The following is a 72,089-nucleotide window of genomic DNA, read 5'->3' on the forward strand; positions in this document are numbered from 1 at the left end:
TGACCAAGCTATCATGAAAGACATAACGGCATATTTAATGATTTAAATATCTCGTTGCAAGGTAAAAATAAATTAATCGGTTGTATGTGTGACCATATTGCAGGTTTCAAATTGCAGCTTTTGCTGTTTAAAAGTCAGCTTCAAGGACCACTCCCTCTCAAAAAATCTTGAATTTAGATCTACATCTACATCTACATCTACATTGATACTCCGCAAGCCACCCAACGGTGTGTGGCGGAGGGCACTTTACGTGCCACTGTCATTACCTCCCTTTCCTGTTCCAGTCGCGTACGGTTCGCGGGAAGAACGACTGTCTGAAAGCCTCCGTGCGCGCTCTAATCTCTCTAATTTTACATTCGTGATCTCCTCGGGAGGTATAAGTAGGGGGAAGCAATATATTCGATACCTCATCCAGAAACGCACCCTCTCGAAACCTGGCGAGCAAGTTACACCGCGATGCAGAGCGCCTCTCTTGCAGAGTCTGCCACTTGAGTTTATTAAACATCTCCGTAACGCTATCACGGTTACCAAATAACCCGGTAACGAAACGCGCCGCTCTTCTTTGGATCTTCTCTATCTCTTCCGTCAACCCGACCTGGTACGGATCCCACACTGATGAGCAATACTCAAGTATAGGTCGAACGAGTGTTTTGTAAGCCACCTCCTTTGTTGATGGACTACATTTTCTAAGGACTCTCCCAATGAATCTCAACCTGGTACCCGCCTTACCAACAATTAATTTTATATGATCATTCCACTTCAAATCGTTCCGCACGCATACTCCCAGATATTTTACAGACGTAACTGCTACCAGTGTTTGTTCCGCTATCATATAATCATACAATAAAGGATCCTTCTTTCTATGTATTCGCAATACATTACATTTGTCTATGTTAAGGGTCAGTTGCCACTCCCTGCACCAAGTGCCTATCCGCTGCAGATCTTCCTGCATTTCGCTACAATTTTCTAATGCTGCAACTTCTCTGTATACTACAGCATCATCCGCGAAAAGCCGCATGGAACTTCCGACACTATCTACTAACTCATTTATATATATTGTGAAAAGCAATGGTCCCATAACACTCCCCTGTGGCACGCCAGAGGTTACTTTAACGTCTGTAGACGTCTCTCCATTGATAACAACATGCTGTGTTCTGTTTGCTAAAAACTCTTCAATCCAGCCACACAGCTGGTCTGATATTCCGTAGGCTCTTACTTTGTTTATCAGGCGACAGTGCGGAACTGTATCGAACGCCTTCCGGAAGTCAAGAAAAATAGCATCTACCTGGGAGCCTGTATCTAATATTTTCTGGGTCTCATGAACAAATAAGGTGAGTTGGGTCTCACACGATCGCTGTTTCCGGAATCCATGTTGATTCCTACATAGTAGATTCTGGGTTTCCAGAAATGACATGATACGCGAGCAAAAAATATGTTCTAAAATTCTACAAGAGATCGACGTAAGAGATATAGGTCTATAGTTTTGCGCATCTGCTCGACGACCCTTCTTGAAGACTGGGACTATCTGTGCTCTTTTCCAATCATTTGGAACCCTCCGTTCCTCTAGAGACTTGCGGTACACGGCTGTTAGAAGGGGGGCAAGTTCTTTCGCGTACTCTGTGTAGAATCGAATTGGTATCCCGTCAGGTCCAGTGGACTTTCCTCTATTGAGTGATTCCAGTTGCTTTTCTATTCCTTGGACACTTATTTCGATGTCAGCCATTTTTTCGTTTGTGCGAGGATTTAGAGAAGGAACTGCAGTGCGGTCTTCCTCTGTGAAACAGCTTTGGAAAAAGGTGTGTAGTATTTCAGCTTTACGCGTGTCATCCTCTGTTTCAATGCCATCATCATCCCGTAGTGTCTGGATATGCTGTTTCGAGCCACTTACTGATTTGACGTAAGACCAGAACTTCCTAGGATTTTCTGTCAAGTCGGTACATAGAATTTTACTTTCGAATTCAATGAACGCTTCACGCATAGCCCTCCTTACGCTAACTTTGACATCGTTTAGCTTCTGTTTGTCTGAGAGGTTTTGGCTGCGTTTAAACTTGGAGTGGAGCTCTCTTTGCTTTCGCAGTAGTTTCCTAACTTTGTTGTTGTACCACGGTGGGTTTTTCCCGTCCCTCACAGTTTTACTCGGCACTTACCTGTCTAAAACGCATTTTACGATTGCCTTGAACTTTTTCCATAAACACTCAACATTGTCAGTGTCGGAAGAGAAATTTTCGTTTTGATCTGTTAGATAGCCTGAAATCTGCCTTCTATTACTCTTGCTAAACAGATAAACCTTATACTTATGAACACATCAGCGAGTACACAAAAGTGTTACAGTCATTGCACAAAGAATTTGAAGACAGATTTGAAGAAATGAAACAAGTAAAATTTACACTCAAAGATTTTATGACGTCTTTTTCGGTGTGCCCAGAGTATGCCCCAAAAAAGTCTCCAAACGGAGCTGATAAAACTACAATGCGATTCAATTTTGATAGACTGCTATAGTCTGCCTGTAAACTCAAGAGCGAGCTGCGTATTTGGTGGAGGAAGTGGCCTTTTCCTGAAAGGACCCTGCCACTGGTCTACAGAGGCACCCCAAATCAGTTGCCCGTTACCTCTCTAGCGGTGTAGATAGGGGTGCAGTGATATACAATACGTCGGTTCTGTTCGAGAGATCTTAGTTGCCAGTGTCAGTCAGTTAACTTTGCGTACTCACTGATATACTTCGGTATCCGGAAGTGATGGATAACCGTCCTGCATTGCAAGAAAATGCGCAGAATACGAAGAAGAGGAGATATTTGCGGAGTAATGCGCGTTCGATCATCACTAATGTTATTAAGGCGTGTGTAAAAGATGCGACATAAAAAGAACTTTTGGCTAATATTCCTCGTATTCATTATGGTCTTATCACATCTGTCTAAAAATAAACGCTGCCGGGACATATCTGTCCACGGCGTCGCCACACATTTAAGCGCGCTCCGCGGCAGGTCCGGTACTACGTTGTGAAACAGCCTGTAGAAGCGCCTTGTGACGCAGCTGGAAAGGTAGAGGGGACTCGCTCTTCGTTCTTCAGTTTACCGACAGACTATATTATCATTACAAAGGTGATCTGATTTCATTTTCTAAAGGTGTTGATCAACAAGAAGTCCCGAGATTCATTCCCTTGAACTGAAATGTGTTGCTATATTCGGAACAACGCTCGTTTGTGAATAAATGTTTTCAGTTATGAACATTAACAAAACAAAACTAAGGTCAGGTTTGTCTGATGCTTCGTTGGAAGCTGCTATACTTCGAAATCCAACTGCCAAAACGATTGTTCCAAATATAGGAAAATTAGTGGCTTCAAAGCGATGCCAAAGATAAACAAAAAGTGTTGTAAATTAGTGTAAAAAAGGAGCGCTATAAAACCATTCTTTCTGTCTGTACACAAAATTAACATTATTATTATTATTATCATTAGCGAATGTCCCCATTCAAGAACGATTAGCAGGTGATTTTAAGTCTTTCTTAGGGTTCTTCTTATTTTCCAAATACACTCCTGGAAATGGAAAAAAGAACACATTGACACCGGTGTGTCAGACCCACCATACTTGCTCCGGACACTGCGAGAGGGCTGTACAAGCAATGATCACACGCACGGCACAGCGGACACACCAGGAACCGCGGTGTTGGCGTCGAATGGCGCTAGCTGCGCAGCATTTGTGCACCGCCGCCGTCAGTGTCAGCCAGTTTGCCGTGGCATACGGAGCTCCATCGCAGTCTTTAACACTGGTAGCATGCCGCGACAGCGTGGACGTGAGCCGTATGTGCAGTTGACGGACTTTGAGCGAGGGCGTATAGTGGGCATGCGGGAGGCCGGGTGGACGTACCGCCGAATTGCTCAACACGTGGGGCGTGAGGTCTCCACAGTACATCGATGTTGTCGCCAGTGGTCGGCGGAAGGTGCACGTGCCCGTCGACCTGGGATCGGACCGCAGCGACGCGCGGATGCACGCCTAGACCGTAGGATCCTACGCAGTGCCGTAGGGGACCGCACCGCCACTTCCCAGCAAATTAGGGACACTGTTGCTCCTGGGGTATCGGCGAGGACCATTCGCAACCGTCTTCATGAAGCTGGGCTACGGTCCCGCACACCGTTAGGCCGTCTTCCGCTCACGCCCCAACATCGTGCAGCCCGCCTCCAGTGGTGTCGCGACAGGCGTGAATGGAGGGACGAATGGAGACGTGTCGTCTTCAGCGATGAGAGTCGCTTCTGCCTTGGTGCCAATGATGGTCGTATGCGTGTTTGGCGCCGTGCAGGTGAGCGCCACAATCAGGACTGCATACGACCGAGGCACACAGGGCCAACACCTGGCATCATGGTGTGAGGAGCGATCTCCTACACTGGCCGTACACCACTGGTGATCGTCGAGGGGACACTGAATAGTGCACGGTACATCCAAACCGTCATCGAACCCATCGTTCTACCATTCCTAGACCGGCAAGGGAACTTGCTGTTTCAACAGGACAATGCACGTCCGCATGTATCCCGTGCCACCCAACGTGCTCTAGAAGGTGTAAGTCAACTACCCTGGCCAGCAAGATCTCCGGATCTGTCCCCCATTGAGCATGTTTGGGACTGGATGAAGCGTCGTCTCACGCGGTCTGCACGTCCAGCACGAACGCTGGTCCAACTGAGGCGCCAGGTGGAAATGGCATGGCAAGCCGTTCCAAAGGACTACATCCAGCATCTCTACGATCGTCTCCATGGGAGAATAGCAGCCTGCATTGCTGCGAAAGGTGGATATACACTGTTCTAGTGCCGACATTGTGCATGCTCTGTTGCCTGTGTCTATGTGCCTGTGGTTCTGTCAGTGTGATCATGTGATGTATCTGACCCCAGGAATGTGTCAATAAAGTTTCCCCTTCCTGGGACAATGAATTCACGGTGTTCTTATTTCAATTTCCAGGAGTGTATTTCTCCATTTTCTCCCCAAAGGCTTTCTTTCTTTCTTCAGTCCACTTTGGTCGGTATGGGTTTGGTTCCATCTCTGGAATAAACTTCTGCTTACCCATTTTGCTTTTGGTTGTTTGTTATCACAATTTTTGTTTTTATCAAATCATTCTTAACTTCAGTTACCAAAGGTATTGATGCTTTAAGGGATGTCACATAGGCCAATAGCGGTTTAATTAATCTGTTTCCAGGTAATCTGTCTAGGTGTTCATAGAACTTCATTCGTCTCTTTCTGATGCCAGTTTCGATGTTTGACACTTTTTCTGTTGTCTCGATGGTTTGCAGTCTGTATCCATCTTTTGTGTATCATGGTCCCAGAATTTTTGTAATAATCTTTCTCTGTCCTTTCTTAATTCCTCATAAATCTAGTTTTCGATTCAATGAGAGTGCTTCACTTGCATATGTGACTGTCGGTTTGATTACTGTGTTCTAGTGTCTGATTTTAGTGCCTTTTGGCAGGCATTTTTGGTTACACAAACTTGAAACAAGTCCAGACGCTTTCTTGATTTTCTGCAATCTGTTTTTTGTGCAATTTTTTCAAGTCGCGTTGGTTCAATAATTTCATCGAGGTACTTAAAGTGTTTGAATCTGTTGATTTCACCATAATTGTTTTAAGTTTCGAAACACATGAATTCAGTCTTCTCAAAGGAGATTTGCAGCCCAACCTTCTCTACACATTCTTTGAGGGTCTCAATTTGTTTCACTGCTGTTTCTTCATTGTCAGTTAGAATCGCCAAGTCATCTGCAAAGCTAAGTATGGAACGTTAAATTGACATTATTATTATTATTATTCGTTTCAATACCGGTACGCCATCTGACGCCCTCTGATTTGCCGAGCGCCATTCACCAAAAACAACACGACTCTCGCCTCGCTAAACGCTGCCACAACAGGTTCCTCCCCAACCACTGCCACGGCAATGCTGCGTCTGTCTACCTCACCTTACACAGCCACAGCGGAGCACCAGAGGGTGCTTTTGCCGATGCGGGCCGGTGCTCGCGAAGCACATGGATTGGCGTGGCCTGATGTAGTAGGCACAATCCCCGCATTGCAGGAAGTACTTTATGGAAGCCACGGAAAACCTGAATCATAATGGCCGGATGAATGTTGGAGCATGCACCCTGCAGAATATAAGGCCACTCTTTTTAAAACAGTGCTGCCTCATTTGGTTTATCCTTAGTGTTCAATACTCTTTCGCAAAATTTAAGTGCCTAGTGCTACAGTGTTCATTCATTTCTCACTGCCAGTCGCTGTACATACACTGCACACACTATACACACATTGTTTCGTAACATGTCACCACACACACTATCAGTGGATGTCAGAGTCGTAGTGGCGATGTCTGCCTCTATTGTGTGTACAGTAACTTCCCAAGTGCTAGCCAGAAAAAATTGAGTCAGCATACCTCTATAAAAAAGTTAGATGTTGACCTCAGAGAGAGTATAATGTGTTTGTATTATACTTTACTTTTTGGGAGCAATCTTTTCCAGAAAAGAAAAAAAAGAGATAGAAAAAAATTGTATGAAAATGGTATGTGAAAGGATATATGTTTCATTATTGTTATTTTTATTTACATGTATTACATTTTTTACCAAACGTCTAGTCTGTGCTATCTAAGTAAACCGTCAATGCAGAGAGTGAATTGATGAACAGGTGCTTTTTACTGCCTTTTTAAATAAGTTTTATTGTACAGTCCATTCCTTGGTAGAAATTCTGTTTACACTGAGATCGACTAATATTGTTGGTTACTATTCTTGTGGGCTTTTTCTGTAGTTAGAAAATTGAGTCCACATTTTGTGCATTTGTTCCCCAGGAAGAGTTCCATTGCTAAGAATTTAGTGCACATATAAAAAGTATGTTACAGCCTGATTAAAGAAACCTAAGGACATAGTAAGCTGATGACATTCTATTTGGAAGTATCTTTGTACTCTCACATCAACTGCGAATCAATATTCAGTCATAGAAATATTGTGCTAGTTACACGTTCTGTAGAGGTGCCATCTACATTCAATTTAACAGTGTTATTTTCCCTCTTCAAACCGAAATTCATAGTATATGTCTTCTTTACGTTTAGTGTCACTTTATTGCAGGCTGACTAATTGCAAAAGGTCGGTCCTTTTTTGTTGTTGACACATTGAATGGAACTCTCTATAATAGCCCTCTGCAAGTCTTTTCATATGCCCTACATGCAACTGAACCTACTTGCAATATTCATTTCTTGGACACCTTCCAAATGTTTTACTCAGCCCCTCCCCCCCCCCCCTCTCTCTCTCTCTCTCTCTCTCTCTCTCTCTCTCTCTCTCTCCCCCCCCCCCCCCCCCACCCGACACAGACACAACACAGATACACAACTGACCATCTGTAAATGAAACTGAGTATCGTCATTTACTTTTAATTTGAATTGGAAGACAGCGACATTTTTGATAGAAGTAATAGCAGGACACCTGTACTCCGTTGGCGTATTTGATTTATTACAGTACACTGGTGTCCGGCCAGGAATATCAGAGGTCGCGGGATATAGACCCACCCGGACCACAGAATCTTCTTTCCGCCTTTAGTGTAGCCTTCAACCTCTCAATGATTGGAAGAATCGCCAGGAAGGAGACGTGGTTCGGACTCCACATTAAACTGAAAGCCCACTTTCACCGGTAGGATAACGGCCATAGATTAGGGGCACACAAGACGCCCGAACTGCCTCTAATAGAAAGATTTTCTCCCGACCACTGAGCCACACGGCGTTATTATTATCAGTACTCTTGTACTTTTTTCTTACTTTGCGTATTACTATTCACTCAGAAAACTCCTGCAGTGCATTTGCAATGCCTATTTATGTGCTGTTTTTTTATATTTATTTACTTCGAGGGTTGGCTGCCAGCCGTTGCATCATTTAGGTCTTCCTGCAGTCTTCTCGAGTCGCTACCATCTTATGGATAACAGTATAATCTGCGAACACTCTCATGGAGCTTCCGATGTTAACCGCTATGTCATCTATGTACAATATAAATCGTAACGGTCCTGTTACACGTTCTTGGGGCACTCGAAATTACCCATACAACTGTCAGTTTTGTTCCGCTAAGAGCGACGATTTACTTATAAGTTTAATGTTATTTATATTAAAATTATCTAATGACAACGAAGAAAAATAATAATTTATATGGAGCAGATCAATGTAACAGTTGTGAATGAAAGGAAATTCTGTAAAAAATTTAAATTCTGTAAAACACCTTAACTCTCGGGAGCATTTATCTTGGGCTCTCTCCATACATAATTTTTTCGCAGCATTTCCATTCTGGGTGCTCGTATTTCGCAGTGGTAGTATGTGCCAATGCAGGTTGGTTTATCAATCTGCAACAAGTAAATAGGGTGAGAGAGGTTAGGTCATAATTACTAAAATAGTAATTCCTTGGCGCCTAACTTTGTTTTACTCAAGCTGTGCCTTTAAGGTCTTTTCTTCTCAATGCGATTGAGTACCCCTACATTAATTACTCTTTTTAGCCATCTAACCTTAAACATCCTTTTGTAAAAGCACATGTCGCAGCCATAGAGTAGAAGTATCTCTGGAGTGAGCATTCAGATATGCAGAACAAATTTTGTGTTGTCAACATACTCGTACATTTCCACTCTGGTTACGTGATTTCGGGTTGGTGTGGATTTCTTAGTAAAGCGTCCTGTACATTTAGAATGTCATTACATCGCTATTACAGACAGATTCTATTCGTAAGTGGTATGGATTTGGCGTAGGCGTTTCGTATACATCATAACATTTTGCATCTGATATCTGGAAAGAAAACAAGGCTGTTAGCTTGGAAGACCAGACGCAAGAGCTATTTCGTTTCTTTGGGACATATGTCACAGCTCACTTGTGCCTTTTTTTATTTCTGTGACAGTCACCGTTAGTTTTCGGTTTGATGCGGCGCATTTCCGAGTCTGTTTCAGTCATTTTTGCTTTAATGCCATTTCAAATCGACTTAATAGTTCGACACTGCCTTTGAGAGCGTCCCGAAAAACGCTAAATTTGTCGAACATCAGCGACTATACCACCCGCTTCTTAATAACCTTCTACGTATTCATTTTTCTCTTGTTTGCGTGTAATAACATAAATTTGCTTACTGGTAACACTTTGATGCACTTTAGCGTTTTATGTTTTTTAATTTTTTTGTGCAACCCCGCACAATACTGCAGCATGAGGAACAAGTGAAAAAATCAAACAGCTGGATAAATGTACTACAAATATTAAAAATATGTAGAAGACGGCTCACTCTCCTGCACCCACCCACCGTCCTACCCCTGCCCTCCCACACAGACACACACACACACACACACACACACACAAAGAGAGAGAGAGACAGACAGACAGAGACAGAATTGACGTAAACTTATGACACAACTGTCAGTAAAAGTTAAATACTGGGGTAATCTTGCATTTCTCATAGTACATCTTCAATGTAACATAAATGTACTCGTGTAACACAAAAGGTTTCGAACTCTGTAGAAAGCGTATGCAAACAGCGGTAACCAGAGATCACTTCACAATCCCAGTTCAATGTTAACATGCGCAGAACGCAATGCTCATTCCAGAGATTTTTCTGCTGTACGGTCGTGGTTCATGGAATTACGTATTATGATATCTTTGAGTAAATCTCTTTCTCTTTGGTGTAAAAAAAAAGTTTGTGTTGTGAAAGCAAGCGACGTGTATTACTAATTCAGCTTAGAGCTACGTCAAATATTTTGGTGCCGACACACGGATAAGAATCGCCGGAGCCTTCACGTGGAAGAATATCTGCGAGCAACACTTCCACCTTTGCTCATAAAGAGGAGCAACGACGCTGTCATATTAACGTATGATGAGCAACATTACATCCACGATCGGGGAAATGTTCTGTTTCACGCCTCTTATAGAATACGTCATGCTCTATTTTCGAGAAAAAATCACAAGCCAATTACTGCTATGAATAATGCCGTGGGACATTTAGTGCAGATCTCGGTGTATCGACGATTGGCGAAGCTCGCGATTGCTATTATCTCTGGTTTATTTCTGCGCCCCTTTTGTCTTCAGTAGCTGTCACTTTATTTATTTAGTTGTTTATTTATTTTACTTGCTACTGCCATAGTTTTTTACACGACAAATACTAATTGTCTTGTGAGAAGATTATTAACTTCTGACAGTACTATAGACATGTCGACATAAAAAACTACATATTTCGAAAAGAAAGCGATCAGAGGTCGAATATTACTCGATTCGTAGTCGCTATAGGAGAATTCTCAGCTGAGACACAGCTCTCCAAATTTAGACACTCTCAATGCTCATGTGGAGCAGACGCTGTCAAGTGTTACACTTTTGAGCGACTAAACAGACCTACACGATCCTTTGACGAAGCAGATCATAATACATGAGGTGATAAAAGATAGAGGCAACAAAGTGATAGTACATAGCAGTCATTACTAACAGAAGTTCACCGTGTTAACTTCCCCTCAATATAATCGTATCGCATCTCGATCATCTTTCCCCACAGCGATGGAAGGCGGCTTACAACACAGCGCATCCATCTCTGTCGATGTCTTGCAAGAACCGCCCGGTCACACGGATGATGTCTTCTCTTCTGCATCTACATCTACGTGGATACTCTGCAAATCCCATTTGTGTGCCTGGCAGAGGGTTCGTCGAACCACCTTCACAGTTCTCTATTATTCCAATCACGGAAAGAACGAACACCTAAATCTTTCAGTGCGAGCTCTCATTTCCCTTATTTTATCGCGATGATCGTTTCAAAAACGGAGTCAACAAAATATTTTCGCATTCGGAGGAGAAAGTTGGTGATTGGAATTTCGTGAGAAGATTCCGTCGCAATTAAAAACGCCTTTCTTTTAATGACGGCGAGCCCAGATCCCGTATCATTTCGGTGACACCCTCTCTCATATTTCACGATAATACAAAACGTGCTGCCCTTCTTTGAACTTTTTCGATGTACTCCGTCAGTCCTATCTGGTAAGGATCCCACACCGCGCAGCAGTATTCTAAAAGAGGACGGACAAGCATTGTATAGGCAGTCTCCTTAGTAGGTCTGTTACATTTTCTAAGTGCCCTGCCAACAAAACGCAGTCTTTGGTTAGCCTTCCCCACAACATTTCCTATGTGTTCCTTCCAATTTCAGTTGTTCGCAATTGTAATTCCTAGGTATTTAGTTGAATTTACGGCCTTTAGATTTGACTGATTTATCGTGCAACCAAAGTTTACCGAATTTTTTTTTAGCACTCATGTTGGTGATCTCACACTTTTTGTTATTTAGGGTCAACTGCCAATTTTCTCAGCATTGAAATATCTTTTCTAAATCTTTTTGCAGTTTGTTTTGATCTTCTGATGACTTTATTAGTCGATAAACGACAGCGTCATCTGCAAACAACCGAAGACGGCTGCTCAGATTGTCTCCCAAATCGTTTATATAGATAAAAAACAGCAAAAGGCCTATAACACTACCTTGGCTCAAATGGCTCTGAGCACTATGCGACTTAACTTCTGAGGTCATTAGTCGCCTAGAACTTAGAACTAATTAAACCTAACTAACCTAAGGACATCACACACATCCATGCCCGAGGCAGGATTCGAACCAGCGACTGTAGCGGTCGTTCGGTTCCAGACTGTAGCGCCCAGAACCGGACGGCCACTCCGGCCGGCAACACTACCTTGGGAAACGCCGGAAATCACTCCTGTTTTACTCGATAACTTTCCGTCAATTACTACTAACTGTAATCTCTCTGATAGGAAATTACAAATCCAGTCACATAACTGAGACGATATTCCATAAGCACGCAATTTCGCTACGAGCCGCTTGTGTGGTAAAGTGGCAAAGGCCTTCCGTAAAAACCAAAAATACGGAATCGATCTGAAATCCCTTGTCAGTAGCACTCAATAACACTCTCTTGGATTGTATCGCGTGCCACGAAGATGTTCCTTCATTTTGACGAACAGGTCGTAATCACAGGGACTCACATCGGGTGTTCCGTTATGTCCCACCTCCATGTAAGCTGGAACTCCTGCACGGGGTTCGCTGTGTCGCATCGTGCCTTGTCATGAAGAATGATATTATGCTTTGCCAGAAGGGAACATTGTTGTGCGCTCCGACCACGTGCCACTTCTGTATTGGTCCACGCAAGTTGTTTGTGTTTCTAAACATACTGTTATGGCGCTCGAACTGTCTTTCCTCACTTTCGGACATTGCACACAGCAACTGACTCTAACACAGCCATCGACGCTCTCTGCACTACTTATCTGATCTTCTGTTATCAGTTACAGACAGCGGGCATGCCATGTGACGTGTATTCTTCATGTTATGGCGGTGTTGCCACTACTTTTTATCCAACCCATGTACTTTGTATGAGAGGTTTATGGATAAAGCGAAGCGCACCCTAACCACTGGGCTCACAGTATGGAAAGAAAACTCTCTGGACCGTTGTCATCTTAAACAAGAATAATGTAGTCTCTCCACCCAACGCAGCTGCTACGAAAGTCAAATCATAGTCCATTAAATTAGAACACTTCACAGGAGACGTGGAGAACTCACCGATTTTGGAAACAATTTGAAAACTCGTTGGATAGCAACCCCTGTTTTTCTAGTGTTAAAAAGCGCGTCTTTCTTCAAGGCTCTCTCGAAAGCGAACCTAAGATGCTGGTCGATGGATCGCCGTAACAGCGTCGACGTACGAGGATACGCATACAAAGAAAATTCTGCGGGTACAGTACAGAGATAAAATCATTCAGGCGCACCTAAATTATATGAAAGCGATTGCGCCTATTCAGTTCTTCTCTTCGGAAAACCTCAATTTAACGTTCATAGAATGTAGTCAAAGAATACAGGCACCATAATAAGAAGTCAACTGCTACGACGAAGTCTTGGTTCCGGGGATACTGCACGCCTTCTCAGAAGAAATCTGTTGTTGCTGGATAATCCGCGTGAAATGACATAACTTTTCCGAAGGAGACGTTTTAAGTAAGATTAATGGAGTTGCCAGCGCAAGAAGCTGATGGACGGCTCATTGCTCAGAAACTCCACAGAGAAATATAACCAATTTCAAACGCCTTACAGTCCCTCAGCATCAGCTCTTAATATAGAGCCTAAACAAACTCGCTCTAAACGCAGTAATAAGCGGACGCCGGAACTGTATTGCGTGTCCTGCGCACAACGTGATCATTGTGCTCTTGACTGCTAAACCGTACAAGAGGCACAAGAGCGCCTCAACATGCTTAGGTTGGGAAACCGCTGTTTTCTTTGCCTCAAGCAAGACCATACTCTAAAACCACTTTTCAAAAGTTTGTAGTCTCTTCTTTCCTATTTGACTTCCAATTTTTAGGAAAGCTCATACTGTTCCTTTTAGTGTATCACTTCTTAATCTAATCCGCTCAGTATCGTCTCATTTGATTCGGATATTTACGCACTGCTTCATATATGGTATACCCATACACTTATATCTGCATCATTTCATCGCTACTCACACCTACATGTTTGACAGAGGGTACACAAAACCACGTTCAGACAATTTCTGTACCGTTCCACTCTCGAAATTCGTGGAAAAAACGAACACCTAAATATTTCCGATCAATCTTTGACTTATAATTTCTTACCGCGATAGCCTCCATGTAGATGGAATGCAACTAAAATTTGTCTTTCGGAGAAGAAATTTAATCATTGAACTTTCTTGAAAAGATGTCAGCACAATGAAAAACTTTGATTTTATCCATACTGGATAAGAGGTCGTGATTGTGAATATTCAATGTTAAAAAATATATCGGCTCAACCACTTGTTTATAGTGTAAAACACTAAGATTGACGCGATTCGGAAGTCAAGCTTCCATCATCAGAATAATAAAAAGTAAAAGAACCTGTTAAAACTCGCTAAAATGGAACATGCACCAGGCACATTAAATTAGATAATAAAATTAAAACATCGTGGCTACTTCCCTTGTTGCGACCGTGTCTTCCAAGGTGCATCTCCACCTAGTCATATTTTGACGACTATGTGGAGATGCACCTTGGAAGACACGGCCGCAACAAGGGAAGTAGCCACGATGTTTTAATTTTATTATCAATTTTATTGTGCCTGGTGCATGTTGCATTTTAGCGAATTTTAACAGCTTCTTTTACTTTTTATTATTCTGATGATGGAAGCTTGACTTCCGAAACGCGTCAGTCTTAGTGTTTTACACTATAAACAAGTGGTTGAGCCGATATATTTTTTAACATTGTACAATGAAAAACGCCTTTGTGCTATTGATTGTCACTCCATGTCGCTTATCACATCATTTAGACTAACTCTCCTACATTTCGATAATGTAAATCGATCTGCCCTTCTTTGAATTGTTTCGATGTCGGCTTAAGTCATATTAGATAAGGATTGTAACACAGCAGGTGGGTTCCTTCCAGCTGTTATGTTTTCTTTCCCCCCAGAAATTATAACTTTTTGTAAATTCTCAGATATCTTCAATAATGTTGTTTTTATGACATGTGTACAATACCTAAACTCTCAAATATTGACTCAGAACTTGTCCAATAACTGTGTTAATTACAAAACGTCAGTAATTTAAGGTTTCGTTATTATTGTTCATCTGTAAACACGTACCTGATTACTGACTTCCTGATACAGTTGATGAAAAAGGTATAGAAATAAATGAAAGATTCATACAATCAAGGATGAAAATATGTTTGCTTCATTTGCACTTATTTAGTGTTTCAGTCGTTATCATCCTCAGTAAAAGCATAGTTACTGAAATAAAACCCCATATTTTGGGCAAACTAAACAACGTAATTCAGTATTAATTATTGTTATATTCAAACATCATTTTTAAAATGAATCCCCCTCTCCTATTCAACTGCTCAGAAGTGAAAACCTTTAATTCCAATTTATGAAAATATAGTAAAAAAAACAAGTTTTCAGTAGTAACAATTGTAAACTTACAAAAAATGCCTCATGATTTAAATCGTGGATTGCACAGGCTTCTCAAAAACATCGATTACGAATGAAGTTAAAAGAAGTTTGTTGGAAGCCATTTTAAGTCAGTGTGCATTGAGTTTGAATTGAGCAAGATCTATATACTCCGATAGGGGGATGAACCATAGACGAGTTAGTACAAGTTACAAGTCAGGAAAAGTACAGAATTCTATTTAACTTCGTGTCTGGGAGATAGTTCAATGATGTAATGGATAATGAATGTGTAATTATTATTATGAACTGGATCAAACTCCAATAATGCTTATTGTGACAATAGTATCAGAATATGAACAGTGTTACCTCGAACAGTTATTTGGTGTGCATATCATTTTAGTAGTGATATGATTGTTAGACCTCAAGTGCAGTTATTTTAAGAACTTTAACCAGTAAGTATGTTAATTACACACACATCAAAAAAGTTTTGCATCACCTCGGTTCCGAGAATTCCGGAACCTGTACAGAAAACTGGAATACAGAGTGAACATTAACATCATTTCCGCTCTTTTTATTGCACATGAAAACCACACATTGCATGTTGTACCACCATACAGCGAGATGTTCAGAGGTGGTTGTTCAGATTGCTGTATACACCAGTACCTCTAATACCAAGCAGCACGTCCTCTTGCATTGACGCATGCCTGTATTCTTCGTGACATACTAGTCAAAAGCTCATCGACGCACTGTTGGTGCAGATTGTCCCACTCCTCAACGACGCTTCGGCATAGATCCCTCAGAGTGCTTGGTGGGTCACGTCGTCCATAATCAGCCCTTTTCAATCCATCCCACGCATGTTCGATAGGATTCATGTCTGGAGAACATGCTGGCCACTCTAGTCGAGCAGTATCGTTATCCTGAAGGAAGTCATTCACAAGATGTGCACGATGGGGACGCGAATTGTCGTCCATGAAGAGGAGTGCCTCGCCAATATGCAGCCGATATGGTTGCACTATCGGTCGGAGGATGGCATTCACGAACAGTACAGCCGTTACGGCGCTTTCCGTGACCACCAACGGTGTTCGTCGCCCTGACGTACTGTCACCCCAAAACATCAGGGAACCTCCACCCTGCTGTCCTCGCTGGCCAGTGTGTTTAAGACGTTCAGCCTCACCGGGTTCCATCCAAACACATCTCCGACGATTGTCTGGTTGAAGGCATATGCGACACGCATCGGTGAAGAGAACGTGATGCCAATCCTGAGCGGTCCATTCGGCATGTTGTTGGGCCCAGCTGTACCGCGCTGCATAGTGTCGTCGTTGCAAAGATGGACCTCGCCGTGGACTTCGGGAGTGAAGTTGCTCATCATACAGCCTATTGCCCACAGTTTGAGTCGTAACACGACGTCCTGTGGCTGCACGAAAAGCATTATTCAACATGGTGGCGTTGTTGTCAGTGTTTTGTCCGGGCCATAATCCGTAGGTAGCGGTCATCCACTGCAGTAGTAGCCCTTGGGCGGCCTGAGCGAGGCATGTCATGCATCGAGAGTTCCTGTCTCTCTGTATCTCCTCCACGTCCGAACAACATCGCTTTGGACACTTCCCTTGTTGAGAGCCATTCCTAGCGTGAAGTAACAATGCGGACGCGATAGAACCGCGGTATTGAACTACAGACAATACGAGCCGTGTACCTCCTTCCTGGTGGAATGACCGGAACTGATCGATTGTCGGATCCCCTCCGTCTAATAGGCGCTGCTCATGCATGATTGTATACATCTTTGGGCGGGTTTAGTGACATCTCTGAACAGTCAAAGGGACTGTGTCTGTGGTACTATATTCACAGCCAACGTCTATCTTCAGGAGTTCTGGCAACCAGGGTGATGCAAAACTTTTTTTGATGTGTGCAAATGTTTGCCACGTGTGAACTTTTGTGGATAGTAACTTCAGTGTTACGTTACTACACTCAAAGAATCATATTATTGGACATCAGTCAATTGTGGTATGTGGCTATCCGGTTATCTGTACTGTCTTATAATAGACAAGAATCGATCTGGCCGTAAACAGTGGTTCATTCAACATCAAAGTGCAATTAAAAGTTTTTGACTGCAAATCTGGTGTAGACTACGAAAGACAACGAAACTGACGGTTTTGTCGACTTTCACGTCATCAGTATTTAGCGCATTCCTCTATTTTTTTAAGGATTATCCAATAATGATTGCCAATACATGAAGTACTTTTATTTCTGGAGAATTACGTTTGTCTGGCCTGCCAATTTCACAGACAGGCAGCATATGAAAGCGGTCTGAAGGGCACCATTTTCTTAATGCAGGTTGTAAAAGTTGACGTCAACATTGGGTAGGGCAGCGTTCACTGAAGCCTGTTGTGTGTAGTGGACAGGATGAAGGGACGCCCGTCACGAATAGACACAAAGCGGCCAGCAAGTAACGCCGCGGCCGTGTGGACGGCTGCACATGAATCTTTGGAAACCTGCATGGGATGACCATCACTTCCAGTTTCCTAAAAAGTTTTTATGTGGTGAAGGCGTTGTCAAGTAAAGTAAAGGTCCCGCAAGGTGGACAACAATGAGCCTTGCGTAAAGAATGCAGAGAGAAGCCGGCCGAAGTGGCCGTGCGGTTAAAGGCGCTGCAGTCTGGAACCGCAAGACCGCTACAGCCGCCGGTTCGAGTCCTGCCTCGGGCATGGATGTTTGTGATGTCCTTAGGTTAGTTAGGTTTAACTAGTTCTAAGTTCTAGGGGACTGATGACCACAGCAGTTAAGTCCCATAGTGCTCAGGGCCATTTTTTGCAGAGAGAAGCCGGCGCCATTCTGCTGGTAGAAGAGCAATATGCCAGTGGACACTATGCAGGCTCTGTGAAAGCTACAGGTATTTGTGGCTCTACGCTCTCTGCAGAATACGGGAGAACTACTTAAAACTAACTAGCCTAAGGACATCACACACATCCATGCCCGAGGCAGGATTCGAACCTGCGACCGTAGCGGTCGCGCGGTTCCGGACTGAAGCGCCTAGAACCGCTCAGCCACTCCGGCCGGCTCCTGTGAGGCATTGACAGGACAGGGCCAAAACATATACATTTCTTTAGCTGCAGGGCTCTGGGCGCGAAAATGCTGGCATTTCATTTGTCAGCCTGGTCTGACATAGCAGTTTTGGAACGTTATTGAGAAGTGGGAGTATGCTCCAGGCTAATTGACACTTATCATTAGATGAGTGCTCATGAGAGGCTAGGATTGGCTCTTTAAGAAGGGGCAAATGTTATGAGGGAAGAGAGGAAGAACTAAGATGACACTTCGTCCGCTGCTAGTTAGAGAATCACTTTAAATTCTGCTCGTAGAATTCGATGTGAGAAGTAATCTTTTCACTTTGCAGCTTCAACTCTAGCACGATGTAAAGTTTGCATTATGTACCTTTTTGGGAGTCCAGGCATCGTCGACAACAGTACTGGATGACAACACCAAAAAGGCTGCTAAAAAAAAGGATAAGATTTACAAATGGCTTCAGCGTGTGTAGGTCGCAGTGTACTCACTAAACGTGCCTCGCATACCAAAGTGACTCATACATTCAGTGCTCACGCCACATAGTACAAACTATGGCCCAAGATCTACCACTCAGGCGCTCGCGAACAACTCGCGAAAGCCCACACGAATATCATCACACAACACTGCGAAAAACCACAAGCGAAAACCACAAACGAATAACCACAGTGAACAACAATCGCTTCAGACGCGATAGCTCACCTGTGTAACCACACTCGAATAAAATATCCCATTCGCGAGAAACATCGCACCAAAGGCGACATCCATAGACCAAAAACATACCACAAATACACTGCGCCACTGGCGATGACAATAATCAGCCCACAGTGAAGACACACTGCATTGGGCAATGGTCAGAAACCACGGCGAAACACACAAGAAAGTAAACACGCCTCTTCCGTGGACAATACACGACTATCCTGCAAAATACCTCCATGGGTCTTTCAAACTAATCTCAATGACGCCCCTCTCACACACTATACCTCGAATTTTATACCGGATCGTACAAGTGCGTTTACTGCAATGCACACACAATAAACAGAAGAAATATGATTATAGCTGAACTCTAAGAAGTTACGAGAAGAGTTCTACCTCCAATACTGTCGTTGTTGTGACACCTGATTCTGCGTTCCATGCAAACTGCAAAACTGCTATGAGAACATATTAACTCACGTGAAATTGCACTCAAATAAACAACGAAGTTTCCGTCGCGAAATCGGCACGTTTCTACTCTCAACAATTGTAATTAGTCAGCTCTGGGATGACCAGTCGTACATCTATAAACTTGATACATGTTACGAAGAAATATTTGTGCAGTGAAATTCTAACAATGCCTAACTCTTACGATTAGCAGTAATGAGAGAAGTTCCTATGCTAATTAACATGGTGGATTTACAAAAAAAAAATCTAAAGAAATGATTGTTGTCCTTAACACTATTATAAGTAAACAAAACTTATGCTACTATGCTTATGTTCGGCTGTCACCGACCATTAAACTATCTGTTGCTTGTACAGAATAATAAACTTCAACGCCGGCCGGAGTGGCCGAGTGTTTCTAGGCGCTACAGTCTGGAACTGCGCGACCGCTACGGACGCAGGTTCGAATCCTGCCTCGGGCATGGATGTGTGTGATGTCCTTAGGTTAGTTAGGTTTAAGTAGTTCTAAGTTCTAGGGGACTGATGACCTCCACAGTTAAGTCCCATACTGCTCAGAGCCATAGTGCTCAGAACCAATAAACTTCCAGCATCGCTCCTTCTAGATAGTCGTATCTAATAAGATTGGTGAGGCTAGTTTAGATGCGTTTTGTGCTTCTTCTGCCTATTCAACTAGTCATTGAGGTTGGTTGATATTTCCTCGCGCCACTCGTCCTGGGTTCGGTTCCCGAATCTCAGTTTCCACTGTTGTTCATTGGCCCACATCTTCCATTACCATTGAAATCCGAGCCATAGTTTCGCCATCCGTTATTTTGTGGTTGTAGCCTTCATTTCTCCTTCCATTCCAGCCTCTGTTGCATAGTACATAATTATTGTGGTTCCCATTCCAGTCTCTTCGTTGTTCAAATACATTGCTTCCGAAATTTCCCGACCGTGCATGGTTTCCGTACATTTTCGTTCCTATTATTATAATGGTTGTATTGTTGACGCGACATAGGGTCTGCGACGTATCTGTCAGACTTTCCTCTGTGTTCTCTGAAGTTCTCTGCTCGGAAGGCGTAGTCTAATTCGTAAAGTGTGTTACGGAGAGTACTGAGCTCCACGTTACACCTGCCAGCTAATACTCGTTGATATGCTGACGGAAGTTTGGTGTAACAGTGACGCATGATTTCATCTGTAGAGCATGGTACGTCAAGATACTGGTTCTTGTCAATCACATTGCATCAAGGAACTTGACTGGGCTTTTGTAGTCGGAACTCTCGAAATCTTTCCCAACAATCATCTCGTACTTTATGCGCTCTTGCGTCTCCTTGAACCAGTTGATATTTAGGAAGCTCTCCTTGAACTCCTGGTAACTCCTACACGTCGCTGAAATTCCGCTCATTTCCTCCTCAACTGACCCTTGCAAGTGTCCACAAATGAAGTCTAATTTGTATTTTAAAGGCCAATTTGCAGGTAAAGAGAAGTCAAATTGTGAGATCCAAGTGCGTGGGTGAGTAATTTTTGGAGTTGTAAGAAGTGTTCAAAATCAAATGGCGTTTCGTCAACAACTTCCGTCCTACGGAAAATACCAGTCCTTTGGTTGTCCTCGTTCGACGTCCCCTCATGTGTGCTTCCTGCACAGCTTCGAGAAAATGCGACGTTTATCTCTCCATGTCTTGTGCTCGCTCTTAACGGTATGCAGTTATCCGTCCCGTCCGAATTTGTTTCTGGTTCCGTTGCGTTCGTACTTGGCCGCATTTTAATCTGTTTTCTTAGCGGCTCCTCCAATTTCTTCTCCATACGCATGTTGATAGCTTCCTGTTGAGATTTGAACGAAAGGAGAGTCCAGACCTCTTCAGTCTCGCTCACTGGAGTTGCAGTTGTCACATCCGAACCAGTCCCTAATTTTCGCAGTTCAGGTTCTAATTTGTCTATGGCCGCTGTCGCAAGAAGATCAGTGGCTTCACGTATTTTCGTGTCGATGCGCTGCTCCGCGTCATTTTGCCGCTTTTCCGCGCTTTCGACCTTCTTGTTGAAATTGACCACTGCCTCACGTCCCTGCTATGCTATGCGTTTTATAGTTTTCGATGCTTCAGCTACTCGTCTTACGAAACTTGCTAATGTCTTGGCGCTCTCTACCGTCTTCTTAGCATCATGTGAAATCTTTAACCCTTTCATAGGTTTGGTGTTTACTTTACGTAGGTTTTCCTAGAGTTTACTTGCCCATGACTTGTGTTCCTCTCACATCTGATTTAGCTGAGCACCGATATTGTTTGTGTCCCTCCTCGTCTCATTAATTTTCTCCTCTATTGTTTTTAGTCCATTAATCTTTCCTTCCTTCCTTTTAGTCTGTCAAGTTTCTTCTCCATTCCCATTAAAAATGACACCAGACTGGAGTTCTCTTCCTTTTCCTCAATATCGTGATCGACCGAACTCATACTTGATTTCTGCGGTGTTGTTTCCGCAACATTGCGTTCTGATACCGTCCTGTCTTCTCTGTCCGGATTTCTAATAATCGACTCTGTTTCTATATGTTGTGGTACGCTCACATCTTATATCGCATGCTATCTGACACTGTCTGTCCCTTCGAGAAAGGCCATATCCCTTTCGTCTCTCTGGTTTCCTTGCTGCACGACATCGTTGTTGCTAACACCGTTCAACAGCAACGTCTCCCTATGTTCAAACTGTTCCTCTACCGTTTCATTGCGCTCTTCCTCAGTGACGTACACTTCATTTTCTCGCTCCCAGTCTACTTGTCTCCGTGCCCTACTTCTCGTTATCATTCAAATTCTATGTCCACAACTCACACGATATACGCAGTACAATACAATGACGCAAAAAAAAAAAAAAAAAAATAGCAAAGCCGCATGCAGTTCGAGACTACGCCAATAGTACACAAAATTCAGAGTAAAAAAAAAAAAACAAATACAAAACAAATACAATAGTAAACAAGACAAAAATAATACGACAACGCCGTCAGCAACGACGGGAAAACGGTCGACTTGTGACACAGAAGTCACTGAAAAAAATACAATGTAAATTAAACAAACACATAAACACACCACAGTCAGAGAATTAAGTGCCTAGAACGTACTAATGAACCATATTTTCCCTTTTTTTTATTTCTTCATAGTGTGGATCTGTTCGGCATGGACGCTAAATGACAGCATCACAGGAGTGCCAACGACCTAGATCCTGCCAGCGGTTCGCCAATTTGCAAGCTTCCTACTTTCAATTGTAATCAAGACTTTAATAAAAATGGAATAGGTATTGTTAATCAGAACACTGGGAGGAGTTGTGATCTAAATAACAATAGAACTGATCGCTTTACCTGACTTCACACTTGTCAATCTGTGGTATGGCCCAAAAACTACGCTCCTATCAAACATCTATACTTTACTATTTCATAAAGAAAAATATGGTTCCAAAGAACAGGGTGCTGAGAAGCATATATTGGAGCCCTACGCCGTGGTACCGAATACTTTTACCCTTCTGCAGGTCAGGGCAGCACACCACGCTGCGCTCAGCGACTGGAGTCATGGACGGCAGCAAACTGTTATTAATGGCGCGCGCTCGAAAACATACAAGTACTCGGTCTCGCGTTCAGCTAATTCGAAACGCAGGAACTTCCCTATGAGCCTCTGAACCCCCGGTGGATTCCAGTGTGCAGGTGGACCCGTTTGTTGGTCTGACAAACCAATTTGACTCCGTGCCATGACTATGCGTGACAGAATATGTCAAATGTTTAGACGGCCGACCCAAAACAAATAAGTACACCCACGCATCACTTGTTGTGTGCGTGATGCTAGAAGCAGTACCTCTGACAGTTCAGATGGTGACTGGCACACGCTCTAAGCGGCACACTAGCTTTCCTCGCCAGCTCGGAAGCACAGCACAGCACTACTCCTACTTTAGCCCAAGTCAGTCATGAGCTGGAGTGCGGCACTCAAAGCTGGGAGACTGACCCTTGCTTTGCATGCACAGATTTGACTAATCAGTGATTTTAAAAATTAATTGGAAGAAAAGGAAAACAGATTCAGCTTCATGGCCTCTTTCCCACACGTTTACGTCTTATCTTTTGCTAAATGGATGGAACCACAGCCCTCCATAAAAAGACCGTTATCTCCCCTGTTACATCCATTTCGAACTTTCCAAAGAACAGCCACAAAATTCCCTAAAAGCCTTGTGCCTTCACAAATATGTATTGTAGCAGAGTCTGCATGTCTGGGCGCCACCGACCTGTCCCATAGAAATTTGCAGAAACTCAGTCGTCTCATTGGCTTCCTGCCTAGCTCCTCGGAACTTGTCAGCCTACCTGGACGCGGCCGCCAACGCACTGTCTCCATCCGATGTGTCTGCACAATGAGACCGGGGAACTTGGCAGTTCGCAACTTTTCCACCAAGGTTCCACTTAAAAAAAACGCTCCCCTTGGCCCTTAGCTGCTGTACGCTTTTACTGCAGTCGTTTAAATCGGTTCCCTCTTTTTTTGAATGCAGGCAAAGCTATTCCTTCACTAGAGCACACAACCAAGAGTGTTAACTACTGCCAACCTTTTCATCATGTGAATGAAGTCAGATCGTATCCAGGTATAGCAACCAATTAATAAAGATCAACTTCCCTAAGAACATTACGCAGCATAACATCGAATCAGAAGTGAGAGTGTCCTGCAATCTCTCAATCGTTAAAGTGTTAGTGAGTTGGAGGAAGACGCCTTTCCGGCATGCACAATTTTGCGAACTCAAATCTTGGCAGTCACTGGTGCCAGATCATGGAAACAGATCAGTGTGCTAATAATGTAGTAACCTACCTACTGGTTCCTTGTCTTGAATCTCTGCCAACCTTAGTTACCTGTAACTGTTTCATTTTCTTGTGATAATTTTTCAGTGAATAGGATGTTATTAAACATGTTCATGTTATGCTTCAGTGCAACTACTGCAACCATTTTGTGTGAGGATTTATAATAAACAATAGAACCTCTGATAACTTTGACTTTTATTACATCACAAAATTAAATTAGAGCATCGCTATTCCACCAACCTTTTGAAGTATGTACAGCCATAATTTAGCATTAATTAAAAATCCTTGCTTTATAAATGGTGGTTTACAGTCTTCATTGAGCATCTACATACTGAAAACCGATTAATTACCCAAAGGTGTGGACAGTGGGGTTATACAACTACCTCATTGACAATAGCCTTATTTCAAAACCCACTTCTCGGCCAGATTCGATGGATATGCAGGTACTGAGAACCTACTTGCATAGGTAATGGCTAGCCTACCAGATGCTATACCATACACCAATACTGCTAGGACAGGTAAGTGGAGTGTGAATAGTCTCTTTAGTAGATTTATTGCAACTTCTATGCATTCTGGCAATAAAATTCAGTCTTTTTGTTTCGCCTTTTTTTTTTTTTTTTTTTTTTTGGTTGGTTCCATTTTAAAGTTGCTCGTAATTGTAATCCGTAGAAATTCACCTGAATCGACAACTCCTACATTCGTGGGACCAATCGTGTAACCGAAATTTAATGGATTTTCTTTTCTTTTTTAATACTCATCTACAGAATCTCACACTTTTTACAGTTTAAGGACAGTTGCCAGTTTATGTACCGTGTATATATCTCGTCTAAGCCTTGTTGTAATGCCGGCCGGTGTGGCCAAGCGGTTCTAGGCGCTTCAGTCTGGAACCGCGCAACCGCTGCGGTCGCAGGTTCGAATCCTGCCTCGGGCATGGATGTGTGTGTTGTCCTTAGGTTAGTTAAGTTTAAGTAGTTCTAAGGTCTAGGGGACTGATGCCCTCAGATGTTAAGTCCCATAGTGCTCAGAGCCATTTGAACCATTTTGAACCTTGTTGCAATTCGTTTGGTCTTCTGATGACTTTATTGATTCAAATGGCTCTAAGCACTATGGAACTAAGCCCTATGGGACTAAGCACATCTGAGAACATCAGTGCCCTAGCCTTAGAACTACCTAAACCTAACTAACCTAAGGACATCACACATATCCATGCCCGAGGCAAGATACGAACCTGCGACCGTAGCAGCAGCACGGTTCTAGACTGAAGCGCCTAGAACCGCTCGGTCACAGTGGCCGGCTGACTTTATTGGACGACAAGTGGCATTATCTTCAAACAGTCTAGGTGTGCTCTTCAGATTGTCCCCTAAATAGTTCCTGTAGATGAAGATCGTCAGAGAGTCTATAATGCTTCCTTGGAGGCTTCTCAGACACCGGTTTCACTAGACCTTTCAAGAAATACGTCACATTTAGTTTGTCATCCTTTCTTAATTCGTGAACTGCTCACCTTTCGTCATGCGTCAATACACAGGGTGAGTCACCTAACGTTACCGCTGGATATATTTCGTAAACCACATCAAATATTGACGAACCGATTCCACAGACCGAACGTGAGGAGAGGGGCTAGTGTAATTGTTTAATACAAACCATACAAAAATACACGGACGTATGTTTTTGAACACAAACCTACGTTTTTTTAAAATGGAACCACGTTAGTTTTGTTAGCACATCTGAACATATAAACAAATACGTTATCAGTGCCGTTTGTTGCATTGTAAAATGTTAATTACATCCGGAGATATTGTAACCTAAAGTTGATGCTTGAAACCTCCGAAGGTCAGTTGCGTGTTGTAACAAGCACGGGCCACGGTCGGCGAGCAGCATCTGCAGGGACATGTTTACGATGACGACCGTGTTTACGAGTGTGGCTGTAGTGCACTGTTGTCGTTTGGTCTAGCTGTCGCAGTGTCCGCATGTAGCGCTTGCTGCTATTGTTGTTCTGCATTCGTCTCCGCACGCAGACCAACTGTAGTACACCCTGTTACCAGACGTCTGTGATAGTGTAGTGTTGTAGAAACTGTGAGCATGGTGTATTCGAACTCTGAAAAGGCGGAGATGATACTCATCTACGGCGAATGTCGACGAAATGCTGCTGAAGCCTGCAGGGTGTATGCAGAACGGTACCCGGACAGAGAGCATCCAACGTGCCGCACATTGCAAAACATCTAACGCCAACTGTATGCAACAGGTATGGTCGTAACACGCAAACGGGTCCGTAACAGGCCCGTCACAGGAGAAGCGGGTGCAGTTGGTGTGTTAGCTGCTGTTGCCATGAACCCACACATGAGTACACGGGACATTGCGAGAGCCGGTGGACTGAGTCAAAGTAGTGTCATGCGCATACTGCATCGTCACCGCTTTCACCCGTTTCATGTGTCGCTACATCAGCAATTACATGGGGCGGCCGGCCGGAGTGGCCGAGCGGTTAAAGGCGCTACAGTCTGGAACCGCACGACCGCTACGGTCGCAGGTTCGAATCCTGCCTCGGGCATGAATGTGTGTGATGTCCTTAGGTTAGTTAGGTTTAAGTAGTTCTAAGTTCTGGGGACTTATGACCACAGCAGTTGGGTCCCATAGTGCTTAGTGCCATTTCAACCATTTTTTACATGGGGCATCGAGTTCAATTCTGTCAATGGGCATTAACAGAGAATGCGTTGTAGTTCTACCTCTTTACCGATGAAGCGGGTTTCACAAACCACGGGGCAGTGAATCTACGGAACATGCATTACTGGTCCGTGGACAATCCTCGCTGGCTCAGGCAGGTAGAGCGACAGCGATCGTGGACTGTAAATGTATGGTGCGGGATCATTGGCGACCACCTCATTGGTCCTCACTTCATTGCAGGCGCCCAAATAGCTGCAACATACATCGCGCTCCTACAGAATGATCTGCCAACGTTGCTCTAAAATGTCCCACTGGAAACGCGTCGACGTATGTGGTATCAGCATGATGGTGCACCTGCACATTCCACAATTAACACTAGGCTGACCCTTGACAGGATGTTCGACGGGCGTTTCATAGGACGTGGAGGACGCATAAATTGCCAGCCCGTTCTCCTGATCTTACACCTCTGGACTTCTTTCTGTGGGGTACGTTAAAGGAAAATGTGTACCGTGATGTGCCTACAACCCCAGAGGATATGAAACAACGTATTGTGGCAGCCTGCGGCGACGTTACACCAGATGTACTGCGGCGTGTACGACATTCATTACGCCAGAGACTGCAATTGTGTGCAGCAAATGATGGCCACCACATTGAACATCTATTGGCCTGACATGTCGGGACACACTCTATTCCACTCCGTAATTGAAAACGAAAACCACGTGTGTACGTGTAACTCACCCCTCATGGTAATGTACATGTGCGTCAGTGAAAAAGACCAATAAAAATGTGTTAGCATGTGGACGTTATGTGCTGTTCCAGTCTCTTCTGTACCTAAGGTCCATCACCGTTCCCTTTGGATCCCTACGTAATTCGGTGCTCTCCGGAGGAGAGGTACTCAAGCGTCAACTTTAGGTTACAATATCTCCGGATGTAATTAACATTTTACAATGCAACAAACGGCACTGATTACGTATTTGTTTATATGTTCAGATGTGCTAACAAAACTAACGGAGTTCCATTTAAAAAAACTTAGGTTTATGTTAAAAAACATACTTCCGTGCATTTTTTTATGGTTTGTATTAACCAATTACACTAGCCCCTCTCCTCACGTTCGGTCTGTGGAATCGGTTCGTCAGTATTTGATGTGGTTTACGAAATATATCCAGCGGTAACGTTAGGTGACTCACCTTGTATACAGAATTTAATGTTGTGTTGAACTGTAACATTACACGTATGTAGGCGAGCTAATCGTCTGCCTAGAATTGCTACGAGGTAAGATGAACTTGATGTACGGCTGAACTGTAGCGGGCCCAGGGGTCAGGATGCTCCAGGCCAACCGGGCAAGGCACAAGCATCCCCTGGGCGGAAACCAGAAAATCCCAGTATGGGGAATTTGTACGACATGTCGCCAACTTAAGAGGGCGGGCTGGGCTCCCAGTAACGGCAAGCTTTGAGGCATACTGAAAGACGGCTACTTACAGCTCTCTTGAGAGTCAATAAAAATTTACAGCGTAAATGAGGTGCATCCAGAGACACAACAGAATTTCAATATCCTTAAAACTACAGAAGTCAATATTCCATAGCGAATTAACGTTTACACAATGGATCTCTGAATTAACTACTTCTAAAGGCTTTATGCGATTCCAACAAACTAAATCTCAGATGACAGTATTGCAATATAGCTGTCATCCCTGAAGGCTATGTATTTGTATCTATTTTATTTCTTGATTTATTAAGTCTTTTATATCTTTTTTATTATGCATACGCTTGTCAGAACATTGAATTTTCTACATTTACCCAGCAAATGAACACATCTTCACTACCTTAGGTTTATTTCCTACTTGTATTTTATTTAACGAACAGTTTACTATTTTGACAGTAACTTTATTTAAATGTTGATTGCAAATGCTATTAAAAAGGTGTTCTAATTTTACAAGTCGTCAACCGCATGTGTTACCGTCACTACGATTGGAAAGAGAACCAAAAGACGCCTCTGTCAAGATGGCATAAATAAGTGTTTAAAAAATATTATACGACAATGTTTTCTCATTTATCGAGAGCATACATGCGCAAGAATGTTGGTTTATTTATTTATGAACCAACTATTACTCATATTTATTGTAAATGATCTTAGTGTAAACAAATGTTTATAACATTTCTTTTATTTAAATAATATCGTAACATTAGGTCCCATAGTGCTCAGAGCCAATGTCATAACGTGTTAGTTTAGTGCAGTAAATGGTCAACTTGAATAAAATCAAGTCTGTAGAGTTCAAGGACGATGTATTTTGGATGGGAATGGCCTTATAGCCAATGAAAAAGTAGACAGTTGCGGAACACCACGAGAGTCAAGTGAAAAATGGGGCTCTTCGAGAGCGGCTCAGGGGAGCGGCCCTGGACACTTCGCAGCGAGTTCTGGAAGAAGGCAGACCTGCCTGCAGTAACGTGCATGATCCGATCGTGGAGGTGTTTGTTTCTGGGTGGTGAACGGCCGCCATCATGCTTTATAATTCGAGAGGTCTGAATGTGCTAAAGAGCAGGACTCAAATTTTTTTCCGCTTGTAATACGGAACTGCGCATAGTTAGAATATGAGTTTCTGTTCTCTCAATCGCGTGTGTCAGTTTGTGAACCACCATGTTGAACTCTGTACTGTTTTGATCTGACGAATATTTCGTCTATTGTGATTACGAAATCGACGTAATTCACGTGCCTTCGATGAGTGTTCAGTTTGGAGATTTTGCTACCGTTCTCGTTACGCTTTCAACGCAACTTTACTGCGTTTGACAGGGGTTTTTCTATCTGTACTTTAAATGAATATCGCAGGACCACTTCCCGTTTATTTGAGATGTCATTTCTTGAATAAACATCGTTCAAAATGATCCTCTGTAGTCTACACCAACTACAGACGTTAGAAAGGAACCCGAGTTATTAAGTTATTCATTTAACTTCTATTTTGAATATCTATATATTTTATTAATTCGCAATCCTAGCCAATGCACAGACTATCCTAATGCAGGATCACAGCTACAGGCTATTAGCTGCAGCGAAATAGCTGTGGGGCATGAAAGCAGACGTGCGCGGCTCGACTATATAGCTGCATCGAACTATTCTTTTTAAAGAGAGCTGTGCGTAGCCCCAGTAAACACTGCCCACGAGTAATCGGTTTGCTGATACAGGTTGCTGTTTGGAAGAGCAACTGCACTAGCAGTAACCGTAGGTACCATGGCAGTATCAAAAAAATTAATTTTATTCTTTTTCATGCTATACAGCGGCTATAGTTTTCTATTCGCGTTTAATTTTTGGAGCAAAAGTTTAAAGACTTGTACTAAATCACACAGTATTCTGTCAAGAAGGGAATTTCTCATGATCCTAGAGAGACACGTTACTGAACTTTTATTCTTGTAACATTCCTACACGTTGCGCTGTAAAGTAAATCAGGAGTCGACTTTCAGATCGGAACAGGTTTCTTTACACATAATTTTGTGATTTTAGTTGAAAATTATAAACGGGAGTACTCTGTGCTGCACAATTCATCAGCACCTTACAGCGGTTTTGCGCATTCATTTTCAACAGTTAATAAAGGGTAGACTGAATACAAACATGGGTGTACTTAATTCGAGATGATCTACGTGAAGACCGACCCAAAAGTAAAGCTACAGATAAAAGCAGCAAGTTCTTAATACGGTCGTGGACAATTGGCGATTGAAGATGTGTGAAACAGCCAAGTATAGGATACTTCCAAAGTTTAAATCAGACGGTTTTTCTATGCCAGGTATGTTTTTCATATTGAGTTTTATTGGAGAATATAAAACAATGACTGGCGAATATTAGGCAGGATTTCTGAATTAATTTGATGAAAAATAGGTGAGAAGCGTCCTGGAATGCTTTAGCAACGGGGAAATTGAATGATCTAGAGAATCAATAGTTGGAACATCTAGCCTATTCACCTGATTTTACATCCTACGATTTCCGCCCATTCGAACATTCAACGATATATACAACTGAACAACGTTTATTCGAATGAAGAGCCTATGACAGCCTTAGATTGACGTTTCCAGAATTGCTCACCAGAGACTGATTTTAGTCACTGAAAAAATTTAGAACACATTAACCTAAAACATGACTATGCCTAAAAGTAAAGGCATGTCTCATTCGGAAAGACTCTTTCATTGGCGGGACAAGAAATTTTCACCTTGGTCACATATCTCCTACTAACTACCATATCTAAAGTTTTTATGAGTAATTTCCAAACACTTTCCGAAGCACTTTTTTTCATCTTCATTGACCATTATATGATGTTTGACATGTGTCGAAAATGGGTTCTTGTATGCGAATTTCATTATTTTAGAACTTCCTTTACGTTCCATGATTCTGGTCCTGAGTTCTTTTATGGGATTATAGATAGGACCATTATCAACGATAGATTTAAAACATTATATAATGGCCGCTGCAGATTTATAACTGAAAACTCGTCTGAATACGAATGAGTATGAAAAGTTACTACTAGTGTGTCTGTTCTATAAAAGTGTATAAACTATCTTTACAGTTTAGGTATACCTTCTCTGCAGATTAAACCTATCCATTACGGATGTTTTACAACCCGTGACTGTGTACTGAATAGAAATAAAGAAAACTGTAACTACTCCCTTGTTTGACTATTTCGTTTATCTCTACAAACTTGCTTTCGAACCTGTTCAGACTTATCTTGAGATGGGCCAATGGAAGTTACATGTTTACTTCTAAAGCGCTGTCGAAATTATCTCGTAACTTCCGCGCTCTGAAAGTAAATATGTAACTTTCATGTGCCCCATCTGAACGTGAGCTTGAAAAGGGTGAAAACTAGCTTACGGGAATAAACGAATATTTTTTTCAAAAAAAGTGTCTGGTTGCATTTCTCTGTATTTTATACTTTTTCTACTTTTCTTTGTCACATCATCATTTATCTTTTCAGTAACTTAATTGTTCCGCTGTAAATGCGCTTTCGTGTGTTATGGGAAGGATTAAAAATGCAAGGTCCCACCGAGATTTGAACTCGGATCGCTGGATTCAGAGTCCAGAGTGCTAACCATTACACCATGGGACCGGTCGGGAGCCGTCGTTGCGCTGAGTGACAGATACCTGTATCAGAAGACGTTTACTGGAATTGTGGGTAATTTTGTTATAAATATTTCGATCTATTTTTTGAGCTCATGTGATAGGCAACGACCAGGAGCTCCAAGAATTATCTGGTCAACAGTGTTACGGTGGTTCTTTTAATATTCAACAAATGCTACTCAGGGTGTACCACGAGGAAGGGCACTGGCATCACACCCGGTGTAACAGAAAACACCCCTTGCTTCAACTTACAGCGACATTATGGACCAACCTCAACAGTACAACCAAAAACTACGGCAGATGTTAGGACACGTTCTAGTGACGAGGAAAAGTAGCTTCACCAGAAATTCAATGTAGCACCATAAGACCACACTGCATAACGGCAAATACACAGAGTGCTAGATGGCGCCAACAGGTCTGTGCAGTGCCACTCCGGTTCCACAAAAAACTTACATATAGTTGTTCAGCGTGCAAGGGTAGGTGAGAAACCCGTTTTAATAGGTGCATTATGTTTGAAGGGTACCTTCTAGTTTCATAATGACTGCGCGAATATCAATTTAAATTTTTTAAATGACTAATTTCCTTGGTTGTCCAATGTATGGCGAGCGTGACGAACGCGTAGAGTTCATAAACACAGTTAGCTCTAAAACGATATTATGAATCTGCTAACCAGAGACATTGAAATTCTTCAAGATGAAATAAATTCCTTCAGTGAAGAAAATATAAAACTAAAAAAAATCGTGTGCCAATGAAAATACAAATACATTGAAGAAACACAGCTGCAAAACCGCGTGTGTGCGTAATAAAACAGACTTTAGTAATACGATGGAACCTGGCGTGATTGGAGAAACTGCAAATAATAAACAGAGTGCAAACCCATTAGACAAATATAAAGGTGCAACATAAACTACAAGATAAGTGCACATAGTACATCAAATGAATAAGCTTTTGAAGAACGTTCTGAAACCAAAACATAGTATGACAGAAAGTGTTCACTTTAATGCAAATTGCAAAGCATTATTTACCATCTGGGCAGAAGTTTCCTTCGAAGCGTCAGTCAAGAAGACGTCATCAATGAAACAAGAAATGTAATGAAAATAGCTAAAAATGTATTCCAGCGTAAAGAGCAGCAGTAAGTGGCACTATCCACAGAAGATCAGCGAGTAACAAACGTATAGACAAAATAATTTTATAACCACAGATTGCCTAGCACAGGAAATTCAAATTTCAGGAAGATATTTATTGGCAAGTGCAAAATTATAAAGGATAAGGGAAACTAAATGTAAGTTATGGGAGTGACAAGCTGCATAAAGTAATAAAAGGTAAAAATCCGATACGAAAATCTATTCTTAAAGCGATGGGTAATATTAAAAGCACATTTTTACAAAACATATAAATGGCAGAGCAGCAAAACTTGACGATCTACTCATTTTCCTGGGAGGGGAGAGAAATTTATCATTCATCTGAGTAAACGAAAATTGGCTAACAAAATACTGCATCAAAGTCCTTAATAACTCAGAGAAGTCTGTTGTAGCCAGTAGCTACTGTGGAAGAAATAAAACTCAAGGGGGTTCCTGTACTAATTAATACTTATTTAACATATAACTTAATAAATGATTTTATTTATCTGATGATGATGACATGTTTGGAAGTTGCTGTTTAGAATTAGAGAGACAAAATATTCTAATAATTTCGATGTCGAGAATCCCAGATAAAGAAGTAACAGAGGTATTTCTGTTTAAACTAAGAAGTCTCTCACAGAAACTGACAAAAGAGCAAAAAGACATGATTATCATAGCCACTGATTTTAACATAAACATAATGAACGAATCCAGTGAATCAACAGAATTTGTTGATCTGATTAAGACATTTCATTTCGAGCTGACTTCACAAAATTCACAAGATAGAGTAAACAAATTGCAACCTGTATAGATAACATTCTGAAAAGTTATTCATTTCATGACAGAAAAAAATTCTGCATTCATTTAGGCATTTCTGATCATTCTGCACCGTTTCTGCGGCTACCAAAAATAACTGAACCAGCGATTTGAAAAAAATTCATCAAACGATGCTTCACTACGAAAAATATAAACTTGTTTTATTGTAGGCTTGAAGGAGTCAACTGGGAGGTAGATCATTGTTCTACAAGTGTTGAAAATAATGATATTTCTTTAAGTTATTTTGTATGTTTTTAACGAAATATTTCTCCATCCACTCTACCATAAAATTTACAAGCAAACAGAAATGGATAATCTCTGGTATAAAAGCGTCAAGTAGAAAAGACAGTTACACAATGAACTGAAAAATAATACAAATATAGATTTTATGAAGTGTGAAAAAGGCATAAAACTGTATTTAGAAGGGTGTTAAAGGTAGCAGAAGAGGTGGGACACAAAGAATTCTTTCTCAACCATACTTAGAAATCAAATTCCATGTGGTCAGTCGTAAAATTTTAACTTGGTGTCATAGCTGCCAACCCAGTAATCTTTAAAATTAAGGTAGATGACAAATCCACTGTAAATCCTTCAGAAATGTTAGAATATTTCAATGAGTTCTTTTTATCAATGTATCAAAATCATATGATGATCAGAAAATCAGAAAAACAGGAAGTTATAACTAAATTTGAGCAAATTATAGCTAAAGATTTAGAAAAGGTGAATAAAAATTAAACAGTTAGGATTAAATACCTAATATAGCAACCAAAACGTTTTTTACTATAGTATTGGGACTGCTATCTGAAATAAAAACCAGTCATTTGAGGAAGGTTTCTTGTCAGATGTCTCAAAGTATGCAGAAGTAAATCCATCAGTCAAGAAAGACTTAAGGGAAGCTGTAGGAAACTTCTGATCAGTAAGTTTTCTCCCAATATTCTCAAAAGTATTCAAAAAAGTTGTTGCAATCCAGATCCAAAATGTCATAGCAAAATCTAATGCCATCACATTAAATAAGTTTAATTTCCAGAAAAGGAAGAGTACAGTATGTGCCATCAACAAATTTATTGAGATAATTTGCTTATCTCTGGATGAATCCCAAAAAGTCGCAGGAATTTTCTGTGACCTCACAATGGCTTTTGATGGTATAAACCACTCTGCACTGTTGCATAAATTAGAAAGAAATTTAGTGAACAGTAGTGCTGAGAAATGATTAAATTTACATTTAACAGGAAACAAAGGGTAGTTATAACATTGGGCGGAGGATATTATTTCTCAAATGGGAAAGTATTTCTTAAGGAGACACTAAAAGTTCCATTTTAGGTCCAGTCCTGTTTCATTTTGTGTATTTCGTAAACCACTCTGCGCTGTAGGATAAGTTACGAAGAAATTTAGTGAACATTAGTGCTTTGAAATGATTCGTATAACACTTAACAGCAAACAAAGGGTAGTTATAACTTAGGATGGAGGAGATTATTTCTCAGAATGGGAAAGTATTTCATAACGAGTCACAAAAGTTCCATTTTAGTCTCAATCCTGTTTTATTTTGTGTAAATCATTTACCTGTAAATATAACAGTTTTATTTGGAGCTGACACTTGTGTACCTATCGAAAGTGAGACCACAGAATGAATTCCCCATCGAGAGTTATTTATAGAAACCCTTTGCAACATATATATGACACAAGTAACAAATATACCTCCATGTACCCATGTCATAAATAAAAACACTATTCCAAGATTTCTCAATACAAGGCAATGAAAATTTATAGTGAATCAAAAGTGAAAAACTTTCACAGTATGAGCTAAGTTAACTGAAAATAAAATTACCCACCATTCCAGTCTAAAAATGTTATTATTCAGTCATGGAATTTTCAAATGATGATGAAGATTTCTTTCTTGAATAATGAAATAAATTTGTAATGATCTTAGCAAACTAAGATTAATTTTTATTTTTTGACACATTGTACATTTTTAGTTACATTATTTATATTGATGAATCTCCTGTAATTTAGATCAGTTATTTACTTATGTGTATAATGAGACAATAAAATTCTGATTCTGGCCTTGCTATGATCAGTGAATTAATAGACTTTCAGCGTGGAATAGAAGTTGGAGCTACATGCATGGGACATTCCATTTCGGTACTCGCTAGGGAATTCGATATTCCGACATCCACAGTGTCAAGAGTGTGCCGAAAATACCAAATTGCAGGCATTATCTCTTACCAAAGGCAACGCCGTGGCCGACGTCCTCCACTTAACGAGCAAGTGCAGTGGCGTTTGCGTAGGGTTTGCTAGCATCGTCTGCAGTGCCTTTCCTAGGCTCGTGATCATATCGGCCGGACCCTAGACGATTGTAAAACCATGGCCTGATCAGATAAATGCCGATTTCAGGTGGTAAGACCTGATGGCAGCATTCGAGTGTGGCGCAGACCCCTCAGAGTCATGGCACCAAGTTGACAAGCTGATGGTTCAAAAATGGCTCTGAGCACTACGGGACTTAACATCTGAGGTCATCAGTCTGCTAGAACTTAGAACTATTTAAACCTAACTAACCTAAGGACATCACACACATCGATGCCCGAGGCAGGATTCGAACCTGCGACCGTAGCGGTCGCGCGGTTTCAGACTGAAGTGCCTAGAACCGCTCTGCCAGGCAGGTGGTATCTCCATGATAGTGAGGGCTGTGTTTACATGGAATGGACTGGGTCTTCTGGTCCAGCTGAACCTATCATTGATTGGAATTGGTTATGTACGGCTGCTTGGAGTCCATTTACAGACATTCATGGGCTTCACGTTCCCAAGCAATGACATCATGTCACTGGGACACAGATGTTCGCGATTAGTTTGAAGAGCATTCTGAACAATTCGAGCGATTGTTTTGGCCATCCAGATCACCGGGCGTGAATCCCATCGGATATTTATGGAGCATAATCGAGAGGTCAGTTCTTGTACAAAGTCCTGCACCAGCAATACTTTGGCAACTATGGACGGCTATAGAGACAACATTAGCTCAATATTTCTGCAGGGGATTTCCAACGACTTGTTGCGTCCACGCCACGTCGAGTTGCTGCAATACGTCGGACAAAAGGAGGGGCCGGCACGATACTGGGAGGTATCCCATTACTTTTTTCGTCTCGGTGTACTGTATCTGCATCAGTTCTCCACCCCATCTTTAATTTGCTCATTCTCCTCTTTTCCCTAACCTTGCCACTTTGCGGTTTCCCCTCCCCCCCCCCCCCAGCCACTCCTCCCCCTACCATTACCAACCCACCTCCGGGCATCTCATTCATACACGTCTACGCTCGCACGCTGGCAGATACGTGGAGAAACAGACGGCTCCTCCTAAGTACTGCGCCTCGCGGTCCACGCTGCAACGGCCGGGCTGCTGATTGGGTGCTGCCTCGTTAACGAGTGTTTGTCTTCCGGCTGTCCGCTCACCCGTGGCGGCCACGTGCGGAGCAGCTGGCTGTGGCTCTCAGGAGAGGAGAGGAGAGGAGAGGAGAGGCGTTTCAAGTGGGCGCGTGTAGAAGTGTGTGTGTGTGTGTGTGTGTGTGTGTGTGTGCTCTCCTGAATGTAGCCGGCCGCGTCGCTGCCGCCGCTTGTTTGCGCGCCCAGGGAGTGACTCACTAACGAGCCAGAGCCTCCATTTATGTTTGGCCCACAAAATAAATCAACAGAGGCCGGACCACTTCCTAATGGTGTCTCCCAGTCCCTCATAATACCGTCCTGCGCATTCAATACCTTTCCCACAACAGCAACTGCTTATATCAACGTGCTTCTCATTGTAACTGTAATGGCAAAAAATAGCTGCCTGTCTGTCACCCGAAACGTCCGCGCAAGAACTCAACACTGCTGGGCTGCAATCCTTAAGTCTTAGGGAATAATCCCCGTACGCTATGAGCCATTCCAGGGTTCAAACACTGACTTCTCAATGCAGCTTATGGGGTTTCGTCAACATCACTCCAGTGGCCTTTTTTAAGAAAACGAAGCAACGGAGCATATTTGTATGTATATGAAGATGTTATCTGTTCTTTCGGACATTCCCGAAAGAACAGATACCATCTTCATATATATATATATATATATATATATATATATATATATACTACCGCTGGATATATTTCGTAAACCACATCAAATACTGACGACTCGATTCCACAGATCGAACGTGAGGACAGGGGCTAGTGTAATTGGTTAATACAAACCATAAAAAAAATGCACGGAAGTATGCTTTTTAACACAAACCTACGTTTTTTTAAATGGAACTCCGTTAGTTTTGTTAGCACATTTGAACATATAAACAGATACGTAATCAGTGCCGTTTGTTGCATTGTAAAATGTTAATTACATCCAGAGATATTGTAACCTAAAGTTGACGCTTGAGTACCACTCCTCCGCTGTTCGATCGTGTGTATCGGAGAGCACCGAATTACGTAGGGATCCAAAGGGACGGTGATGGACCTTAGGTACAAAAGAGACTGTAACAGCACATTACGTCCACATGCTAACACCCTTTTATTGGTCTTTTTCACTGACGCACATGTACATTACCATGAGGGATGAGGTACACGGACACACGTGGTTCCTGTCAAGGGTCAGCCTAGTGTTAATTGTGGAATGTGCAGGTGCACCATCATGCTGATACCACATACGTCGACGCGTTTCCAGTGGGACATTTTCGAGCAACGTTGGCAGATCATTCTGTAGAAACGCGATGTATGTTGCAGCTCTTTGGGCGCCTGCAATGAAGTGAGGACCAATGAGGTGGTCGCCAATGATTCCTCACCATACATTTACAGTCCACGGTCGCTGTCGCTCTACCTGTCTGAGCCAGCGAGGATTGTCCACGGACCAGTAATGCATGTTCCGTAGATTCACTGCCCCGTGGTTTGTGAAACCCACTTCATCGGTAAACAGGTAGAACTGCAACGCATTCTATGTTAATGCCCATTGACAGAATTGCACTCGATGATTAAAGTCTTCACGACGTAATTGCTGATGTAGCGTCACATGAAACGGGTGAAAGCGGTGACGATGCAGTACGCGCATGACACTACTTTGACTCAGTCCACCGGCTCTCGCAATGTCCCGTGTACTCGTTTGGGTTCATGGCAACAGCAGCTAACACACCAACTGCACCCTCTTCTCCTGTGACGGGCCTGTTACGGACCCGTTTGCGTGCTACGACCATACCTGTTGCATACAGTTGGCGGTAGATGTTTTGCAATGTGCGGCACGTTGGATGCTCCCTGTCCGGGTACCGTTCTGCATACACCCTGCAGGCTTCAGCTGCATTTCGTCGACACTCGCCATAGATGAGTATCATCTCCGCCTTTTCAGAGTTCGAATACACCATGGTCACAGTTCCTACAACACTACACTATCACAGACGTCTGGTAACATGGTGTACTACAGTTGGTCTGCGTGCGGAGACGAATGCAGAATAACAATAGCAGCAAGCGCTACATGCGGACACTGCGACAGCTAGACCAAACCACAACAGTGCACTACAGCCACACTCGTAAACACGATCGTCATCGTAAACATGTCCCCGCAGATGCTGCTCGCCGACCTTGGCCCGTGTTTGTTACAACACGCAACTGAACGTCGGAGGTTTCAAGCATCAACTTTAGGTTACAATATCTCCGGATGTAATTAACATTTTACAATGGAACAAACGGCACTGATTACGTATTTGTTTATATGTTCAGATGTGCTAACAAAACTAACGTGGTTCCATTTTAAAAAAACGTAGGTTTGTGTTAAAAAACATACGTCCGTGTATTTTTGTATGGTTTGTATTAAACAATTACACTAGCCCCTCTCCTCACGTTCGGTCTGTGGAATCAGTTCGTCAGTATTTGATGTGGTTTGCGAAATATATCCAGCGGTAACGTTAGGTAACTCACCCTATATATATATATATATATATATATATATATATATATATTAATATATATATATATATCCAGCGGTAACGTTAGGTAACTCACCCTATATATATATATATATATATATATATATATATTAATATATATATATATAAGGCTCACCGGCCATTTGACCATCTTCTTCTCTGCAGAAGCACAAACAGTGCCCCAATTCTTACGGGAATCGGTGGTGAAGCCGCGAGTAATGAGTTTGATGAACAGTGGCACTATGAATATAGTGCGGGGCAATAAGTTGCGAATGTGGGTCTCACTGTAGACGTGTCAGAGGTAAGTCCCTGCAGTCGCACTATCCTCTGTATCCTCGGTGGCTCAGATGGGGAGTGTTAGCTGCCCTCTGTAATAAAACAAAGTTAATCGATCAATAACGAACTTAAACGGATGTCTTACGACGTCCGCCCCGAGCAGATGCAACGAACGCAAACACAATGAGATTAAAAAAAAAAAAGATGGATAGAGCGTCTGACATGTAAGTAGGAGATCCCGAGTTCGAGTCCCGTTCGGGGCACACATTTTTTCAACTGTCCCCGTTGACTTATGTCAACGCCTGTACGCAGCTAAGGGTATTCATTTCATTGTAACCATATCTGTGCCTTTACAGTAATCGTCATCATCATAAGTTGGTCTCCCTATGGGCAGGTTCCTGAAACTGTTGCTGTTTCCTCTCCCAGACTAAAGCTTTCTTGTCTGGTGTCCCCCTCTTTCCGCCTCATCCAGAATTTTTATTCTCTTCTGTTCTACTTTCTCCTGACCCTCTGCTGTATTTTCGACAGCTGTTGTCATAATTCCTTTTCGTCGGCAAATATATCGACCCAGTATGCCTTCCCGTTCTTAACCTGGTTTAGGAGAGTGCTTTGTTACTGTTATGATTATATTCGATAGAGTGACAGCTGATTTGCTTTGTTGTCACCGAACACTGCCTCAAATAATATCATGAAATTACCTGTTTCCAGCCACGCATTGCCGTGACTCACTCTGGTTAAACAGAAAAGAAAAGCACACATTTTCAATATGAATGGGATTTGGGTACACGTCGTAATCTCTTTCTCCCCCCTGTTTCTGTCCGTCTCCTCCTCCCGCTATCTTTGTCCATCTCTTCCTCTTTCTTTCTCTGTCTATCCATCTTCTCCCGCTCCCCCTCTCTCTGTCCATATCCTCCCACCCCTCTATCAACCTCCTATCCCCCTCTCTCTTATCTTGAGCCTTATTTATTATTATTACAAATTCTGATTCTATAATCGTTCTAATCATAAGCCGTTATGCCATAAGTACAACTTTCCTGTTCGCTAACAACGTTTAACTATTCTACATTTCTATCTTACTGGCATTGTCCACGTGGTGTCACCGCCAGACACCACACTTGCTAGGTAGTAGCTTTAAATCGGCCGCGGTCCGTTGGTATACGTCGGACCAGCGTGTCGCCACTATCAGTGATTGCAGACCGAGCGCCGCCACACAGCAGGTCTACTGTAGACTCCCTAGCACTCGTCCCAGTTGTACAGCCGACTTTGCTAGCGATGGTTCACTGTCTACATACGCTCTCATTTGCAGAGACGACAGTTTAGCATAGCCTTCAGCTACGTCATTTGATACGACCTAGCAAGGCGCCATATTCAGTTACTATGAATGTATTCTGAACAGATAATATTGTGAATCATGTACCGTCAAGAGCGACGTTCTTCATTAATGGATTAAAGTCAAGTATCAAACTAATTACGTCCGCTTTCTGAATTCTAATTCCTTGTCATGTTCCAGACCTCACGTCAGTATAGTCCTTCCCTCCTCACGCCAGCCTACGTGAGCTAAAACGCGTACCTTTCGGCCTCCACTAGTAACACGGTGTTGGCTCTTCTGCCAACACAACAGCCTAGACAATGAATAGAATGCCTGATGGCTTTACGCGGAATGTTTTTTATGAAGATGTTACATACTTTTCCTAGGCTCTGTATACAATTCCTAGGCGTTTACAGAATGACCAGTGCCATTACGCAAGGCGTTAAAATAGCACAAAAGAGTAGCCTTCATTATATAATACGCATTTGAAACTGGAATAATAAAACTGTGAAATAAAGCAGAGGAAAGTCTTACTGAAAAACAATGAAAGCAGAACTGAGATTGAAGTGCTTGTTACAGTAGGTACTTACTTTTCTTCTTCGCAAAAAAACACTTATTTTGGCAATTTGATCTTGTTCAAGTATTTCACCGCTTAAATAAGAATGCGAACAGAATATTGTTAACGGTAAAACAATAAGCAGAACTGGCCTGACCTACTTGTCGCAGCAGCTAAGCTGACATTTTGAATAGCACTTACTTTTCTTTTTCACAGAAAGACGCATTATATTTTGATATTTCGCGTTACACATACACCTGACGAAGCCTTGGTCTCTTCCTGTGGACAGAGAAGTAGCTGCAGGTCGGAGATGTCTCGTGGTCAGGAACGTCTTCAATCCTCATTGAGTTGTTTGGAGATACAATGAATTCTGGTCCTACGTAGAGCTGCATCAAGATTCCTTCTGCAGTCTTCAGGAGAATGTCCACAGATGGCATGAACGTTTCGGCCACACTTTTGACATGCAAGAGCACTGCTGGTTTCTTTTAAGCAACGCCACAGATAGCAGAAAAAGGATTTTCGGTAACCACAGAAATGGAAGGCTCATAGATAACCATGGCTTCAGCATTGTTTTAGTTTCCTCCATCAGGGATTGCATCCTCATCTATGTCTTCTGCATGGACCTGTACCTCTTGCATTGATTCATCTCATTTTTCTCTGTACCTTTGTGTTGTTTGTACGTTCTCTGCTATTTTTTCCACCTCTTCCTCAGTCGCTACGTCTCGAAAAACGTCGTCAGGCAGGGACGACGTCGAGAGACCTACTCTAGCTTCGCAGCCGAACAGAGCTACATATGGCGACCTTTTAATCCCAGAATGAAAAGCTCTGTTTTCCTTAAGTTGAACAAACGCAGTCCGTTACTCCAGCTAGTTTTTTCATCTTGCATCTAAGTACCCAGCATATTTCCAGTGTCCCGTCCGCGGCTGGTGGTATAGTGGCTAGCGTTACTGCCTCTGGATCACGGGGTCCCGTGTTCCATTCCCGGCCGAGTTGGGGATTTTCTCTACCTGGGGACTGGGTGTTCGTGTTGTCCGAACATGAGCTCCAGTTCAAAGCTTTATCTACTCAGTCCCCTCTAGAAGTCCTAGAAGTTTGTTACGGTAATTTCCGAACACTGGAACCAAATGAAGAGTGGAAGTTAAAACGTCGTAAGTGTCACATCTCACGTTTGCCAGGAAAATCTCTATTTGTAAATAACTTATTTGTATCCAAAAAATCTAGAACGTATTGTGATACAACATAATTATTTTTCCCACCTCATAACTGCAAAAAAATGCAAATTAGTAAGTAAATATTTTATTAAGAATTATTAATTGCCTCGAAGAAAACGGTTTATTGACATACATCAACACGAATTCAGAAAATATCGTTCTTGGAAAAAACAACTACCTCATGAAGTAATGAGTGCTATCGACAGGAGACGTCAAATTGATTCCACATTTTTAAATTATCAAAAGGGTTTTGACACTGTTCCTCACAAGCGATTTCCAAACAGATTGCCTACCTGCGAAGTATTGTCTCAGTTCCGCGACTGGATTCGTGATTACTTTTGTCCGAAAGGTCGCAGTTCGTAGTCATTGACGGAAAATCATTGAGTAAAGTAGAAGTAATATCTGGCGCTCCCAAAGAAGTGTTATGGGCCATCTGCTGTTTCTGATCTACATAAACGATATAGGGGACAATGGGAACAGCCCTCTCCGACTGTTTGCAGTCGATGCTGTCATTTACCTTCATGTAAACTCACCAGATGATCCAAACCAATTGTAAAATGATTTAGACAAGATATCTCTATGATGCAAAAACTGGAAATTGATTCCAAATAATGAAAAGCACAAAGACATTCACATGAGTACTAAATGAAACCGCTAAATTTCCGTTGCACATTAAAGAAGACAATTCTAAAGGTTGTAAACTCAACTAAGTACTGAGAAATTATAATTACGATTAACTTAAATTGAAAGGATCACATAGAGAATGTAGTGGGTAAAGTGAACCAAAGACTGCGTTTTATTATCAGATCACTTAGAAAATGGAAAAGGCCTGCTAAGAGACTGCATTCACAACGCTTGTGCGCCTGCTGCGTGAGTACTGCCGTGTGGTATGGTTTACTACGGATATCGAAGAAGCTCAAAGAAGAGCAGATTGTTTTGTATTTTCGTGAGACAGGGAGAAAGTGCCCTGGATATGATACGCGAACTGTTATGGCAATTATTAAAACAAAGGAGCTTTGTCAGGAGCTCCTCATGGAATTTCAATCAGTAACTTTCTCCTCCCACTGGGAAAATACTTTGTTGGCGACCATCTACATAAGAAGAAATTATCATCTTCTCTTCAGACGGAGAATCAGCTAAAACTTGCAGTGCAAATATTTACGAAATGGAATGTGCTATCAGTATGCGGTTTTCACAGAATGGATTGGTAGTCAGGGGCTCGTACTGCTAGTCCTTAAACATGCTCAAGGTACCTTTCCTCCTGTGCCATCCTCTTCATCTCAGAGTAGAACTAGCAACAAACGTCCTCAAGTATTACTCTTTCTGTTTCTATCACATCAGACAAATCTTCTTCCTCATACAGACTTTCAATGTACACTATCCACGTATCCGCTCCCTCCTCTGCATTTAATACTGGAATTCTCGTTGAATTCTTAATGTTACCACTCTTGCTTTTGATTTCACCGAAGGTTGTTTTGACTTTCCTATATGCTGAGTCAGTCCTTCCAATAATCATTTCTTTTTCGATTTCTTCACATGCGGCGTTTTTTATGCGACAAGATATCCCAACAGACGTCAATCGTCTCGGCAATTATTCATCTAGCTCAGAGGGGGAAATTAATGTTCTTGCTGCTGTTGAAATTGATCCGCGCCGCGCGGAGTGGAAGCGCAGTTTGAGGCGCCATGTCATGGACTGAGCGGTCACTCCAGACGGAGGTTCGAGTCCTCCCTCGGGCATGGGTGAGTGTATTGTTCTTAGCATAAGTTAGTTTAAGTAGTGTGTAAGTCTAGGGAGCGATGACCTCAGCAGTTTGGTCCCTCAAAAATTCACACACATTTGAACATTTTGAACATTTCATCCGTACGTTAGCTCCCGCGCAATCGCACGAGGAAGTGGCATGAGTGAGACAAGTGTTCTATGTATTCTCCATCGACATAGGTTCCATCCCTATCACATCTGTCTTCATCGGGAGCTGCATGGAAACGATTATGAGAATCGTGTTAACTTCTATGTCAGGATACTCCAGGTGACTGTGTATCTTGTTTAGTCATGAAGTCACATTTACCAATCGTGGTCAGGTGAACCGCCGAAACGTGCACTAATGGTCTGTTAACAATCCGCGTTGGCATCGTCAGGTGGGACGTCGGCGTCCGTGGAGCGGAAACGTGTGATGTGGGATAGCGAACCGTCAGCTCATAGGCCTGTTTTTCGTAGACTGAACACTGAACAGGCACAAGTATCCCAAACTCCTACCAGATAATTTTCCACGGATGCTAGAATACGTACGTCTGCAGACAGGAAGGAACGTGTGGTACGAAGATGACGGCTGTCCAGCCCATAGTGCACGAGGTACTACAGCATGCCTTCACTAATTGTTCCCAAATCATTTGATTGGGCGCAGAGGACATGTACCTTGGCCGGAATGTTCCCGGAGTTGACGAATGTAGACTTTTTCTGTGGGGAAAGCTGTAAGACGCTGTCTGCAAGAACATACCGACTATACCTGAGATATGCCACGACGTAATATTACAGCCAGTTCGGACATCTCAGCTGAAATGCTAGCATGTGTGCAGCGGTCGTTCCATACCAGACTGGAAGCGTGTATTGCCGCTGCTGTGGTCATTTTGAACCCAACCTGTGATGGGCGATTGTCCCGTTACTGGTCAGAGTCCACATAATGACCACATGCACCTGTGCTGTCCTTTAGTGTGTACTAACGCGGATATTGTAGAAACGTCGGTGTGGGAGCGTTTCAAAATACGATGTGTCGTAAACGACTCGTAGAAGAATCCTGCAACAAACACCACTGACATTTTACATCACCCTACTTTAGTCTGTTAATGTCAACAGGGCATTGTTCCATTTAGAAAGAGCATGTTTGCACAAAAAATACACTTTCTATACTGATAAGCCAAAACGTTATGGCTACCTACCTAATAGCCTGTATGTCCACCTTTAACACGGGTAACAGTGGCGACGCGTCGTGACATGCAAAAAATGAGGCCTTCGTAGATCGCTGGAGGAAGCTGACACACCACACCTGCACAAACAAGTAACCTAATTCCCGTAAATGCCTGGGAGGGGGGCGATGAGCTCAGAGTCCACGTTCAGTCACATCCCAGATGCGTTCGGTCCGGTTCAGATCTGGTGAGTTGGGGGGCCAGCACATCAATTGGAACTCGCCACTGTGTTCCTAGAACCACTCCGTGACACACCTGGCCTTGTGACATGGTGCATTACTTTGTTGAAAATTGCCATTGCCGTCGGCAAACATGATCGTCGTGAAGGGGCACACGTGTTCTGCAACCAGTGTACGATACTTCTTGGCCGTCATGGTGCCTTGCATGAGCTCCACTGCACCAATGAATGCCCACGCGAATGTTCGCTCAGAGCATAATGGAGCCGTCGCCAGCTGGTGTCTGTCCCGCAGTATAGGTGTTAAGAAAGTCTTTCCCTGGAAGACATCGGGCTCGCGTCCTCCTGTCGGTACGATGAAGAAGGTATTGGGATTCATCAAACCACGCAACGCTCTGTTACTGAGCCCACGACCAGTGCCAATGGTCACGTCTCCATTTCAGTAGTACTAACCGATGTCACGGTGTTAACATTGGCACACACGTGGGTTGTCGGCTGCGGAGGCCCATCGTTAGGAGTGTTCGTCACACTGTGTGTTCAGACACCCTTGTACTCTGCCAGTATTAGAGTGTGAGATTAGTTCCGCCACAGTTCACTGCCTGACCTGTTTTAGGAGTCTTCCCAGCCTACGACCTCCGACATCAGTAATGAGGGATGGCCGCCCAGCCCATGACGTCTGGACGTGGTTTCATCTTAGTTTCCCCGCATGATGGAGACACTAAGCACAGCACTCCTCGAACACCCGACAAGTTGTGTAGTTTCCGAAATGTTCGTGACGAGCCTCCGGACCATCACATTCTGCCCTCGGTCAAACTCCGATAGATCGCCCGCCTCTGCACTCTGCAGAAGAACAGCACGCTCACTGACACAGAATGCACAGTGCGTGTGACTGACTAGCAGTCATTGCTCGCCAGGTGACGCTGCTATCACCTGGACAGGTTTATACCGATAGTAGGTCGGTAGTCATAATGTTTTGGTTGACCAGTGTAAGTATTATCACAGTCTGTTGATTTGCTAACAATACCACCCACTGACTACCAATCCATTGTGTGAAAACCGCACAGCCATAGCGCTTTCCATTTCCTCAATATTTGCAGTGCAAGTCTCAGGTGATGCGTCCTGCATATAAAAGGCAATGTCCCGGCCGACGGACTCGTAGACGCCGTTGATCTTATCCCATACGCGTCGTTTAACGAGGGATCTTTTGAAATTCCATCCCTAAGGGGGTGAAGTAGGTGATGAAAAGTTTTCTGGAATTATGTTGGTGGTAAGACAGTTTTGAACGTAGACCTATCAAAACTGGTGTCTGGTTTCTCGGTCAGAAATAAAGAAATGAGTCTTTCAGCATTTTTGGAAATTTAGTCCTTATGGGGTTTAAATAGTGGGTGAACGATTTTTTTTAAGTAGTGAAACGTCCCCTTAGAAAAATTATACATGACTGTGCTTGAACTGATACACAATATTTTTTAGCGCAACACAATCTGACTTTCAACAATCCCTACAAAAGAATGACCCTGACTAACATTAACCTATACCTTTCACAAATCACTTACCTCACAAAAATCTTCGTTACTCGAACTACTGCAATACAGCGAGCGCCACTACTGCCAGCTAAATAAAAGATTCAATCTACTGAAGGCACTAACTACTGATAGGCATAGTTAGCAAATGAAAGATTTTGATAGAGAACAAACAATGTATTTACCTTAATAGTGTTCAAAAGTCATAATATATATAGCAGTTCATGACATCCAGTCTTACAAGTTTCAAAACTCCGCCATTTCTCTCCCCACATCCACCACTGCTGGCGGCTCACCTCCAACTGCCCAACGCTACGTGCTGTTAACATCCAGCTGCCCAACACTACAATAGCCAACAACAATGCAAACCAGCCACAGACTGCACACAGGACAGCCAGTGATATTCATACAGAGCGCTATATGGCATTACCAATAAAAAAAACCACACAGCCTACTTACATAGCCCCCATGCTCCCCACAAAAAATTTTATAAATTGTTTTGGGCAGTGGCCAATAACGATTTGATAAAATTTTTCATAATTACAATAACAAAGATATCAAATGCACACACTTATTGATACAATGGTGGTCAAAAGCTAAAATTTTCTCACAGTCTATAAAGACAGACCTCATCATTGATCACAGTAAAATTGCAGTGTTTTTTCTCAAAGCCTGAGCAGTAAAAGAGAATGCACACGGAAGTACTGGATTTGACATGCAGACAGGTAATGGGCCACAACAGAGCAAACCCACAGCAGAGTCAGTCGAAGTTTTGAAGAATATTGGTAGGTAGGTCATCACAGAGCAGACCCACTGTAGTCCTGGTAGGGAGTATGGTGTTGGTGGGCCACCAGAGGTGCAGACCCACTGCAGTCCTTGTAGAAATAATGGTATTGGTGGATCATCAGAGGTGCAGACCCACTGCAGTCCTTGTAGAAATAATGGTATTGGTGGGTCATCAAAGGTGCAGACCCACTGTAGTCCTTGTAGAGACGGCCAGCAGCCACCTGTTGCGACTGTGCAGGTGCACAACCACCATCGAAGAGTCTCGTGGACAATATAGCAAGTCCATAAACCACCACTTGTCCACTCACAAAAATTTTGTTTAAATGTCCTTAGAACCAGCAATGCTGTTGTCCAGTCCCTTGCTGAATTATTAACACACGTGCAAACACTATCAGTCCCTACTTCTCACATATTGTCCATATACTATGGCCAACAGAAACGTGTGCAGTGAAATGTAACTTACAAGTTACTTAATTTGATGACTTGCTGTCAATTACAATTTTATAACATAAGAATACAATAACAAAGGTACAAAATACATCATTAAAGACCATAACAATACAGATAACATTTGTGGTAATGCAGGCTTTACAAAAGAATCGAAATAACATATACATCAGTGTTACAGGAATTATGACATAAGTAAATATATAAAAGGTCAGAATAACTTTCGAAACATCAACTTCACGCGTGAGCATTAAAACAAAACAGAATAAATAATGTCTAAGCATCCTTACAAAGTAAATAACATATTATCAGAAAAATTCTACAACGTAACTCTCATCAGATAAACACATAAAGACAGGAAGAACCCAAATACCCAAGGGTACACAAACACATAGTGGGATAACACAAGGAAAGGATAGGGTTTGGTTTACTGCAGTATTCTGCCAACAAAACTTTCTTTACTTCTCGGAGAACTCCCTCCGTTCTTCATTATTTCCAAAAAGTCCTATCTATACCTGCTTTCTGTACTTTTTTCGTATAACTTCTCAATGCATTTCTTCCAATTCATCGCAACTCATTCTCTTATATAGTCTACCCCCTCTTAAGCTAACTTAAATCTATTGAGCTCAGATCCATAAACTAAAGGACGAGGCAATGCAGCAACACAAAACAATTAATACAAACAGCAATGACAAAAAAATGGAAATTGGCAAAGCAAGCAACAGTAAATGTAATAACTTATACGTAAACATTACAAACCCACAAGCAGAAAAAATAGTACACTAAAGACAACAATGCAGATAAGGGAAATGTATAATCACATCTCAATGTCTATGTAATTAAAGTGGTGCACCACAAAAACTAATTCTACAAAAAATTACCAAGTACTTGAAAAGAAAATTATATATGCAGTTACTGTTATTAGTCCCTTCTTATAGCTCTTTCCATTCCAAGAGCTCCTTTTTCGAACAATGTGGATCATAAAATAATTATTTAATAGATCTGTTGACAGAAAGTGTTCACATTAGCAAATGCATTTAAGTTTATTTTATAAAACCAATGCTGCAACACAGCTGGAAAACAGATGTTGTTGTTGTGGTCTTCAGTCCTGAGACTGGTTTGATGCAGCTCTCCATGCTACTCTATCCTGTCCAAGCTTTTTCATCTCCCAGTACTTACTGCAACCTACATCCTTCTGAATCTGCTTAGTGTATTCATCTCTTGGTCTCCCTCTACGATTTTTACCGTCCACGCTGCCCTCCAATACTAAAATGGTGATCCCCTGATGCCTCAGAATATGTCCTACCAACCGATCCCTTCTTCTGGTCAAGTTGTGCCACAAACTTCTCTTCTCCCCAATCCTATTCAATACTTCCTCATTAGTTATGTGATCTACCCATCTAATCTTCAGCATTCTTCTGTAGCACCACACTTCGAAAGCTTCTATTCTCTTCTTGTCCAAACTATTTATCGTCCATGTTTCACTTCCATACATGGCTACACTCCATACAAATACTTTCAGAAATAACTTCCTGACACTTATATCAATACTGGATGTTAACAAATTTCTCTTCTTCAGAAACGCTTTCCTTGCCATTGCCAGTCTACATTTTATATCCTCTCTACTTCGACCATCATCAGTTATTTTGCTCCCCAAATAGCAAAACTCCTTTACTGCTTAAGTGCCTCATTTCCTAATCTAATTCCCTCAGCATCACCCGACTTAATTAGACTACATTCCATTATCCTTGTTTTGTTTTTGTTGATGTTCATCTTATATCCTCCTTTCAAGACACTGTCCATTCCATTCAACTGCTCTTCCAAGTCCTTTGCTGTCTCTGACAGAATTACAATGTCATCGGCGAACCTCAAAGTTTTTATTTCTTCTCCATGAATTTTAATACCTATTCCGAATTTTTCTTTTCTTTCCTTTACTGCTTGCTCAATATACAGATTGAACAACATCGAGGAGTGGCTACAACCCTGTCTTACTCTCTTCCCAACCATTGCTTCCCTTTCATGTCCCTCGACTCTTATAACTGCCATCTGGTTTCTGTACAAATCGTAAATAGCCTTTCGCTCCCTGTATTTTACCCCTGCCACCTTTAGAATTTGAAAGAGAGTATTCCAGTCAACATTGTCAAAAGCTTTCTCTAAGTCTACAAATGCCAGAAACGTAGGTTTGCCTTTCCTTAATCTTTCTTCTAAGATAAGTCGTAAGGTCAGTATTGCCTCACGTGTTCCAGTGTTTCTACGGAATCCAAACTGATCTTCCCCGAGGTAGGCTTCTACTAGTTTTTCCAATCGTCTGTAAAGAATGCGTGTTAGTATTTTGCAGCTGTGACTTATTAAACTGATAGTTCGGTATTTTCACATCTGTCAACACCTGCTTTCTTTGGGATTGGAATTATTATATTCTTCTTGAAGTCTGAGGGTATTTCGCCTGTTTCATACATCTTGCTCACCAGATGGTAGGGTTTTGTCAGGACTGGCTCTCCCAAGGCCGTCAGTAGTTCCAATGGAATGTTGTATAGTCCGGGGGCCTTGTTTCGACTCAGGTCTTTCAGTGCTCTGTCAAACTCTTCACGCAGTATCATATATCCCATTTCATCTTCATCTACATCCTCTTCCATTTCCATAATATTGTCCTCAAGTAAATCGCTCTTGTATAGACCCTCTACATACTCCTTCCACCTTTCTGCTTTCCCTTCTTTGCTTAGAACTGGGTTGCCATCTGAGCTCTTGATATTCATACAAGTCGTCCTCTTATCTCCAAAGGTCTCTTTAATTTTCCTGTAGGCAGTATCTATCTTACCCCTGGTGAGATAGGCCTCTACATCCATACATTTGACCTCTAGCCATCCCTGCTTAGCCATTTTGCACTTCCTGTCGATCTCATTTTTGAGACGTTTGTATTCCTTTTTGCCTGCTTCATTTACTGCGTTTTTGTATTTTCTCCTTTCATCAATTAAATTCAATATTTCTTCTGTTACCCAAGGATTTCTACTAGCCCTCGTCTTTTTACCTACTTGATCCTCTGCTGCCTTCACTACTTCGTCCCTCAAAGCTACCCATTCTTCTTCAACTGTATTTCTTTCCCCCATTCCTGTCAATTGTTCCCTTATGCTCTCCCTGAAACTCTGTTCAACCTCTGGTTCTTTCAGTTTATCCAGGTCCCATATCCTTAAACTCCCGCCTTTTTGCAGTTTCTTCAGTTTTAATCTACAGGTCATAACCAATAGATTGTGGTCAGAGTCCACACCTGCCCCTGGAAATGTCTTACAATTTAAAACCTGGTTCCTAAATCTCTGTCTTACCATTATATAATCTATCTGATACCTATTAGTATCTACAGGGTTCTTCCATGTATACAACCTTCTTTTATGATTCTTAAACCAAGTGTTAGTTATGATTATGTTGTGCTCTGTGCAAAATTCTACCAGGCGGCTTCCTCTTTCATTTCTTAGCCCCAAGCCATATTCACCTACTATGTTTCCTTCTCTCCCTTTTCCTAACCTCGAATTCCAGTCACCCATGACTATTAAATTTTCGTCTCCCTTTGCAATCTTAATAATTTCTTTTATTTCATCACACATTTCTTCAATTTCTTCGTCATCTGCAGAGCTAGTTGGCATATAAACTTGTACTACTGTAGTAGGTGTGGGCTTCGTATCTATCTTAGCCACAATAATGCGTTCACTATGCTGTTTGTAGTAGCTTACCCGCATTCCTATTTTCCTATTCATTATTAAACCTACTCCTGCATTACCCCTATTTGATTTTATGTTTATAACCCTGTAGTCACCTGACCAGAAGTCTTGTTCCTCCTGCCACCGAACTTCACTAATTCCCACTATATCTAACTTCAACCTATCCATTTCCCTTTTTAAATTTTCTAACCTACCTGCCCGATTAAGGGATCTGACATTCCACACTCCGATCCGTAGAACACCAGTTTTCTTTCTCCTGATAACGACATCCTCTTGAGGAGTCCCCACCCGGAGATCCAAATGGGGGACTATTTTACCTCCGGAATATTTTACCCAAGAGGACGCCATCATCATTTAATCATACAGTAAAGCTGCATGCTTTACAGATATCAAATGAAATAAGCAATTAGGCAAACCAAAGCATAAAAACATCATTCAATAGCTATGCGGCATTTTGTAAGTCAGTAGCTCTCAACTCTTGTAGAAAGACACTTGTCATAATCAGGTTTGCAGATGTAAGAATATTTCCCGTCAATTCATAAGCATTTCAGTAAGTAGCACAAAGTATGATATGTTTCCAAGTAATGAGCGTGTCGTATTTGCGATGCTTTCTACAATAGAATGTCAATAGCGAGGTTAATGGTCTCTTTTTTTTCACCTAATGGTTTTTTCTCCAGGCGACTCGCACAGCTGGTCGCCCATATCGCATTACGTCAAGGTCACTTAGCTTTCTTACCGAAATATTTACGACACCAGTTTGCACTACAGTGTTTTCACAGGTCGAGAATTTGCATTACAAATGTACAGAAACAAAATCTTATAAATATAACAGTGTCCAAAAAATTTTCGTCGGTGTTGTGATACATTTACGCAGATACATACATTTCATAACTCTTAAAGTACGATTCTTGGTTTCCAACAACCCTTTTCACAAATCAGAGTCCCTAACCACTACTCATTATGCCTTACCTTATTACACATACACATATTCGTCGACATTCTTCAATATTTCATCATTATAAATGTGTAGCATAATCAAATTCCTCATTTAGCATCAGCTTATTGATCATAAACATACCTCAACAGCATAATACACATCGTTGTCTTAAAAATAACATCATAACACCTCAGTCAAATCTCAAAAACGTCGCAACTTTCTGCAATAATTTCAAAACCTTCAAAAATTCTCCGCTCATTTCAATAGAGTCATCTACCTCAAACGTACTTTAAAATCATGATACCATACCAAATACATCATTCAGAGCTCTCATAGTATCTCAATGCTTCCGAAAAAATATGAACAGTTCACAAAGTACAGACGAAATACAATTTCATAAGTGTGAAGTTATCCAACTGTGTAATTGTGTAAACATCTGTCACCGACGTAGTAAAAAAAATTTTGTTTCTCTGTTAAATAATCAGATAGCTGTGTAATTCTGTGTTAGAGGAATATGGTGCCGATGTGTAAAGTTGTATAAGCAAATACCATATTATCTAGAGCTCCTTGTGCTTTCCAAACACATGGTACACAAAGTAGGCGTGTACCCCCCTGAGGATTAATGTAATTATACCTTCAGGTGTTACAGATTACAGAAATGGAATGAAATGTATCACGGAAAACTTTCTTTGTAATTCAAAAATTTTTAAAAATGTTTTAAGTACAAAATTAATCACTCAAATACGTGTACTGCGGCGCTAAATTGTGGATCTTGTTGTAACATAATCTCTGTCATTACTTGGGGGTAAAAAATGTGCCAAGTGTCGTAATTATCGTCTTCCATAAGCAAAGTTCTGTAGAAATCAAAGTACCTACCTCTTAATAAACGAAGTAAATTGCTATGCGTATAGATATCGTAGTTGTTACGCTTATTGCCATGATGAAGTAAGTACTGTACTGTAACATATCGTTGTGCTACAGAAAAGGCTGTCTCATTGTAGCTATACCACAAAAGTTACTACTAAAACATGTTTTCCTTTCCAGAAGAATTCAGAAAAACAGTGCAGATATAAAACAGATACAGCGCAAAAGCAATAATATAAATTGTGTCACTCATTAGTAGTGTCGTGATATACTCATGTAGCTGTCAAATAAACTAACCACTGTGTCATCTGATATCTCACAGAAAGTACTTTAAATCCAGAATGTATTTTCAAGTGAACCAAAATGTTGCATTAAAATCTCATTAGCACTACCAATATATGTTCTAAGTATGTAAGCCTGATAGTCGTTACGTAATTGTGTAACTAACAAGGAAGAATGTACAATTAACAACACTGTGTCGTCTGTTCACTATAACAATGCATTCGTAATTACTTGTCTAAATTCCCTAGGTTCTTGACTGGATAGTTAACTTTAAAACATAGTTGCATGTTAATAATTTGTAAGTGTGACAAAGAGTACTAGTAACGTGAAGTGTAAAATTTTATAGCAAAGACTAACTTCAAAAGCAGATTATATTTCAATAAACGGTTTTACATGTGAAATGTGGTGCAATCCTTTACTCTTCCTAGTACGCAGAGTTTCAGCTTCAACAGAATTATCATGTGGTATATGGTACATCGGTAAAGAATGCTCAAATTTTTCTCAAGCTTAGCGTCTATGTTATTTTTCTCTGAGCCAGCCGGCGCACGTGGCTGCCTGCGGTGCGAGTCATTGTCTGCTATCTCATTGTTGGCGTGCGTCGTTATTGGGATTAGGAGACCTAACTTCTACAAATTCACCTTGTCTAGAGGGCCCTGCCCTGTTTGAATGTCGCCAGTTCTGATGAAATTCAGGTCTGTCGTTATGATTATATCGTTTGTCGTCATGTCGGTAGTTCCTGTAGCTTCTTTCTTGTTGGTTAAGTGGTGGAGAATTTCTCCCTGAAGTATCACTGCACGGTGGACCGTTGCGTCTGAAGTTATTCGGTCTCCCGTGATAATAATAGTTCTGGTTGCCATATTGTCTGTTTCTATTATTGTCTCTGTCATATTCATTACTACGGAAATGCGATCTTTCTCTGTAACTATTACTCCGCCAGTGGTTGTCATATGGGTGGTGTCTGTTTTGGTCACGATTTGCACTGCAAGAAAGGCCTTGTAGTGTCCACTTATTATTTCTGTTATCGCAGAATTGTGACGGATGTGACCTGTAATTGTTGTGCTCCTGTTTTCGCGTTCCAAGATTGTCAGTGTCAATCTCCAATTCTTGTAACAGTCCCTGAAAAGCTTCAATGTCGTCTTTGCAACGTCCTGCCAAAATAATGTGTCGTAAATGTTCAGGCAATTTGATTAAGCAAATGCGGATGAGTTCTGAGGGGCTGTATGGGTTTGAAAGATATTGATTCTTATGCAACATGTCTTCAAAATATTTCTCAAGACTGGAAAATTCTGATTGTTCGAAATGTTTCATCATTATGATGCTATGTTTTACTCGGTCTTGTGTAGCTTGAGACCAATATGCTGAGCGGAAGGCATGATAAAATTCTCCTTCACTGTTACAATTGTGAATGACTGATCACATTCTTTCAGCTGGTTCATTCTCTAAGTAGCCACACATAAATTCTAATCTGTGCTCTAATGACCAGTTGGGAGGAAAACAATGAGAGAATTGATGGAGCCAAGCTTGTGGATGAATGTCGTTGCCAGAATTCTTAAATGTTTTGAATTTACATGTAGTAATGAACAGCTTATAGTCAAAATCATCGTGTCGGCGAGTCGCGTGTCGGTCATTGTTACGTCGTTTCGGCGGTTCCATTTCAAAATTCGGTGCACCTTGCCAATTTCTTTCATAATTTCCGAAATGCGCTGTGTTATTATTTTGTGGTTGTTCTATATTTCTATGTCCCTCGTCCCGTGTTGGAGCGCGAGTGTCCTCTGAAATATGTCATTCTTGTATTACTTGTGCCAACTGATCTTGTACTTCCCGGATTTCTCTTTTGTGTTGTGTATTAATTTGATTCTGATTTTATTTGAATTTCTTAATTTGCTCATACTCCTCTGTGTCAGTGAAGGCTACAGGTCTTGTGTCACTCAGATCATCAACCACCTTTGTAGATAAGTTAGTGAACTGATCCGAAAGTTCGGCTACTTTCTCCGATAGTGAACTTATTTCGTAAGTGTGTTTTTCTGAACCAAGTTTCAGAGTGTTCATTTGTCTTGAAATCGTATCTACTGTGTCCTTTAAGTTTTCCTGAGTTTTTGCAAGTTGCATAACCGAATCGGTAGATGCAGCTGAGTCAATTTTATCTTGCAAGATGTCGTGAATTTCATGAACAATAGTTTGCAGTTCCTTTATGGCTGCTTTGTGATTCTGTAATGCACTTTCATGACGCGAAAAAATAGGTTGGAAATGCTTACAAATTTGTGTTTTTACGTCATTACAGACTTTTTGACATTTCGATTCGATTTTATGTAACTCGGTAGTTAAATCTTCACGTGTTTGTTCAAGCGTGGTGTCTAACTTTTGAATATTTTGTTCCATTGCGTCTAACTGTTGCTGTGTTTGTCTCTGGTGTTGTTCCATTGTGTCTAACTTTTGAAGATTTTGTTCCATTGCGTCTAACTGTTGCTGTGTTTGTCTCTGGTGTTGTTAGATTGTGTCTAACTTTTGAAGATTTTGTGCCATTGTGTCTAACTGTTGCTGTGTTTGTCTCTGATTTTGTTTCATTTGTTGCATTAATTGCAATAATAATGTATTAGTGTCTGGAATCTGTTCCTCTATGCTTTTCGGAAGTGCATTTGCATCGGCAACATTCACATTTTGGACGAGCAGAAAATGTGTCTTGACTTATTTGAGAAAACGGTGAAGATGCAAAACCTGAATCTACAGTATTTGCAAGACTGTGTCCTGTCATTTCGGATTCTTGAGGCGAAGTGTTGCCAACCGATCGATTGATTATGCTTCCCTGTTCACTAATTGTTTCACTGTCTACACCATTATTTGCAGCCCGCTACATTTCCCTATGCACAATTACCAAATTACTAGTTTGAACATTAGTTAATCCATTACACGGTGGCGCTAACACACTGCTTTCGTCTTCACTGTCATTTCTCATTTTACTTTGGAGCCTAGTATTACGTTTTTCACACGCCATTATCGTCACAATATTTCACACGACAACACAGAAAAGCACAACTTGAAGAGCAAAATAAGAAAACACATTAACATAGCATTGAAAATAATATCTCCTTAATTGCAAGCGCAGCTGCGAAATACTTGGTGCAAATCTACATGCATGCTACAACTGTTTTACTGTACAACAATGAAAAACTACAACTACGAAGGAAATTCTCTCTATAACTACGCGCTAGCAATAAACAATAGCTACACTAATTACACAAACTACAAGAAAAGATCAGAAGATTCCAGTGAGGTATCCTCGGCTAAGGGTCGACATATGAAATGTCCCCTTACAAAAAATATACATGACTGTGTTTAAACTGACACACAATATTTTTTAGCGCAACACAATCTGACTTTCAATAATCCCTACAAAAGAATGGCCTTGACTAACATTAACCTATACCTTTCACAAATCACTTACCTCACAAAAATCTTCGTTACTCAAGCTACTGCAAGAGAGCGAGCGCCACTACTGCCAGCTAAATAAAAGATTCAAACTACTGAAGGCACTAACTACTGATAGACATAGTTAGCAAATGAAAGATTTTGATGGAGAACAAACAATGTATTTACCTTAATAGTGTTCAAAAGTCATAATATATATAGCAGTTCATGACATCCAGTCTTACAAATTTCAAAACTCCGCCATTTCTCTCCCCACATCCACCACTGCTGGCGGCTCACCTCCAACTGCGCAACGCTATGTGCTGTTAACATCCAGCTGCCCAACACTACAATAGGCAACAACAATGCAAACCAGCCACAGACTGTACACAGGACAGTCAGTGATTTTCATACAGAGCGTTACGTGGCGTTACCAATAAAAAAACCTATACAGCCTACTTACAGTAGATCATTATTAAAGAACTGCTAAAGTATTTTGAAAGCTTTATCCATGAAAAGTGGTATATGACCCATCGGTTAAAAATAAAAATCAAGTGTTTCAGTGTTTTTGGAAATTCAGCCACTAACAGGTGAAATAACCGATGAAATGATGTATGAGGATATTTCATAATGAAATCATTTTCAAAGCTAAGTCTATTAAAATTTGAATTTGGTTTCTAGTTTAGAAAATAAGGTACCTGTTTCACTGTTTCTGGATATTCGACCCCCTATGGGGGTGAAATAGCGGATGAAAGTTTTATGGAATTTTTTTGTTATCCAAGAATTTTTGAAGCTAAATCTATGAAAATTTTGGTTTATTCTCTGTTAGAAATAAAAAATATGAATTTCACTGTTTTTGGAAATTCAGCCCATAAGGGGTGAAATAACGGGTGGAATGTTTTATGAAAATGTTTAAAATTTTATAATTGGTTTCTCGTTTAGAAATGAAAAATACGTGTTTCACTGTTTTTAGACAATCATCCTCTAAGGGGTTTAACCAAAACCGCTAAGGATAGAAATTTGAAAAATGGTAAGCCTGTTGATCCTACACTTCAAGCGACGCTTAAGAAGAGATTGTTCGAACTTCCTCTACTAAAGGGGTGAAATAGGAAATGAAAGTTTTTTTGAAACTATGTCACTATTAAGACAATTTTGAAACTAGGACCACGAAAATTGGTATTTGGTTTATCTACCAGAAATAAGAAATAATTGTTTCAGCATTTTTGGAAATTCAACTACTAAGGAGAGAAAATAGATGGTGAATTTTTTGAAAATAAATCGTAATTTATGAACCAGTACGGCATTTCCGAAGTTACATCTATTAAAAATTCGTATTTGACTTCTCGGCAAGAAATAAAAAAAATAGGTCTTTCAATGTTTTTGGAAATTGAACCCCGTAAGGGAGTTAAATAGGGGATGAAAACTTTTATTAAATTATTCCCCATGAAATCCTTTTCAAAGCTAAATCTATGGAAATTTGTATTTAGCATCTCCGTTACAAATTTAAAAACAAGATGTGTTTGTTGTTTTACGATATTCAGCCCGCAAGTGCGCGAAAAAGGGATGAAAATTCTGAAGAAAATGTTTCGTTATATTAAAAAAAAAGCTAAATCTATGAAATCTGGTATTTCACTTCTCGGTTATATATAAAGGGACACGTGTTAGAGGACGAAAGTTTCTATGGAAATATCAGCACAAGAACGCAAAAGGTATGATTAACTTAAACCTTGGACTCCAGCTACCAGAATCGCTTTTTGATCAAAAGTACGTTTGGGAAGACCATACCTTAGAAGCTTTAATTATTGTGAAATCTTTAGAAGGTGTTGCAGTTTGTGACCTAAATCAAAGACAACTAATAACAGTCACCACGACAAATTGACTTTGTTAGAATTACATAGAAAAAGAAACAGCTCATTAAAACATTAATCTTTCAGTAGACGTAATATATGTTTATAAAATTATTTTTTATGTAACTGGGTAGCGAACTATAGCGAAGCAGCGGGCACTAAGCTAGTAATAAAATAACAGAAATCAGAACTCGTAGGGAAACTTTGTGTGTTCGTTTTTCCCTTGTACCGTACGAGCGTGGATCGATAGTGAAATACGAGTAGATTGAAGGTGGTTCGATGAACGCTCTGCCAGACACTTAATTGTGAACTGTGAATTTCAGAGTAATCGCGTAGGTGTAGACGCAGAACTTTCTAAGCGACGTACTGCTAAACTCACTGGTTCTCAGTCCCAATAAGAAAGTGGTTGTTCCAAGTGCCATTAATACATAGGCACTACGTTTCGTTAATCATAATACAAGTACATTAGTACAGCTGTAATATTTTAACTAGTAGAAGTGTAGTCATCAAAACCATGTCTTACGTCTTTCACATTTTTGACAAAAGAATAAAAACATTAAATTCACGAAACCCTTTCTCTCAATACTGAGTTCTTACAGAACTCCATTCTTGGTATCAGACGTTGCAAAATTTTTTATAAACTCGCTGCGTTGTTCAAGAAGTGGGAACGTTGTCAACAGGTATTTCTGTTTAGCAACTGAGGAACATGGCTGGGCTTTCAGATGAAGTGCAGTATGGCACGCATCAGACTTGGCCTGTCCTCTTTTGAATGCATGGGCATTTTCCCATTCTTCTGTTTCAGAGTAAGAATTTTTTGTAACTCTTTGAGATAGATAAGTATGAGACTATTTGATCATACTGCATTTGGAGGCATTGCACGCCTATATTGACTACGATGTTTCAGGAGCCTCTTTAAAATCAAAGAAGGCTGTTGTATGCTTCCTGAGGGAACCACTACTTGGCACAAAGGTCATGCATATTCTAATTTAATGTACGGTTGCTGTGTTGGCGATGCAGGTAGGATACAAATCGCCGGTCCCACGCATCCAGCTACTGTAACTACGTTCAGTGTGGAGCTGTTACTTACAGAGTTATGAGGCTCTACTGCTACTTGCTGTGTTTTGTATGTTCGTGAATAAGGCGACTTCGAAGCGAAAGAAAGTGGTTGTTCCGATGGACACAAAGTTGCGAGCGCTAAACAGAATAGACAAAGGAGAACATCTGAATAATATCACTACAGAATATTGTGGAGTGACATTAGCTGCGTCAACCTGGAAGAAGAACCGAAAGGAAATTGAAGACTTCTGCTTCAAAATGATGATTAAAGTCAGTTTGGAGAAAGAGCAATACAATGAAGAAATCAAGAAATGAAACACTGGACTCAGTATTATTCAGTGAGAAAAATGAGAATGGCGTTGCGATATTCCATATATCCATGTGTAAACTAATCTTGGCTGTCTGCGAAGTTGGGCTTGCCATCCCGTAGCTTGCTGTTTAAGTTTAGCACCTTTCGTGCAGTACTGGACCAGTACTGTACTGGACCAGTACTGCACGAAAGGTGCTAAACTTAAACAGCTAGCTACGGGATGGCAAGCCCAACTTCGCAGACAGCCAAGATTTGTTGACACATGGAAAGCTTGTCATGGCATACGAAAGCGTTCTGTGACAAGCGAAAGTTTTTCGGGAAATACAGTGACTTCGGAAAACTTCAAAAAAGATTTTGAAGAAATTATTTCCAACGCTGAAGTTTGTAATGTTGTCAACACCTGTGAATTCCTTCAAACGTTAGCAAACATTCCTGGTTGTTCGGACGTGGACGATAGTGAAGTAGATGCCTGGCTGCAGAATGACAGTGATTTCTGTTACAGCTTGATGACTAATGACGAGATTTGTATTATCGCCAGTTGTACTAGAGAGGACGACAGTGATGGTGAAATTGATAGCAAGAGTGGCTTTTCAGCGAAAGGAATAATGCCATCATGCAGAGGCAACGGCACAGCTGGAAAAACTAATGATTTATCTACAGCGCCAGGTAGAAACAAGTCCTTCTGAAATGGTGTTCTGAAACGTCTACGAGATAGTGCTGCTCTCAAACGTCACACAAATATGAAACAAAAGGAACGTACACATTATTTCAGCAAATAAACCTGAATAGACTACAGTGACTATAGAGCTTAAGTGCCTAAACAACTCTTACTTGTTAGTGTCCCAGTTTAAGCTTTGCTTATTGTAGTAGCGGTTTGTTTGTAGTTAAATATTTCCAGATTATCCGGATTACATCTGGTTCCACTTAGTTCGGATGAACGGGATTCTTCTGTACTGGAAAGCGAAATTTTAAATATTCAGTCAAACCTACGAAAGGTGATACCTCAATCTTTTGTCTCATTTCAACGTATTGAGAAGAGTAAACACAAAACCTTGTAGCTATTAGTGAGGTTTCGCAAGTGATATTATTTTAAATCACATAAGTTTGAATACAGATTATAAATCACGGGGCAAGAGAACTGTGCGAAGATCGAGGGTGAGATGGAGAGACCAGAACGGGCATTATTCCTAATCCTGGAATGACAATAAAGAAGAAAAAGTTTGAGTGAAAACGCCTTCATTCATAAAGTTTATCATATTTTGTTTAATTATGTGACGTTTTTCGAACCCTGTGGGTCTATCTTCAAGTACAAATCTTGTAATACACAATTTACATACGCTCTTGAGTAAGGTTAAGTGCGTTTTCCTGTTATGAGAAAGTTAGATGTTAGGTTTTGTATTTCGTGAATCGAATACAGGAAATATGTGAGAAACAGTGAAAAAAACTACACAAAACTTACCGAACAAACGAGGAAGAACGTTTTTAACATTTTGAGGACAGCATACGTTGGTTTATTCATTCTGTTGTCCCAGATCACGTCACTCAAGTCGCACATTTGTTTGCACATTTTAAAAATAAAACCTCTGTAGTTTAAACTGATGTGATCATAGATAAAATTGTTCACATAGTGTCAGAGGCCTAAATTTTAAAAGGTTGACATATGCAGGGAATAAATTCAAAAAAAAGTCTTCAAAATTGCTAAAATAACGATGGCTAGTCAAATCTGTCTGTTCATTTAACATAGATTCTTATTTTGAATTTGTTCTTTTCATATGTCAACCTTTTAAAAACCAAACTCTAACACTATGTGAAGCACTCCATCTTTGACCACATCAGGTTAAGCTAAATCTGTGAAAATTTTTTTAAATGTGTAAACAAATATGTGCCTCGAGCGACGTGATGCGCGGCGACAGAAATAATCAGCCAGCTTATGCGGACCTCAAAATGTTAAGTGTGTTCTTCCTTGTTTGTTTGGTAAGTTTTTCACTGCTTTTTCCACTGTTGCTCACTTATTTGCCGCACTCGATTCACGAAATACAAAACCTAATATTTACTTTTCTCATAACAGGAAAACGCCTTTGACTTTATTCAAGAGCGAACGTGAATTATGTATTAGACGATTTGCACCTGAACATAGACCCACAGGCTCTGAAATATCCACAGCTGCAAAATGTGGGCAAAACTAAATTAAAAGAATTTATTGTAACTATTTCAGTGTAGCGAAAATGAGAGGATAGAATACTCATACTTCATAAAAAATTCTATCAAGTAGTGTGCGGGCGTTCTTTGAGTTTTCGTTAATCTAATCCAGACTGCCGAAGAAAACTGAAGAACGCACAAAAGCCGATCTTCCATAAATTCAAATTCGTTTGGATGTGGATAAGTAGCACCTAAAAATTGGGATAACTGCCTGATTCACGTCAGGCACAACAAGCAGAAAAGACGACTGTGAGCAGCAGTTTACTATCTCACTTAAAGTGCTGAGGCCTTCGTCCGAACAAGATAATGTGAAATTATCTTGAATTCGGCTTTGCCTTATCTGTATGATCAAACTGCTCTTTAGCACAGAGTAACGGTTCACGATGGTTTCTTGCTAGCTGTCAGATGTGTCACAGATAACGATGGTTATGAAGAAATTCGTTTCTTACCAAAGCTGACTCAAGCCATATTTCCAGATATCGGTACCGTTACCAGGTAATGAAATGCTATCTGTTTCGAAGGATGCTCGAATACGTACGGTGTGACTCAAGTAGCATGGTGGCGGAGAATGTTGAATGGAAAGCAGGAGGCGACTTATCAATATGTATGCGGGACAGAGCGATTCCCGGAACTTTTGAGGCGCGGCGCTGCGCAACAGCTGGCGAGGTCGCGAGCCGGGCGCACAGTGCCGCGGTGACGTCGCTGCTCCACTGGCAAATATTTGGAGTCTGCGTCATACGGCCGGGCCGGCCTCTGGGCTGCGTAGCGGGTCTGGAGCGACGCCGGAGGCCCGAGTCTGGAAGCGCGGAGTACCCGTCACCAGCCCTCCGCTTTCTCTGCCCCTCGTGGCTTCCAGCAGGCACCGTCGTTCGAGAATGTCGCTACAGAGCTGCAACTTCTGTGTAGCGAATCCGCCTTTGTACGCTTAGATTAGTCTGAGTACCGCGTGGACAGGTCGTTGTCGGTCTAAACACAATGACACTCATATCAGCACTACCAGTTGTAAGGGCGCAGATACCGATACCGCGACGATGCCCATCTCAGCTGGACCCAAGCCTACAGGTGGTGCGGGGATGCTTCGCCAGCTAGGGAGTGGGGCAATCTTTTTGAGCCTGCAAAAAAAGTCACGAACATAATCTGCAAGGTCGGCTTGTGGAAAGAAGGGGTCAGTGTTTAGCCTCCATTGGCTGGAATAGCGGAGCGAAGCGTTTATTTTCTGCTTAACCCTAGCAATACCAAGGCATTTTCCATAAAGCGCTTTTTCAAGGGTCAATGTGGGGGGGGGGGGTAGATTTTATGCCTATTCTCGCCCCCCCCCCCCAGAATAAAAAATTAAAAAGAATCTACGATAACGATCGAAGCAGACGAAATGAATTAAAATTTGTGTTGCGGCTGGGGCTCGAACCTCGGGTCTTCCTGCTTGCTAGGTACAGATGCTAACCATTACACCACCGCAGTACAATGGTTAACATCGCTGCACGAACTACCTAAGCTGAGTACCCTCCCCTTCACAAACTTCAGTTCATTTTTCCCTTACGTACTGTAACTTCTGCCAGGGCTCTCCGATATTAGCAAGCACAGGAGCATCGAACTGCAATGGTATAGTTGTTAGCATTTCTGCGTAGCAAGCAACGAGACCCGGTGTTCGAGTCCCGGTTTCAGCACAAATTTTAATTCATTTCGTCTGTTTCGATCATTATCGTAGATAATAAAAAGAGACTTAAGTGTCTCAGGGAAACATTTAATTATAAGATAAAAAGAATTTGTTAATTTTTATTGAATTATGCTAACAATACACTTTTTAAGGAGGTACCGCTCTGTAAGTAGAGTCCAGAAATTGAAAATACCTTTTAGCACACACTTAGTAACATCAGCGCACTTTCAATAAGGTGTACAACTGACTTTATGGCCACCACAATAAAAATTTTAAAAATGCAAACGTTGTTGTCATTGACTTTTACACTCAATATATTTTTAAGGAGATATTGGTGTGTAAGTGAGGTCCTGAAACTGGAGATTTTGAATACGACATTCACTGAGGAATATCACACCTACCACTGAGTCTTCAATTTTTGGGTTAAGGTTAACCAAAAAGTTTAAAACATACATGTAGCAGAATTCACTAAAACAATAAATATTTTTTTAAATTTTAAAATAGAAAGCAACTGACTAGATTACAATAGTTTCAAAAGGGCCATAAAGTGCCTCTCCTCCCTTTGTATTTTGGGGATTAATATTGCACAGTGCGGTTTGGTATACACAGCCTAACAAAAAAACGAGAAAAAAAGGAGCCATAATGGGAGGAATAAACGAAATGAAACTTCACGCTTTGAGAGGGTATGCGATGTTATTATGCTGATTACAATATCGAGTCAAATTTACCAAGGACTTAGCAGTATGGGCCCACTTTTATCAGCATGAGATTGCACCACCTCCGTGTTCGACACGTGCACTGATTCGGTTGGGAAGGGTGTCATAAATGCGTTATATCCTGTTCTGACGTAAGCTGGCCCACAACTGTTGCAACTGGTCCTTGATATCATGGAAACTTAGACTGGGACAGAGTTGACGTCCGAGGAAGTTCCGCACATGTTCTATCGGCGACAGATCTGTGGATCGTACTGATCACAGTATTACGTCATCATCACGCAGGCAGTTCACAGAGACACGTACCGCTTGTAGACGAACATTGTCCTGTTGAAAAATGGCACTGCGATATTGCCGCATGAGAGCACGCAGGATGTCTGTGATGTACCATTGTGCTGTCAGCGTTTTCTCAGTCCTCACTACATGACAGCAGGAGTAAAGCTAGGTATACACGTCAGCGTTCTGCACTCTCAGAGAACTTTTGCGATTAACACGTGTAGTGTAAACAGCGCCGAAATCCAAATGGTTCAAATGGCTCTGAGCACTGTGGGACTTAACTTCTGAGGTCAGCAGTCCCCTATAACGTATAACTACTTAAACCTAACTAACCTAAGGACAGCACACCCATCCACGCCCGAGGCAGGATTCGAACCTGCGACCGTAGCAGCAGCGCAGTTCCAGACTGTAGCGCCTAGAACCGCTCGGCCACCACGGCCGGCTCGCCGAAATCCAGATCACCGGCAGTGACCGAGAGTGCGGCAAGGACTCATATAGTCGCGCTCTGCGAGCTTAGGCCTCTCGTGTAGACGTCAGCCTCCGTCTATCGACAGCAGTTCACCAAAGCTGTCAGACGAGATAAACTATACTGACATTGTCTCACCGTGCTGCGTGTGAAATGTTTCCGACATCTGCTCTCACAAGACTCTCAGACACTTACAGAAAATACTCGCAAGGAACTATCAGACAGTAACTATGAGCGAACATTCGCCTCTAATGTAAATAATTCTGCGAGTACTATTTGATAGTTCCAGACACTCTGAGAGCAAAAACCTCTCACGTGTATCTCAGTCCTATCAGCGTTGTGCCTCTCCAACACATTGGAAGAGTGATACTTCTCCCCGGGTCACCACCACACATGCCAACGATGGTCGTCCGGGGTAGGGCAGAAACACGATTCACCGCTGAACGCGATGCTACAACATTCATCAGTAGTCCACGCTACCCGGGCACGACACCACTCTAAACACAGACGTCTTTGTTACGGCATTGGCGGCAGATTGCGCATCAGACGGTGATTGCGAAGATCGGCTGTGGCTGGTCTCTAACCAATGGTGCGGTCGCAGGTAGTCCGTTACTTATTCTCCGCTGCGAAACGCAGATGTGAAGGGGTTACGATGTATTTAGTGCAAAACACATTGAACTTCTCTTGTGGTAGCCAGATATGACCGACCGGTACATTGACAACGAAGATTCCTGCCCTCAGGTTCCCAAGCAGTCCAACATCGGATCATTGTAGCAACCGAATGCCCCAAATATATGGATATAGCGCGATTCGACGAGCCGGCCGTATGGAGACCCACAATTAAGTTCCATTGCAACGCTGACAGGTGCTGATAACGCATTCTCACACGGATACGTGGTATCTCTGTGTCCTTCACAGTGATCACTCAACACCTGATGCTGTTCGTGCTCCTTATAGACCCTATAACGCCCGCTAAAAACTCTGAACATGAACAACACTAATGGACTGTCGTGGCCGTTCTGCCGATCGCAGAAAATTGCAACTCTCATCCTGTGTACGTATACGAAGTTACACGGACCATGTGCAGGGTGCTACACTTTTTTACCACGCAGCTTATTTTTCATTACAGCGACCGAACGAAATTTAAAAAAGCAATGGCTAATTCCAGTGAAAATATGAACAGTGATTGTATTCATGTAAGGTGACTGGACTTCAAAACGAGGTAAGAGTTCTTTTCCAAAAAATAACAAAACTAAAGTTATTAAGAACTGTTTAATTTCAAGATACTCTTCTTGCAATATGTTCATTGAGTAACTCATATTGAACAGTTGCAGCGGCAGATTGGGAAGACACTTGGTACACAGGCATAGGGCTATGGAAATCATTCTTGTGAGAAGGGTGCATCGTGAGTGAGTTGTTGGGAAATGCTGTCGACAAACAGTCCAATGCCAAATCAGTACAACAACAAATGACAGTTTTAATAATTCAAAAACACAAGATAGTTGTGTATTAAACTATGAAATGAGAGAAGGCCTGCAATGTATCACGACGAAGTAAAATTGCTGTTTTCGTGTTCTTAACCAGAAGCAGGAGCTACGAAAATTATTCGAACAGAAGAAAGGTGCCTTCGAAGTTGTACGATTTGTGAATAGAGTAGCAGTTTGTAGAGAGATAGCGAATGCTTACAGTTCTTCAGCCTGTTATCTGTGTTCTCTCAAAACAAACTCCCTCAGCGTCCCGCAGACTTTCCCGTTATTTCGCCACGATACTTTCCTTCTGTTGTTACACGGCATTTCATAACTGAACTTATGTCAACAAACTGCATAGATATAGCGTGCGTAGCTCACACATTTTTCACTCGTATGTTTCATACCACACCGATTCTTTTTGGAATTATTTCGCCGACCTTGAATTATTCACCACTCTACTAACTGTAAACCGTAATTGTAGATTTTTATCTGGCTGATATCGTATTAGATGCGGAGATCACCATGATTATGGAGGACACTGTGAAGTGATCAAAAGATATGGACTCATTCCTAAAGCGAAACAAGCAAGGAACTGTACTGTTCCCCTAGTTCTGATGGCTGTATTTTCTGAATTCTTAAAGCAGATACTTTAGCAGAAAATTCGAACACATTCAGTGAGACGTCATTGGTCGTGGAAGCATACAACATTGATGAAACGAACTGCCTCTTATAATTCATCTCAGTTCTTCTCTTCCCATGATAATTTATAAACAAATGTTCGTTATTGTTTTTAGTGTCTTCATTCTGTGCTCGATACAGTGAACATTTGTAAGAAAATTGTACTCCGGCCCCGGGGGCTCTAAGGCACATATTCCTAACGTTCCCGGATAATGCTCTACTCTATCAATTGAAGTATCCATAAACGTCCATCGGGCCATCTCAGAGTTTCCATTTGCCACGGGTTCCACTCTATTCCCTTAAATGTACCCCATATCACGCTAAGAGTGGTGAACTTAATTTTCATTTCAATTTATTAATGATGTAAGTGGATTAAGAAATAATTATTTAAGTTTAATAAACTACGTTATTTTCATTCAGTCGGTTTCTTTACCTACGGCTACACTCAAAATTCAATGATTCGCATCAGGAGAAGTTACGTTGACGAGACTATTTAGGAGGAGAAACACTTAAACCAATAACTTATAATTTTGTTTGTCACATGTGATTTTGCAAAGGACTAACTACGTCAAAGCCTTTAATAAAGAAACCTAAAACTGACACCAATGGAGATCCATTCTTTCGAATGAACACTGCTTTCTTCGTTATAACATAAGTAATAAAAGTTGTTTCTGACGTAACGCAACAGACACTTAACGTCCACTGCGCAAACTTGTTTGACGTCTTCCATCCCTGTCTATATCATTAGTTTTCCAGGTATTTACTTTATCAGCCTTCTTCGTGTGGTTAAAGTTTTCGTATTTCGTTTCCCTTTTAGAAATTAATCCCAGCTCTAGTAACACGTAGTTCAAGTGAGAACCACCTCTTATTCAGAATGACGTAACAGACTCTGTGGCGAACAGCTTATCTACATTAATCCTGCAAAGCCTGATTTGCGTACACTGCTCATCTTAATTTTGGCACTTATTTAGAAAAATAATAAATGTACACTATTGAGACAAAAAATAAATAAAACGGCGAACCAAGAAGGTAGATATGATGTGCATGTACAGACAAACAAATGATTACAGTTTCACAAAAATTGGATAATTTATTCAAGAGAAGGACCTTCACAAACTGAGCAAGTCAGTAACGCGTTGATCTACCTCTGGCCCTGGCGCTTACGCTTGGCACTGACTGATGGAGTTATTGGATGTGCTCCTGAGAGGTATCGTGCCACATTTTGTCTGATTGGCCCGTTGATCGTCAAAATCCAGAGATGGTTGGGGAGCCCTTCCATAATGCTCCAAATGTTCTCAGTGGGGGAGAGATCCGGCGACCTTTCCGAGCAGCGTAGTGTTTGGCAAACAGGAAAACTCTCGCCATGTACGGGTGGGCATTATCTTCCTGAAATGCAAGCCGAGGATGGCTCACCTTGAAGGACAACAAAACCGGGCGAAGAATATTGTGGACGTACCGCTGTGCTGTAAGGATGGCGCGGTGACAACCAAATGGGTTTTTCTTTTGAAAGAAGTGGGACCGCATACCATCACTCGCGACTGTCGGCCCGTGTGACGGGCGACAGTCAAGTTGGTATCCCACTGCTGACTGCGGCATATTCAGACACGCCTTCGCTGGTCGTCGGGGTTCAGTTCGAAGCGGGAATCTTCACTGAAGACAATTCTCCTTCATTCAGTGACTACAGGCCGAACACGTGAAACAGTAATTTTCATAGCACTTTGCCAAAATCCCATTACCGTTTATAATCGTCTGATCGAACGAAATCGTTTGATACACAACACAATACTATTCTGTTTGATTTTTATATTAATATTTTTCTATTGGCTCGCTTGTTTTTACACATTTAGCCCTTCCAACTCTTTTCAACAAGTTTAGTCAGCATTCTATGAACACAATTTGTTTGCATACAACAAGATTCGGCAATACGTGAGGGATGTAGAATCGGCGATTTGTGAGGGGCAGTACTAAATTTGATTGTAAAACACACTGTAATCCGGCCAACGGACTGCTGGACGCCATTTGAACCACGTAAAAAGTCACTGGAATAAAAGTAGCAACCTCAGTTGAGGTTTGGCACTATTACTTGGCCAGTACTTGTGTGGGCGGCGGTTGTGATGAGAGTCCTGACACGCTTTTATCGGCTACAGTAGTGCATATGTTTTGAAAACGGCACCTATTTTTCACAAGCAAGAAGCTAAAGCTACTTACGTAGCGAGATAGTTTTATTTTGCAAGCCAAATAAACAAACACTACGCTCAGTTTACATTTTTCATTTGCAAAATGAAAAGGTCACAACAGACATATAAATGAATCACAGGAACAGCAACCCTGGACAACAATCGATTACAGGATAAGTATTGTTGTGAATTTCGGTTCTACGCTATTAGTGCGAGGCTCGAATTAATGCCATTTAAAACAAGGTATAAGTAGAGCTCAAACTATAGGCACGCACTAATGCGTGCACTGAATGGTTGAATATTTCCATTCTGTAGGAAATACTACTGATACACTGTGTGATCAAAAGTATCCGGACACCTGGCAGAAAATGACTTATAAGTTCATGGCGCCCTCCATCGGTAATGCTGGTATTCAATATGGTGTTGGCCCACCCTTAGCCTTGACGACAGCTTTTACTCTCGCAGGCATACTGGTACTGGAAGGTTTTTTGGGGAATCTCAACCCAATCTTCACGGTGTGCTGCACTGAAGAGAGGTATCGATGTCGGTCGTTCAAGCCTGGCACGAAGTCGGCATTCCAAAACATCCAAAGGTGCTCTATAGGAGTCAGATCAGGACTCTGTGCAGACCAGTCCATTACAGGGATGTTATTGTTGTGTAACCATTCTGCCACAGGGCGTGCATTATGAACAGGTGCTCGATCGTGCGCAGTCATCCCCGAATTGCTATTCAACAGTGGGAAGCAAGAAGGTAATTAAAATATCAATGCATGACCGTGCTGTGATAGTGCCACGCAAAAAAAACAAGGGGTGCATGCCTCCTCCATGACAAACACGACCACACGATAGCACAACCGCCTCAGAATTTTACTGTTGGCACTACACACGCTGGCAGATGATGTTCACCGGGCATTCGCCGTATCCACACCCTGCCATCGGATAGCCACATTGTGTACCGTGATTCGTCACTCCACACAACGTTTTTCCACTGTTCAATCGTCCAATGTTTACGGTCCTTACACCAAGCGAGGCGTCGTTTCGCATTTACCGGTGTGATGTGTGGCTTATGAGCAACCGCTCGACCATGAAATCCAAGTTTTTTCACCTCCCGCCTAGCTGACATAGTACTTGCAGTGGATCCTGATGCAGTTTGGAATTCCTGTGTGATGACTTTAAATGAGAACATTTTATCTTAGGCTTTACCGTGACTGTTACTGACATTAAATGAAGCAAGTTTACTGTTACTAGTCATTGTTTATTTATCTCCACGGCGCGTTTCAAAGATTTTAACCTCCATCATCATGTGGTTTACATTT

At 41.7% G+C, this 72,089-nt stretch overlaps 1 non-coding gene across 1 annotated transcript; it reads right to left on the reverse strand.

Annotated features, from left to right (window-relative positions):
• Positions 1–31,556: 31,556 nt before the first annotated feature.
• Positions 31,557–31,628, reverse strand: Trnaq-cug (transfer RNA glutamine (anticodon CUG)). Its single transcript has one exon. It is a non-coding gene; the product is annotated as a tRNA-Gln (tRNA).
• Positions 31,629–72,089: the final 40,461 nt, after the last annotated feature.

The sequence above is a fragment of the Schistocerca serialis genome, chromosome 2, assembly GCF_023864345.2.
Source record: "Schistocerca serialis cubense isolate TAMUIC-IGC-003099 chromosome 2, iqSchSeri2.2, whole genome shotgun sequence".
Taxonomy (NCBI): Eukaryota; Metazoa; Arthropoda; class Insecta; order Orthoptera; family Acrididae; genus Schistocerca; species Schistocerca serialis.